The 71,590-nt window shown below is 46.2% G+C and overlaps 3 protein-coding genes and 1 pseudogene across 8 annotated transcripts in view; all 4 read left to right on the top strand.

Annotated features, from left to right (window-relative positions):
• The first annotated feature begins 20,016 nt into the window (after positions 1 to 20,016).
• On the top strand, positions 20,017 to 21,412 carry LOC123430608 (annotated as a pseudogene).
• Positions 21,413 to 26,366: 4,954 nt separating this feature from the next.
• On the top strand, positions 26,367 to 27,937 carry LOC123430609 (plasmodesmata-located protein 5-like). The gene is made up of 3 exons (XM_045114460.1): positions 26,367 to 27,331; positions 27,404 to 27,539; positions 27,619 to 27,937. The coding sequence occupies exons 1-2, from the start codon at positions 26,566 to 26,568 to the stop codon at positions 27,520 to 27,522; spliced, it is 885 nt and encodes a 294-aa protein (XP_044970395.1). The 5' UTR covers positions 26,367 to 26,565; the 3' UTR covers positions 27,523 to 27,539; positions 27,619 to 27,937.
• A 14,690-nt stretch (positions 27,938 to 42,627) lies between these two features.
• On the top strand, positions 42,628 to 44,101 carry LOC123430610. Its single transcript, XM_045114461.1, has 3 exons — positions 42,628 to 43,523; positions 43,601 to 43,735; positions 43,811 to 44,101. Exons 1-3 carry the CDS (start codon positions 42,749 to 42,751, stop codon positions 43,828 to 43,830), a joined length of 930 nt encoding a protein of 309 aa, XP_044970396.1. The 5' UTR covers positions 42,628 to 42,748; the 3' UTR covers positions 43,831 to 44,101.
• Positions 44,102 to 55,147: 11,046 nt separating this feature from the next.
• LOC123427416 overlaps positions 55,148 to 71,590 on the top strand; it is a 16,663-nt gene continuing 220 nt past the window's right edge. The window contains exons 1-11 of one of the 6 annotated variants that reach the window (XR_006622397.1): positions 55,148 to 55,424; positions 55,887 to 56,026; positions 56,542 to 56,604; positions 56,699 to 56,752; positions 56,837 to 56,950; positions 67,525 to 67,749; positions 67,850 to 67,906; positions 68,469 to 68,655; positions 68,737 to 68,785; positions 69,202 to 69,326; positions 71,483 to 71,590. The exon at positions 71,483 to 71,590 is cut by the window's right edge and continues 220 nt beyond it. Coding sequence is in view for 5 of the 6 variants with exons in the window: in XM_045111457.1 (XP_044967392.1) it covers positions 55,274 to 55,424; positions 55,887 to 56,026; positions 56,542 to 56,604; positions 56,699 to 56,752; positions 56,837 to 56,950; positions 67,525 to 67,749; positions 67,850 to 67,906; positions 68,469 to 68,655; positions 68,737 to 68,759 (1,014 nt within the window). In the remaining variant the exon portion in view is untranslated. Of the gene's footprint in view, positions 55,425 to 55,886; positions 56,027 to 56,541; positions 56,605 to 56,698; positions 56,753 to 56,836; positions 56,951 to 67,524; positions 67,750 to 67,849; positions 67,907 to 68,468; positions 68,656 to 68,736; positions 68,786 to 68,901; positions 69,128 to 69,201; positions 69,435 to 71,482 lie in introns of those variants that run through there. The other 5 variants (XM_045111457.1, XM_045111456.1, XM_045111455.1 and 2 more) reach the window with 5 other exon arrangements.

A 71,590-nucleotide genomic window follows, 5' to 3' on the forward strand; every position in this document is an offset into this window, starting at 1 on the left:
TCATAGTGATTGGGTAAGTCCAGTACATTGCGTGCCTAAGAAGGGAGGTATCACCGTCGTTCCTAATGATAAGGATGAACTAATCCCACAAAGGATTATTACCGGCTATAGAATGGTGATAGACTTCCGGAAACAGAACAAGGCAACCAAGAAAGATCATTATCCTTTGTCGTTCATCGACCAAATGCTAGAAAGGCTATCAAAACACACACACTTCTGCTTTCTAGACGGTTATTCAGGTTTCTCGCAAATACCTGTTGCACAATCTGATCAAGAGAAAACCACTTTCACCTGCCCTTTTGGTACTTTTGCCTATAGACGTATGCCTTTTGGCTTATGTAATGCACCTGCCACCTTCCAAAGATGTATGATGGCTATATTCTCTGACTTTTGTGAAAAGATCGTCGAGGTTTTCATGGATGACTTCTCCGTTTACGGGTCTTCCTTTGATGATTGCCTCAGCAACCTTGATCGAGTCTTACAGAGATGCGAAGAAACCAACCTCGTCTTGAATTGGGAGAAGTGCCACTTTATGGTTAATGAAGGTATCGTCTTAGGACACAAAATCTCTGAAAGAGGCATTGAAGTTGATAAGGCTAAGGTTGATGCAATTGAGAAAATGCCTTGCCCCACAGATATCAGAGGTATACGAAGTTTCCTAGGTCATGCTGGTTTCTATAGAAGGTTCATTAAAGACTTCTCTAAGATTTCTAGGCCTCTTACCAACCTCTTGCAGAAGGATGTTCCTTTTGTTTTTGATGAGGATTGTGAGGAAGCCTTTGAAATACTTAAGAAGGCTTTGATAACCGAACCTATTGTTCAACCACCTGACTGGAACTTGTCATTTGAAATCATGTGTGATGCTAGTGATTATGATGTTCGTGTTGTTCTAGGACAAAGAGTTGACAAGAAGTTGAATGTTATTCACTACGCTAGTAAAACTCTAGACAGTACCCAAAGAAACTATGCCACTACGGAGAAGGAATTTTTAGCAGTCGTGTTTTCATGTGAAAAGTTCAGATCTTACATAGTTGACTCCAAAGTCACTATTCACTCTGATCATGCTGCTATTAAGTACCTCATGGAGAAGAAGGACACTAAGACTAGGCTGATCAGATGGGTTCTCCTGCTATAGGAATTTGATTTGCACGTCGTTGACCGAAAGGGTGCTGATAACCCTGTAGCAGATAACTTGTCTAGGCTAGAGAATGTCCTTGATGACCCACTACCTATTGATGACAGCTTTCCTGATGAGCAATTAAATGTCATCCGCACTTCACTTAGTGCACCGTGGTATGCCGATTGTGCAAACTATATCGTAGCCAAATACAACCACCCAGTTTCACCTATCAGCAAAAGAAGAAATTCTTCTTTGATTTGAGACACTACTTTTGGGATGATCATCACCTTTATAAGGAAGGAGTAGATGGTGTTGTTAGACGTTGTGTGCCTGAACATGAACAGGGACAAATCCTGCAGAAATGTCATTCCGAAGCCTACGGAGGACACCATGCTGGAGATAAAACTGCCCATAAGGTATTGCAATCAAGTTTCTATTGGCCCACTCTCTTCAAGGATGCCCGTAAGTTTGTCTTGTCTTGTGACAAATGCCAAAGGATAGGGAACATTAGTAAGCGTCAAGAGATGCCTATGAACTATTCACTTGTCATTGAACCATTTGATGTCTGGGGCTTTGATTATATGGGACCCTTCCCGAGTTCCAATGGGTACACTCACATCTTAGTTGTTGTGGATTACGTTACTAAGTGGGTAGAAGCTATCCCCACTAAAAATGCTGATCACCACACCTCTATTAAGATGCTTAAAGAAGTCATATTCCCAAGATTTGGAGTCCCTAGATACTTGATGACTGGTGGCGGTTCACACTTTATTCATGGTGTTTTCCGCAAGATGCTAGCTAAGTATGATGTCAACCATAGAGTTGCATATCCTTATAATCCTCAATCTAGTGGTCAAGTTGAGTTGAGTAATAGGGAGATCAAGTTGATCTTACAAAAGACCGTCAATAGATCTCGAAAGAACTGGTCTAGCAAACTTGACGAAGCACTATGGGCTTATAGGACTGCTTATAAGAATCCCATGGGCATGTCACCGTATAAAATGGTTTACGGTAAGGCCTGTCATTTACCTCTTGAACTGGAACACAAATCTTATTGGGCAATCAAAGAGCTCAACTTTGATTTCAAACTTGCCGGTGAGAAGCGATTGTTTGATATCAGCTCGTTAGATGAATGGAGAGCCCAGGCATACGAGAATGTCAGGTTGTTCAAGGAAAAGTTTAAGAGATGGCACGAAAAATAAATACAGAAACGAGAGTTCAATGTAGGTGATTATGTCTTGCTAAACAATTCTCGTTTGAGATTCTTTGCAGGCAAGCTTCTCTCTAAATGGGAAGGTCCCTATGTTATCGAGGAAGTATATCGTTCTGGTGCCATCAAAATCAACAACATGGAAGGAAATTTTCCTAGAGTGGTAAATGGGCAAAGAATCAAGCACTACATCTCTCGTACTCCCATAAATGTTGAGACCAATATCATCAATGTCATAACTCCAGAGGAGTACATAAGGGATGTTTATCAGCCTGTTTCAGACCTTGAAAACGAAGATGTATCTGTTTCGGTAAGAAATTGGACTCCGATACTTTTCCAATAGGAAATTTCTTCCGTTTTGGAATTTTGGAAAATTAGAAAAATAAAAAGCAGTCCCGAGAGCGAACGAAGCAGCCACAAGCCCTGCCATCACCCCCTACCCCCTGGAGGCGGAGGGCAAGCTTGTGGGCACCTCGTGTGCCTCCCGGACTCCGTTTTCTTGCGGAGGACTCCTTCTGGCCCAGAAAAAATCAATATATAGTCGCACGAAGGTTTTGATCTCCGTATCGTGCAGTTTTCCTCTGTTTTCGTTTCGAGCTTGTTCTGCCGTAGATCTAGGTCAAGATGTCTTCTCAAGATTCAGAGGGAGAGAGCTATGTGGTTGACTACCTTGCTAACCCCAAGGTCTATGGGGACTTGGAACCATATGGCTGGACCATTGATGAGGAAGAGGACTATGAGCCCAAAGGGAAGGAGCAAACGAGTCCCGATGAAGAGGAGGCTCCTCTACCTCAACCTGCAAACACCCATGTGGAGTTCAAGAAGTCAAGCCTCCCTGACCATAGGAAGAAGCCTAAGACCTTGTTTATCCCTTCTCGTTTCTTGCAGGAGAGTAAGCAGGAGCTTTGCCATAGAGTTTTGAAACTTGAGGAGGAAAATGAAGATCTAAGGGAGCAGAACTTTTTGCTCAAGTGGAAATTAGACAAGCTCAAGACTGCTCCAACAACACCACCATCACCACCAAAGGAAGACAACTAAGCATTGGTATGGGCAATCCCCTTGGCTTCTGCCAAGCTTGGGGGAGTTGCCCTGGTATCGTATCACCTTTATATCGTTGCTTTTACCTTTGTTTTAGTTCTTTCCTTTTCAGTTTTTATTTCTTCTTTTAGAGGAATAAGTCTTTAGTTTTTAGTTTGAGTCTTTTGCTTTTGTCTCTCCCCCGATGTATTAAAGCTTACGAGCTATATATTAAAGAGTGCCTTAGTCAAGGGCTTTGCTTTGTGCCATGATCATAAGTATGAAAAGAATGATAGCATGAAAGATCATGAGACGATCTTATGGAAAGTGATAACTTCACTTATGACACATATGATGATTGAAACTTGTTGAGAATAAATCAACATAGACATTAGTCATTGTTGCAATTAATAAGAAGTAATAAGGAAAGAGAGGTTCACATATAAATATATCATCTTAGACACTTTTTGCAATTGTGAGAACTCACCAAACTATTACATGCCTAGGAGTAGATGTTGGAAAAGGAAGACAACATAATGAATTGTGTTTGCTTGGTTCCAAACAATGTTATATGATTAGAGATCCCTTAGCATGTGACGATTGCTTCCACCTCATATTAGCCAAAACTCCCGCACCAAGTAGAGATACTACTTGTGCATCCATAAACCTCCAACCCAGTTTTGCCATGAGAGTCCACCATACCTACCTATGGATTGAATAAGATCCTTCAAGTAAGTTGTCATCGGTGCAAGCAATAAAAATTACTCTCTAATATGTATGATCTATTAGTGTGTGGAAAATAAGCTTTGTACGAACCTGTGATGAGGAAGGCATAAAAGCGACAGACTGCATAATAAAGTTCTTTATCACAGGAGGCAATATAAAGTGACGTTCCTCCGCACTAACAGGACACGCATTCAAACCTCAAAAGCGCATGACAACCTCTGCTTCCCTCTGCGAAGGGCCTATCTTGTACCTTTACTTTTTACCCTTGTAAGAGTCATGGTGATCTTCACCAATTCCCTTTTTGCCTTTGTCTTGGCTACCGTCACATGCTTGGGAAAGATCTATATTCATATATCAACTTGGAGTTGAGTACTCATGCTTTATTGTTGTTGACTTTATCCTTGAGGTAAACCGTTGGGAGGCAAAACTATAAGCCCCTATCTTCCTCTGTGTCCAGCTGAAACTTTGACACCATGAGTACCACGTGAGTTGCAACAATTGTGGAAAACGAAAGAGATGATTGAGTATGTGGGTTTGCCTTACAAGCTCTTATTTGACTCTTTCTGAAGTTGTGATAAATTGCAATTGCTTCAATCACTATGGATTATTGTTGGTTACTTCTCGGTAAGGTTTTTGCTTCATGCTTTGCTTTGTGAAGGAATTGTTACTTTCCCATAAGAATCTTTATGATATATTGTTGTCCTATGTGTGATCATGATGCCCTCATGTTCGTATTATGTTTTATCGACACCTTCGTCCCTCAATGGGACTTGGTTTTCGCTTGAGGACAAGCGAGGTCTAAGCTTGGGGGAGTTGATACGTCCATTTTGCATCATGCTTTCATGTTGATATTTATTGCTTTTTGGGCTGTTATATTACTTGTGGTACCATATTTATGCCTTTTCTCTCTTATTTTGCAAGGTTTATTTGAAGAGGGAGAATTCAGGCAGCTGGAATTCTGGACTCGAAAAGGAGCAAATCCTAGTCCACTATTCTGCACATCTCCAAATGCCCTGAAAAGTTACGTCGATTTTTTCTGGATTATATAAAAAATACTGGGCGAAAGAAGTACCAGAGGGGGACAACCAAGGCGCCACAAGCCCTGACACCACCACCCCCTGGTGGCGGAGTGGGGGCTTATGGGCTCCCTGACGGCCCACTAGCCCCCCTCTTTTGCTATATGAAGCGTCCTGGTCCAGAAAAAATCAAGAGGGACTTTTTCGTGGTTTCGCCGCCGCCATGAGGCGGAACTTGAGCAGATCCAATCTAGAGCTCCGACAGGACGATCCTGCCGGGGAAACTTCCCTCCCGGAGGGGGGAATCGTCGCCATCGTCATCACCCACACTCCTCTCGTCAGAGGGGAGGCATCTTCATCAACATCTTCATCAGCACCATCTCCTCTCCAATCCCTAGTTCATCTCTTGTAACCAATCTTCGTCTCGCGACTCCGATTGGTACTTGTAAGGTTGCTAGTAGTGTTGATTACTCTTTGTAGTTGATGCTAGTTGGATTACTTGGTGGAAGAGTTTATGTTCAGATCCTTGATGCTATTCATTACACCTCTGATCATGATTATGATTATGCTTTGTGAGTAGTTACTTTTGTTCCTGAGGACATGGGATAAGTCATGATGATAATAGTAATGTGAATTTGATATTCGTTCGGTATTTTGATATGATGTATGTTGTTTTTCCTCTATGGTGTTATGTGAACGTCGACTACATAAGACTTCACCATATTTGGGCCTAGAGGAAGGCATTGGGGAGTAGTAAGTAGATGATGGGTTGCTGGAGTGACAGAAGCTTAAACCCCAGTCTATGCGTTGCTTCGTGAGGGGATGATTTGGATCCACTAGTTTAATGTTATGGTTAGACTTTGTCTTAATTCTTCTTTTGTAGTTGCGGATGCTTGCGAGAGAGGTTAATCATAAGTGGGATGCTTGTCCAAGTAAGGGCAGTACCCAAGCGTCGGTCCACCCACATATCAAACTATCAAAGTAACGAACGCGAATCATATGAACATGATGAAACTAGCATGACAGAAATTCCCGTGTGTCCTCAGGAGCGTTTTTCCTCCTATAAGACTTTGTTCAGGCTTGTCCCTTGCTACAAAAGGGATTGGGCCACTTTCTGCACCGTTGCTACTACTTGTTACTTGTTACTTTTTGCTCGCTACGTTTCACCTCGCTACACAATCACTTGTTACCGCTACTTTCAGTGCTTGGAGTTATTACCTTGCTGAAATCCGTTTATCAGAGCCTTCTGCTCCTCGTTGGGTTTGACACTCTTACTTATCGAAAGGACTACGATTGATCCCCTATACTTGTGGGTCATCGATGGGCTATTTATGGCCAACATGCACTGAAATGACCCTCAGTCAATTCCCAACCGACATGTGTTCCAACAGTCGGATTTTAAAGACACACGCAACAACATTACTTGGGCTACAAGCAATGCTGAGTCAACCTACTCTGGAAGAGGTTTCGTCCCATTGTCTTCGCTCGAAGACCTAGGTAATTGATAGTTGAGCATTACGTTAGCATGTGACTTCGATCTCATCAATCTCACATAACAGTACGGTGGTTCCTATGACTCAGGAAAGAAGAAACAAAACAACAAAAGACTTTGTTTTCGCGTTTCATTATCTCCAAGGGATTATCTTCGTGCACCACCAATGGCTTCGGCCATCAACAATGTCTTCGGACATTTCCGAGGCTCGTCTTCGACGGTTAAATCGAATCCCATGGACTCTTATGTGTGTTATCCTATCAACTCTCACGAACACATTAGTCCCTCAACCACGTTTGTCTCCAATACTCCAAAACCAACAAAGGATGGCACTAGATGCACTTAGATACATGCGCAGGAGGTTGACATTGTCTGGCGTTGTGGTGGTGTCGACGACAGAAAGGTCTGGCAAGATCAATGCATGGATCACACGTGAAGATGGGACGATGGGGGATGATGGCGGTAGATTCTAGAGCGTGCGCATGCAGTTCATGCCGAGGGTCTGCTACACCTGTTGGTACTCCCGGCTTGCCGGCGGGCGGTTTGGTGAGGCCACCGGTTCTCATGGTGTGTGCTGGCAAGATGTGAGAAAAACATCGTCAACCTTGTCGGTATGGTGATATTTTTTGTCAGAAAGGTGTCTTTGGGTCGATTCATGTATTTATTTTGTAGGATTTTGTTGAATAATATAATAAAGATGAAGGGGGTTATCCTCCTTTAATAAAGCTAACGTTGCGACATTTAATTAGGAATGGAGGGAGTAACTTTTTTCTTGAAAAGAAAGGGTTTTCCCCGGCTCCACCCATTTTATTGAATGAAATCAAACATAGTCAAGAATGATCACAGGAGCACATAGAAATCATTAGCTCAATTATGTATAAGTAGTATATTGTTAGTTCAATATTAGTTCAATATTAGCACACAGAAGCCATAACAATATTGAAACCATTAGTTCAATATTAGTTCAAAGATCATGGAGTATATTGTTATTAATTACAAATCCCGGCAAAAGTTAAATGCAATTTCAGCCGCGTCCAGTATGCCCCTAAAAGAAGGCTTCAGCGCATGGCCACCGTCCATCACACCTCTCTCCATCTCCGGTCACTCTAGGGGGTTTCCATTTCCCGCAATCGTACGCCGACTCAAAATGGTGAGAAGGTCAAGCATGCATGATGGGGTTGGCCGGCTAAATCTGCTCATGTCGCCATCGTCCATCCTCTCTCTCTCTTTCCCACTTTGGTCTCAAAAAAATCTTTACCTATTAATAAAGCACATATTGCTTCTGTGGTACGTCATTTAAATTGCCCTCAAAGTTGCCTTAAATTACCCACTATGTCACCCATAAGTCAAAAGAACGGTTTAGATTTTTTTCCTGTCAAAGTCGTTGTACGCTATCCTTCTTAAAGCTTGAAACTGTGATTTGTCATTACCATGTGTCAGGCGTAGTGGCTGGTGCAACTCTCGTGCATCTAGGAGAGCTAGGTTCGATCCCTGGTTCTAGCACTTTTTCTCTCCCTTTTCTCTCTTTTTGTTTCTTTTTTCCTTAATTTTTCAGTTCTTCTATGTTTTTTTATTTTTTTCTCTTTTGGCATAAACTTTGCACAAATATTAATCATGGATTTAATAAATGTCAAACTTATAGACAAAAAAGTTTTTATATATACAAATAATGTACAGTGCTTAGGGATCATAAATAATATATTTTTCTTTTGTTTTGAAAATATTGATCATGTATTTAAAAAACTTTAAATGTGCATAGAAAAATGTTTTCGATGTATAAGAAAAACATATACAAAAATATATGTATGGAACAAAGTAGACATAAAGAATATAACTTTTTGAAAATGTTAATTGTGTATTTGGATAATGTCAAACATGTATATAAAAAATGTTCATGATGCATACAAAATATGTAGACTGTGTATAAAAAAAGTAGACATCAAAACTAAATATGTTTTAAAAATGTTAGCCATGAAATTGAAAATATTAAACGTGTATATATAAAATGTTTTTGATGTCACCCACAAAAAAATGTTTCTAATGTATAAAAACTGAGCAATGATGCTTATACAAACTTTAGGTAAATCAATGGCTTAGCTTTGATTTTTCATATTGTTTTAAACTGTTTTTCTGATGATTTTTTATTTTTTTTAAGTATATCGATGTTGATATGCAATCTTGAACACTTGGCATGCATGTACTTACAAATTTATTGTTTTCGATGTAGCTGTCTAATATGTTTACAACCAAATTAAGACTTTGCTTTGATTACAAATGCCTACACTTAAATCAGCGAGACAAAAATAATGCTCTTATGCATATGCTATCATTAATTAATAAAACATACTTTGCTATTATCATCGTCATGCAAAATATTTGTGGGCATTACCGAGGAGGAGAGAGACCATGCAACTTGAAACATCAAGTAAGATCATATCCATGCTTACTTATTATATGTTCATTAATAATATAAGTTCACATGACATAAATTTAAATTGTTTGGAATACCTGTACGCAATATTCTTTCATGCTTTGATTTCTTGATTTGTTAATTAAATATGCATCGAGTTGGCGTATACTCCCTCTGTAATTAAGCATACTGAACGTACTGAATTTTCTCTCAGAGAGAGAGAGGGACCTCAAAATGTGATGTCATTTGGAACTAAAAGGCATAGACCTATTAAGATCTAGAGTCGTGGTTACTGTGTTAAGAGTACGTGTTATTTTCTCTCCCGATGCAACGCACGGGCTCTTTTGCTAATAATACTACGCTTCTTCAGCAAAACGTTGGGGAGAGGAAAACCGTGGTGTGATTGTACAAAAACTAACTAGTATTCCTCTGTTAACTAATATAAAAACATTTAAATCACTATTTTAGAGATCTAAATATTTTTATATTAGTTGTCTATGTGCTACAACCTACAAGTACTTGTCACGGACTTAAGATTAGCTTGTGTGCACGTTATACGAAAACTACGAAAATTCTTCGTGCGTTATAACGGGAGAAGAAAACACACATCCATGCACGTGACGACACCTAGTTGACGGATTTATACCGGTCGTCATCGAATCCGCTGCTCGTCATGTCGGTAAAGGCCAGAGATTACCGGACGAGAGCTTAGGTGGCGGATGGAAGTTGAGTGAAGTGGTTAGGGTTTGACCTGGACAACGATTGGGGAGTAATATATGTGGGGTCGGATGTGCCAGTATGGGTTGGGTCCGACGTGACGAACGCATCCATACGCCCGTATCCGTCCTACATTTGGACTGGATACGAGGCGTGCCAGTCAACCCAAAGTTTAGGTTCATTTAAGACATACGTTTCAATCACCTTTTGTTATCACTGGTCAGTGACAAGCCATCGTATAAAAAGGATTTGAAATGACTGGTGGTTGTAGATGCTGTAAACAGAGTCAAATTAGAACCTTGAAACAAAAAAGAAATTTCCCAAAAAGGCAAAGTGTGCATTGTTCGGAGAACAAAAACATGTGTGCACACTAACACGTCTGCATGTATGGTAGAATAGTAACGGTATGTAAAAGTTCTAAACTATTAAAAACAAAAAAAAATTACTTGTCAGCACGCTAGCTAGGCTAACATGTCGTGTTGTCTAGAAGAAACGAGTCGTGTTGCTGGCGCTCCCCCATCCGTATGACATAGTGTCTCTTGCGTGAGACTTTCTGGTTTTTCACCACATCCCGACCACGACACCGCCGCTGCCGGTTGCGCCCAACGCAGCCAGGATCCACCCACCGTCGGGCTCATCTGCGGAGGAGCTGACTTCATCCGCGCTCCTCTTTGTGGCCGGCTATTGTGTGTCTACCGCTGCTGGTCCGTCAGGGTCCTAGCCGTGGCTGCTCGACACTCTCCTCTGGTGCGGAAGATCACCCACTATGGCATCCACTTTTGTCAATCTGTATCTCTTTAGATTGCCTCGTCCGATTAGCGTCCTTAGCGTCGTGCGCACCCGCGCGCGCCATGGCTCCGTGCCATTAGCGTCGCCCGCTAAGGCGACGGCGGTGAAGGTCGTCGCGGAGGGGGAAGGTTGGGTGGTCATGGTGGTGGTCAGGTGCCGTTCTCAACCCGGCCTAGTTGCGAATCGAAATGAATCCGAGCTAATTCATTCCGTCGTTGTCCGCATGAGGTCATCTGATTTGGAAATCTGCATCTTCCACCTAGCATTATTGAGCTCAGACGAACTCCATTGTCCGCCGTGCTGGCCAACCTTCTCTCGACTATGGATCTGCTCCACTCGACCTCCTCTTTCCGCCGTGCTGGTCAACCTTCTCTGGACTGTGGATCTGCTCCACTCGTCGCACCAGCCGGTGGCTTCTTCGTCGGATGTCTGAAGTCTGATGCGCAGCCGAGATGCAAGCCCGCGCAGCCGAGATGCAGAGCTGGAGGAACGATGCCGAGGATGCGGAGGGGCCGGAGGCGAGGGGGTGCGGATAGAAGGGGGGAAGGGAGGGGCGATCGCTCCCCCGGAGTGAAGCGGGTCGACGGCGACGGGCGGCCGCTGATGCGCAGCCGAGATGCAGAGCCGGGGTAGGGACCTTTTTATAAAGATGAAACGTTTTTCCCACTAACCGGAGGACTGCGGGTTAAAATCAATAAAACTTTAAACTTTAGAAAAAAAACCACAACGGACGATAAGAAACCGTATTTGCTTTATTATTACTAGTACAAATGCCTGTGCGTTGCAACGGGCTAAAAATATCGTAAAACTTGCTCCGTGTGTCAGTTTCTTATATCCGGTTCCGATAAACATCGGTTATAGTTTATAATCTTATTGTTTTTCGGAGTATGACGCGACCTGTCGATAAAGTCCCACGCATACTCGTCCGGAAACCAGGCGGTCTAGCAGACGTCTTGTTATACAAAAATTTCTTCTGATTTTGTGACATTTGAATATATAATGATTCTCACCTGGACACTGGGGCTTCTGTCATGAAAATCTTGGTTTCAAAACTTTGGAGATGTTCTACCTGGTGGAATTTAGCGAGTTTCACACAAGTACTCAGTAGTGTTTTAAAACGTCTTATATTGATTTACAAATATAACACGACTTGTGCCATAACCATGTAATGTTCGAACATTATTTACACTCATATTTGCATGATATCCAAATATGATATTAATCATCTAACACCACTTTTGCCATACCATGTAATGTTCCAGAATTGGTGTAGCAGGGTTTAAGTTAAGTATAAGAAAAGATGAGGTAGGTCCGATGTTGTGACAGGCCACAAGCATCAGAAACCTGAAATAGATGGGTTTCAGACCCAGCTCCTAATTGTCCTTTTGAGATGCTTCAACTCGTCGTCGTCCTCGCTGTCTGAAGAAAGATCCGTGTCTCTGAACACCTCCTTCCCTGCTTCATTGCTCAATTCAGAAACAGAAATCCAAACAAAACTGAGCGGAAGCAGCAGCAGCAGCTCGGAGACTCATAGTGCTCACCTGCAGTTGCGCCTTCTTCTGGAATTGGATGTTGACCAGGTGCGGCTGCGCGCCGTCCGACCTGACAAAAAAGAAAAAACCACCGGCGAAATTTTGTGCTACGTCAGCCTTAGTCTCTACAGAATAAATGCTAATAATCCGGCAGCTTCCGCAGGATCGCCGCTGCGAGCGTGTCGGTGAAATTTCTATCGCCGGTGAGCTCGCGGGCCATCTGTTCCACCAACGCCCTCTGGAATTCCGGCGACGCGACCTCTCGGCACACCTTCTTCAGGTCCGGCTACGCCTCCCCTGTTGCCTCGACGACCTGCAGGCCTCCCCCGTCCTTGGTGAGGTCGAGCGTGATGGTCGGGCCGGAGGAGTTGATGGAGATGGAGCACGGCACCGAGCCGCCGCTCGACGCTGTTGCCGGGCTTGCAGGAGCTGACGCTCCAGGTGGCCGTCCTGGCCATCTCCTGTAGCACGTCCTCCACCGTCAGCTCCGGGCAGCCCTTCAGCCTCCCCGCCGCCGGCGCCGCCGCGGCCGTCCCTGGCGTCGGCGTCGCCGCCGCCTCCTCCTCGCCGTCAGACTCCATCGATTCGGTGTTGGGTTGTCGGGCGGCGCGAGAGGTGTTGGGTGCGCCCAACGCCAGGCCTGGTCGCCCAGGTAAAGGAGCACGGCTATGAGGGCTGCGTTCTTGGCGGCGACGCTGAGCGCGGTTTGCCACCTCGGTCGACCTGCGCGGCGGCGGCGGCAACAGCGGCATCGGTGCGCGACGTCGGGGTGGAGGGATGGGGGCGCTGGTCCAGGAGCGATGTGGATAAGAAGACCTTGACCACGGGGAGGGGTGTTTCTATAAAACGAAACGTTTTTTAACTAAACAAAGGACTGCGGGTTGATTTCAACAAAATACAGGGGGGGTTTCGCAAAATTGCCACGACGGACGGCAGAAGCGATGGGCGCTTTATTATTAGGGGAGACTAGCAAATATGTCCGTGCGTTGCAACGGGAGTCAAAATATTACGCCCTAACCAAATAAGTATGACTCAATACCTCGATGTATGAGCGTCCTCTATTTTTTTAATTTTAACACAGTGGCTCATCATGTTGACACTTCTTTATTTTTTCCACGCTCTTTAATGATGTCTGGTGTGTCCATGTAATTACAATGCATTTGACGTGGTAAATCTCAAGACTATGAGCCAGCCACTGCACGCCACACTTGTTATTGTGTAGCATAATGGAATTTTTAAAACTTTAACAACTAATCTCGTCGATCTCAAACTACTTCCAACCCCTAGGCATATAAACACTTCTCAAGAACTAAGTAAAACCTAAACCTAAAATACTTAACCGCTTAAATTCTAAAGCTATTTAAATCAATCTTACGGAGAACTACTAAAATAGACCACGTGAATAATAATCATTATTAGCACAATTTCAAACAATATGAAAATCAATATTAAACCACTCGTACATAAACCTCATATCAACAGTTTAGTTTCCATCGCTTTCGCAAAATGAATCTTTTTTTGCCTGGTTTTTATTTTTTATTATCTTACATTTTTATGTTTTCTTTTCGGTTTCACATTTTCTCTTAGTTTTTCTATTTACTTTTTTATTTATTTCTTTTTCATTTTCCTAAATTCTTCCAAATTTTTGAATATTTTTTGAATAATGAACATTTGTCTGATCCACAATTCATTTTTGAAATAACGAACATTATTAGAAATCGTAAACATTTTTTAAATTCATTATTTATTTTACAAAGTTCGAATTTTCTGAATAACAAACATTGTATGATTTCATGAACATTTTTTAGAACTCACAACTTTTAAAATTTAGATTTTTGAGAAATTATGAAATAATTTAAAGATAGGAAAAAAAAAATTAATGAGAAAAAAAGACATAAAAATAAAGATAAAAACATGGACCGGCCATGAAAACGTAGTGGAAAGGAAAGGAGGATGTGCATGCTAGTTGTAATAAAAAGAAAAAGGAGAGACTGGAAAAAAAGCCGCATGATCCAGGGATCGAACCCGGGTGTGCCCAAACTTATAAGAACGATACCTCACGACGATTTTGACAGGTGCGAAAATCTGAATCGTTTTCTTAACTTGTGGGATGGCATGGTGGGTAATTTAGGACAACTTTAGGGGTAAAAATTATAACGTACGACGGAAGCAGTGGCTGCTTTATTAATAGGTAAAGATAAAGATTAGAAAAAGAAATGCATGCCCCAATAAAAAAAGATGATGTCAATAATATGACGCGCACATGGCGGGTTGTTGACCGATACCTAGCTCTCTTTTACCCTACTACTACTGACCGGTACCAATCTACACTGACCATCAATAGCGGCCTGCTTAACTAGACCGAGAGTTCTTCGTGCCAGTTCTTTCGATGATTTATAAAATAATCTAAAACGACTTATCCCTTATTCATCTTAGAGCATATACAATGATTGATAAAATAGTTCTATCTTAAGTCTTCTGTGTAATTTAGAGGTTAAAAAAACATATATATAATGAGTTATTTTTATCATTATTCTCAATAACCAGTTATTTCTAAAAACATGATGAGATATATTATGCAAAGAGATTATTTTTTGTCTTCCCTTAAATAAAAGAAGACAAACATTTTCTTATATTTTCTTTCTCCACACCTCATCATTTATCTTACATGAAATTTCTAAGATAAAACCATTATACATACCTTTGTTCTAGAAGACAATAAAATTTATATATTAGAAGCCTAGTAGTTAAGATCATCTATAACTGGACCCCTCAAACACTCCAGAAACGCCTGGGCAGGCCACGCAGTCACTGCCCGGTCACAAAAATTTAACCCAAACCGACCTCAAACGCACAGATTAATCGGCATCCCCCTATTTCCTGCCCAAATATGTGATGAATATGGGGAAACCTGGGCACGCTCGCCACGTCGGCTTGACGGCTTGGCCTCACGCGGACTCGTAGGGAAACCCGACGGTCCGACAGACGCCTCGACCGTCGGTGCGGTGCGAATGATGTGCGGCGCCACTCCGGGGTCGAGGCCGGCTATTTAAGCGGTCGGCACCCCCCGGCCCTAGCACATCCGCCTCCTCCCTCTCTCCGCTGCCACCCGAGCACTTCCCTCTCTGAACCCGTCAGCCAAGCCACCACGTCGCCGGCATTACACGATCCAGCACGTCTTTTCCTCGTTCAGCAGGTCCGAATCCGAAGAAAAGCGGGGCTACCTTTGAAACCGGAGATGGATTTCGAGGAGGGGTAGGTGAAAAGGACGTGGATGTCGCCTAGAGGGGGGGTGAATAGGCGCTTTAAAATAGTTAAGGTTTAGGCTTGAACAAATGCGGAATAAAACTAACGTTTAATATATGAAGCACAAAACCTACAAACAACTAGGCTCACCTATGTGCACCAACAACTTATGCTAAGCAAGATAAACAACTAAGTGATAGCAAGATATATTACAATAAACAATATGTCTAACACAAAGTAAAGTGCATAAGTAAAGGGTTCGGGTAAGAGATAACCGAGGCACGGGGAGACGATGATGTATCCCGAAGTTCACACCCTTGCGGATGCTAATCTCCGTTAGAGCGGTGTGGAGGCACAATGCTCCCCAAGATGCCACTAAGGCCACCGTAATCTCCTCACGCCCTCGCACAATGCAAGATGCCGTAATTCCACTAAGGGACCCTTGAGGGCGGTCACCGAACCCGTACAAATGGCAACCCTTGGGGGCGGTCACCGAACCCGTACACGTGGCAACCCTTGGGGGCGGTTACCCGTACCCGTACAAATTGCTCGGGGCAATCTCCACAACCTAATTGGAGACCCCGACGCTTCCCGGAGCTTCACACCACAATGATTGAGCTCCGAGACACCACCAAGCTTCTAGGACGCCAAAGCATCCACGAAGAACAATATCAAGGGTACTAAGTACCAAAGGTAGTAAGCTTCTCAACTTCTCACTTCCACGTATCACCGTGGAGAACTCAAACCGATGCAACTAATGCAATGGCAAGAACACACGAAGTGGTCAAGTCCCTCACACTCAAATCCCTCCACAACAACAAAAGCTATGGAGAAATATGAGAGGAAGAACAAGGAGCTCACAAAGAACTCCAAGATCAAGATCCAAGGGGTTCCCCTCACATAGATGAGAAAGTGATTGGTGGAGATGTGGATCTAGATCTCCTCTCTCTTTTCCCTCAAGAACAAGCAAGAATCATTGGAGGGATAGAGAGTAATCAAGCTCTAAGAATGTCAACAATGGAGGTAGAACAAGAGCTCAACGGATGGATAAGACCAAGGGGGAAGAAGACCCCCTTTATATAGTGGGGGAAGGAATCAGACCGTTACCCCCACTTTCTGCCCGAGCTCCAGCGGTACTACCGCTGGCTACAGCGGTACTACCGCTGGCACTCTAGCGGTACTACCGCCAGCGAGCGGTACTACCACTGGCACTCCAGCGGTACTACCGCTGGCCCCAGCGGTACTACCGCTGGGCCCCTGGTAGTGCAACGGCACTACCACCGCCAAGAAAGTCTTCGCAAAAAGGTCCGTCCACGAACAACCGCTAGGCAGACGGTACTAAGCTCCTGGAGCGGTACTACCGCTGACCAGGGGCGGTACTACCGCCAGCCAGTGGTACTACCGCTAGGGCCAGCGGTACTACCGCCAACTCCAGCGGTACTACCGCTAGGTCCAGCGGTACTACCGCTCGTCACTGAAACAGCCATAACTTTCGCATACGAGCTCCGAATCGAGCAAACCCAAGCTTGTTGGATTCAGGACGACAAGGGCTATCCAAACCCAAGCTTAAGACCATGCGGTTATGAATATGCCAATGATATAAAGATGTGAGTCCTCTAAGAATGAAGAACCGGCAAAAACTCCAACATCGAAAACATCATAGTAGTTGCATATGGACTCCGTTTTCGATGAACTCAAGCTTGTCATGAAGATGACCATAAGCTCTAGAACTCACAAAGAGAAACACCAAATAAGAACCAAGAAGTATGATGCAAGGATGCAAATGGTTTGAGCTCTCAACGAACGATACGATCAAGCTACTCACTTGAGAGCCCCCTTGATAGTACATCAATCTATCCTAAACAGACAACCTATCAAGGGCAAACCTATACCTTGCACCTCGTCCTCTTGAGCTAGATGATGATGATCTTGGCTTCCTCAAGATGGACCACCTTTCTTGATTGTGTTGGCTTGATGAAGACTAGTTGATTTCTCCCCCATACTCACTATGGGTGAGCCACTCTTCAGCATGTCTTCACAAGTCCATTGCCACCACAATGGACGGCAAGCTTCAAGCATGATATCTTCGTGCTGATCCACTTGCACTTGCACATCGCAATCTTGATGACTATCACAACTTGACGTCATACTTCATTGGTTGTATGAGATCTTCCCTTTGACGCAAGCCCATGGAAACACACCTAACCCCCACATAGAACTCTCACGAAGACCATGGGTTAGTACACAAATACGTAATGGACAATGCTTACCATACCATGGGATCACTTGATCCCTCTTGGTACATCTTGTACGCTTTGTGTGTTGATCATCTTGATTTGCTCTTTGTCTGAGATATTGATCAACCATGTGTCTCTATGACCATTCTTTGGATAATACCTTGAATACCATCTTGGTCATCGACGTCATACTTCATGGGTTGTATGAGATCTTCCCTTTGACGCAAGCCCATGAAAACACACCTAACCCCCACATAGAACTCTCACGAAGACCATGGGTTAGTACACAAATACATAATGGACAATGCTTACCATACCATGGGATCACTTGATCCCTCTCGGTACATCTTGTACGCTTTGTGTGTTGATCATCTTGATTTACTCTTTGTCTGAGATCTTGATCAACCATGTGTCTCTATGACCATTCTTTGGATAATAACTTGAATACCATCTTGGTCATCATATAAACTCCTTGAACCCAACAGATGGACTTCAAGAAGTGCCTATGGACAAATCCTATAAATGTAACTTAAGGCAACCATTAGTCCATAGGAATTGTCATCAATTACCAAAACCACATATGAAGATATATGCTCTAACAGTAGGAGATGGAGGAGGAAGCGGACGAGGCTCAGGCTCCGACGCAAGCCATCTCCGACAAGGAAGAAGATCAGTTGCAGTACGTAGGATATATTCTGCATGCTTTTGTATAGATATGAGGGATGAAATATGAAAGAGTTGGATGTGTAGAAGAAAATTTGAGGCGTGACCGCTGATGTTTGAGGGTCAATTTGCAAGGTCTGGCTGTGAATGCTCTAAAACTTGACTAGTAGGCTTTTAAAAACAAAATTTTAGTTAAACTTTTAGAATAAGGTGAATAGGGGACAACTTATTCTAAAAGCTGAAAAAAACTAAAAAAAACTGGCCCTTCCCGTGCTTATTTCTGGAGACCGGGTGATGAACCAAGATGCATGTTACGATCGAGCTGCCTGCACAGCACATTTCCATTCTGGGGCAAGCTTTATCGTGCTCGTCGCAGAGGCAGGCACGATGTACGCGGCGAGGCCCTGTGCGCTCCCATGTGCCCATGACATTCCATTCCGGTGCAGCAGTAGTACAAGAGAGGCTCTGGAACGATAGACTAGCTAGCTAGATGAGGAAACCACTGGGATCGTCTTGAGGTTCTCCCTGTTGGGGCTGCCCAAGGAAGAAGAAACACACACGCGCGAGCTGGAGGTTGAAGAAGGCTCACACAACACACACGAGACACAAGAGCACACAGTTCTTCCGGCAACGCACTTCTGCCTTTTCTCTTACCCTTTTCTCCAACCACACATATAACTGATTACAAGATTTAACAAAGATAGATACACACGTACTACCTGCCTGCTCCGCTATCTTCTCTCCACTAGCCGGCAATAAGGCCACGAGTAACAACCTTTGACATGGCCACACGATTCAACCGTTTTCACACTTATCAGCTGATTACCCGGCCGCATCTAAGACCCTGACGCGTACGTGCATGCTACTACAATGATGGAAGCCCGCACATGCATCCATTCTCTAAATAACTAACTCACTACTAACTTGCATGAACACACGCGATCTCATCTCTACGTGTGTACACGGTCGCAGCTAGTAGTGGACATACTTACGTGCATGACTCAACAAAATCTATGAAAATAACCATGATGAATGCCTACACAACAAGGTTAACTCTAACACTCCCCGGCCCCTCTGCTCGCGTACGTGGGTGAACAAGGCCACCTAATTGCATGGTTTTAGTATTGGAAATCATGGATGTACACACCTAATAAAATAGATTTTGGCATTCTTAATGAAGTAAAGTCTGAAATAAACCTTGAATTCATATCCCTCGTTAAAATTAAACCCTTACCTTTAAATCCCCGAAATTTGTACCATTTTTGAATCCCGACCAATGCTAACCCTGACCGGTTTGGCACACCGGAAAATACTGTTCTCGACCACGATCATAGTATACTCTCATTGACATCTACCATGAGATTGCGTCCGCGTGCACCATATGGACCTCGCTATTATACAAGGCATGCAGTGACATCTACCATGAGATTGCACACCATGAATCCTCCTTTCTCGCCTCGATTTCGTGGCAGATGACGACGAAGATAGCGGGAGCAGTGGGGGATGGAGAGGGGCATAGACGGGATCCACCCGCGAGGGGAAATTTTCTGGAGTGAATCAGCATGGGAGAGAGGAATTAAGATGGATATGACAATCCAGACGCACGGTCAGCGAGAGCGAGGAGTTATCCTGGTGAGGATTGCCTTTTCTGATGCACCAAACTGATGTACACTGGTATTAGGGTTGAATTTGACTGGGATTAGAAAGGACAGAGTGTGAATTTCAGGAATTCAGAGATCAGGGTTTTATTCAGACTGATTGTATGAGTTCAAGGTTTATTTTAGACTTCGCTCTTCTTAATGGGACTGGACTGACAAGCACAGCCCGATCCGAAGCATTCACGCACGACGCGGCGCGGCCTTGTACACTCTCACCGTCACGGCCATCAACGGGCGAGCATGTCCATGTACATTCCCCTTCAACTCTCCGTCGGAGTCTGCTCATCCTCTTCCTCCCTTCAGTTCAGTACTCCCAGCCTCCCAGGTCACTTTCCTTCTCCAGTCTCCACAACCACCAGTCCACCACCCTACGGCCTACGTGCTCGATCAATGGAGTGGGCACCGGAGCAGCAGGCTCTCGGGGGACTCGGGCTCGCCGGCGTCTGCCGCGAGACCTGCCGCGTGATCCACCGCGTCATGCTCCCCAACTTTGTCAACCTGGGCCCCCGCTGCTCTCCGTGCTCTTGCTCGCCAATGCCGCCGCCATCCGCGCCCTCTGTTCCCGCGTCCTCTCCGACCTCGACGACGACTGTCCCGGCCTCCTCCGTCTCATCACGTACCGGCTCGCCTTCTCCCTCTTCGTGGCCGTCTCCATCGGCGGTGTCCTCGTGCTCCTGCACCTCTGCACCGCCGCCTACGGGTTATGCGTCGCATCCCTCTACTGCACCGGCGGCGACTTCCGCGCCGCCGATCGCGTCCTCAAGGGATTCCCCACGGCCCCGCTCACGCGGCTCCTCTGCACATTCCTCCTTGCCGCAGTGCCCTTTCTCGTGGTCTACACCTCCCTCTTGGTCTCCGCCTTGCTCCAGCCCCAGGAGCTGCATGGCGCTCCGGACAAGATCATGTCGCCGCTGCAGTTGCTGGGATGGGCTGCGTGCCTCGCCAGCGCGGGGTACGTAGCCGTGGTGTGCCAGCTGGCCTGCGTGGTGTCCCTGCTCGAGGATGCCATGCTCTTCGCCGCCCTGCGCAAGAGCCGTGCGCTCGTCGCCGGCAAGTTCTGGGCGGCCGCCGGCGTCTTCGTCACGCTCGACGGTTGCATCTTCGCCGTGCTGGTGGCTTTCCCGGTTCTGGTGGTGGACGATGCGCTGGGCCTCGGCCTTGGGTTCCAGGTGGCCGCCGGGGCGGCGATGGCAGTGGCTCTGTGCGCGGTGGTGCTGTTGACGCTGGTGGCGCAGCCGGTGGTCTACTTGGTGTGCAAGAACCACCACCACGAGGTCGTTGACAAGGTTCACCTCGACTGAGCACGATCTCCTCCACGAGAGGCCGTCACACGGGCGTTGAGCTGCGGCCCGTCAAGACTCAAGACGGTGCAAACTCTGCCTAGCTAGCTGCATCCTGTCCACGACTCCACTGTAGCAACTAGCAACTTGAAAAAGATTTGACTTGAGTAGTACACAGCAGCTTAGTAGTAGTAGTACTGCTGTAGTTGTAAAAGTTTGTGTCTGATTATCACTGTACCGTCGAAATTTCATGTCTGATTATCACTGTACCGTCGAAATTTTATGTCTGATTATCACTGCACCGGATATGCATGCTTGTATATGTCGATAAAAATTATTAGTTATAATGATGGATATATATATACATGTGTCGTGTTTTGTAATTAATTAGAAATATGCTATCGACTTATGCTAAATGTGTTTCTTAATTTATTTGTATATATGTTTTACACGTGGACTGTAGGATGGGTGGAACGGACTCATCGAGTCGTTAGCGCTAATAAGGCTCGTTGTAATGGGGAGTATCATATACTAGTATCATGCATATGATACTACATCCGTAATGCGTAGTATCATGTGCTAGAATCATAACACATACTCAATCATCTATTTCTTCATTTAATATGATACAGTATCATAATATGATACTCAACCCTCTTTTTCTTCATTTAATTACATGACATATCATTAAATATGCCTAGTAGGCATGCATGATACTTACTTCGTTCCTAAATATAAGTCTTTGTAGAGATTTCACTAGTGGACTACATACGGATATATATAGACATACTTTAGAACGTACATTCAATCATTTTGCTTCGTAATTAGACACCTAGTAAAATCGGTTAAAAGACTTATATTTAGGAACGAAGGGAGTATTACTTATGATACTCCCATTACGACCAGCCTAACCACGTTGATCTGCTGGGCCAAGATAATGGTGTGATATCGCCGGAGCTTGAGCTGGGGTAGACAGGAATTCAAGTACTGGTGCTGCACTTCAACAAATGTTACATCTGCTTACCATAAATCACCGGGCTAGGAAGTTGCGCGAGAAGCTCGTGAGGGACGGATGGTTGGAAGATAAAAACAGCCTAGACCCATCCCTGAAAATCAACGGACGGTGATTGGTTGAGGAAGTAAGGAACATAAGTTTACGTTAGTTACGTGTAGATGTAGCATTTCTGAAAACGAAGCATGCAAAGCTGGTGGTGCTTCTTTTCACTGGGTCGTTCTTAGCGTCCGCCTCCGCCTCCTCTTCCTCGCCCGCCTCCGCCTCCTCTTCCTCCTCGTCTGCCTCAATCTCACTCATCAAGAAATCCGGGACGCTTCCTGATGGGACAGGTTGGAAACAAAATCTACCAAGTGCCCAAATCTCTATCAGCATGCCGTATGAATGGTAAGAAAAACGGAGAGGAATTTCTGGGTAGTGAAATCTGAATAGCAAATCGGTGAATGATTCGGCGCTTAGATCCATTGGTGGAGACCGGACGAACCTGGTGATCCAGGGGATGCGACGCGGTGAGCTTTGTTCCTCCGATGGATGCAGCTGCGCCTGCGTGAGGGGATTTGAATTTTGAATGGCGTCCGGCCTGGTGGATGTGGCAGCATGGTGGCGATGTAGTGGGCGGCGGGGCGCGAGGTAGGACTGGTAAGAGCTATGGCGAGGCGTGCGTAGGTAGTACTGGCATACGATATGACCGTATTCGTTCGGTATGTGCTTGAAAAACTGGAATAAACGGAAACAGGTGGGACCGAGTGGGGACGACTCGCGCTGATCCAGTGGGCGAAGCGACGGCGTGGGTTCGCGTTGCGCGCGCAAGCAGTTAGAGAAAGCCATATTCGAGACGCGGATTTTTCCTAACCATATGCGCGCGCAACTCGTATCGGTGCCGTCCATCCGCATGTTGTCGCATCAGCCGGGCCCGCACATGTTCACGCCCTGCAGCGTATTCTTCTAGGATCAAGTTTTTCTCATGCATGTATATGTCGCTGTATTGTGTCTTTTGTGGGCCATCTGCTAATCTAGTGCTAGTACTGCTGCTAGCCCTTGCCTGTACCATTGGTACGGCATGTGCTGCTATGCGACGGTAGTCACCCGTTTGACAGCGACAGCACTATCCTGAGAGGAAGCAAGAAATCAGACGGATGCTGCGGTAGTTGCATTTTGACAGATTAAGTATCTGAAGATAATTATTCTGTTTGTTAAACCACTAGTAATATCTCACAATCCTTTTCTGGAAAATTACGTAATAAAGTGCGGTGTAAAGCAACGATGAAGTTCCGACACGTGTCTTAAAAGGACCCATCGTAGGTGTCCTCTCCCCGTTATCCATCCATTCCCCAGCTCTCCTCCTCAACTGTCCTTAGCGTAGGAAAGTCCCCTCTCACGCGCGACCAAATCCATCCGTTGGTGCTCCTTGCTGCCCTCTTGATGCAGATTCTTGGCCGGCGGCTGTGCCGCACAGGTAGCGCGCGGAAGACGCCCGGTCGAAGCCGAGATCGGAGAAACAGGTATCCTTGTCATGCTCGTTCTAAATCTGAAATCCCTAAATCCTTATCCTCTTCCGTCTGTACTAGCACAATGACTGCCAATCCTTGGTCACCAGTGCTGTCTGTGATGCTAAGGTCATACACAAGGCCCGGATCAGATAGCTTTTATAGTATTGACATGGCCAGCAACCATGGGATGCGTGGTTGCCCTCTGACGCTGCTCGTCCAAGATTGGGCCACCGGTGCTGTCCGTGATGTCAGATGTGGTGAGGATGGCTGAATTGATAGCAGCAGAAGAACGGGTATTAATATTCTTCCTTTTTCAGAGAATAACACTTGCAGTTTATGTAACTTGTTCATGTACGAGCAAAAGTAGTAGTTATACTTGATGCATGTTCATAACAATATTCATATCCGTCATTCGTCCTGCCAAATCCATCCGCTATGTAGTGCACCCTGATTCTGTATCTTGTTCATTATTACTGATTATTTCTTACGAAAACAATTTGAGCAATTATAGCACTAATCACACCTTGTGGGTGGAACGTTATTGGAATATCTGTGACGGCATTCCGGTTGCATCACAACTATATAGATTTTGGCCTCGAGAAATATATTGCAGCATACATCAGACAGGGCTCTCCTTGGCCTGAACTTCTGGATAACTTGCAGCATAAACAGATATGATATCCAACCCAATTTGTTCGTGCCTAAATTAACAAAAAAATACGCTCATAAATTCAGATTCCAATCGAATGTCCGATTGCTTAAACCATGCTGAACAACATGTCTCATACATCTAAGAGTTCAAACTGCGTCTTTGATGCTTGACCAGAAGACAAGTTCATTTCTCTCCTCGTTGGTATTATTTAGGATACTTATTGTTGTTGCACAATCAGGGCATTAACTACATGTTATGCTTGTGTATCCGTCAGTCATCATGCCAAATTAACCTGATGCTTGTTTCTCAAAATGATAAAGTTTTTTACCTCAACAAAAAATAAGACAGTATTTTCACATCCAACAGACTTTGATTCCGAATAATTTGCTTCCAATGTATACAAACACATCTTGGACTTCAACATTATTTCCTTTAGATTTTGTGCGCAGCAATACGTTCAACTCAACTAGATCTCTCTCAATACTGTGTAACTACAGCTAACTTAAACTTCATTGTGTTGAGCATAAGCTATAATACTCAGTGTGTCAAATAAAATACTTAGTGCAGCGATCATTGGCCCTGACTGTTTATACTATTCAAATATAACACTCAGTGTATCAAACGTTGTCCTGAATCAAACATTCTGCTGCCCCATATGGTAGTTGCTTCGACAGAAATAAATGTGCGGTCGATCTGATCCCAAATTATGTAAAAAACCGTACTGCCTAAATGTTCTAATTCATTGATTGCAAATCCTCGAACTGAATAACTGTCGCTGCACAGCCTAATGACGGTAGTATTGAACTGCGTCACGGTTATTAGTTACAACTAACGAACAAACTGCCTATTATAAGCAAGCAAACACCACAAGAATGGTATGTGATTGCAGTAGCCTGACATCCAACTGCGTGTGAATTGGGAGCTAGGTACATGTGCTGCAAAATGCAAAATAATACCTAAACTCTGTTACTTGCTAAACTATCGGGACAGACTCTTCTATATAATCTGACTGTGATCTGTTCTGTTAATGCATATTAGGGTAAAGGAGCACGAAGCTGTGACTGCACCAGCTCGTTACAAGTGCGAGCAGGGTTTCTTAACCTATGTTGGATCGACACGATCTACTGAAGAACTATCACTGCAACAACTCGTCTTCTGAAGCAACAGAGACAGAGGATAAATACGACACTGAATGTGGCGGCAGAAAGATGCATGTCAGTACCTTTGAGGCCATGGAGATGGATTGGGCTGCGCTTTAGTATTGTGCTCTTTGTCTTCATCGTCTGGAATGGCCTTATCTGAATCCGTGGCTTGGCTTGAGGAAGGAGAAACGAACTGGGGCACATCATGCTCGAACTCATCTTCATCGTCTGCCTTTGCCTCCTCTTCCTCGTCTTCATGGTCTTCCTCTGCCTCCTCCGCCTCCTCTTCCTCGTCCGCCTCCGCCTCCTCTTCCTCGTCCGCCTCCGCCTCCTCTTCCTCGCCCGCCTCCGCCTCCTCTTCCTCCTCGTCTGCCTCAATCTCACTCACCAAGAAATCTGGGACACTTCCTGATGGGACAGGTTGGAAACAAAATCTGCCAAGAGCCCAAATCTCTATCAGCATGCCGTATGAATGGTAAGAAAAACGGAGAGGAATTTCTGGGTAGTGAAACCTGAATAGCAAATCGGTGAATGATTCGGCGCTTAGATCCATTGGTGGAGACCGGACGAACCTGGTGATCCAGGGGATGCGACGCGGTGAGCTTTGTTCCTCCGATGGATGCAGCTGCACCTGCGTGAGGGGATTTGAATTTTGAATGGCGTCCGGCCTGGTGGATGTGGCAGCATGGTGGCGATGTAGTGGGCGGAGGGCGCGAGGTAGGACTGGTACGAGCTATGGCGAGGCGTGCGTAGGCAGTACTGGCATACGATATGACTGTATTCGTTCGGTATGTGCTTGAAAAACTGGAATAAACGAAAACAGGTGGGACCGAGTGGGGATGACTCGCGCTCATCCAGTGGGCGAAGCGACGGCGTGGATTCGCGTTGCGCGCAAGCAGTTAGAGAAAGCCATATTCGGTTCTTAGCTCACATACAATCAGGGCGGTGTTGTCTTCTTGCTCGATGAGGGGCAGCGCTCCACCCTTTCCCAATCCATGCCGCGGCAAAGCATCCGACGCGAGCTGCCTGGCATATAATTACCACACGCGAGCTCGCGCTAGACTAGTTCGTTCGAGCGCCGCAAGAGACTCTCCTCGGCTCCTCCTCCTCCGAGTCTCCACTGTCCACCACCACCTTCCCGGAGTTGCCCGCTCCCATGGCGCTCTCCCGCCGCTGCCTCCTCCTTATCTCCCTCGTCGCCATGACGGCGGTCATCGGCACCTCCGAGTTCAGCATGACAAAGTGCTACCCGACTTCAACACCCACCGTTAACGGCAGGGGCGCGTTCCACCGCAGTCTTCTCTCGCTCCTCGACGACCTCCCTCATGCCGCCGCGCGCACGGGCTTCGCCTCCATGAGGACCGGCGGCGCGTTCGCCCGCGGCCTCTGCTTCGGTGACCCCGCGCCCGGCCCGTGCCTCGTCTGCCTGTCCGACGCCGGCGGGAAGATCGCCGGCCAGTGCGGCAACGCCAGCCGGCGCGCGGGCTTCCTGAACGACGGCTGCTTCCTGGGGTACGCCGACACCAAGGCTTCCTCCGACGACATCGACATCGGTGCCGTCACTTTCTCCGGCGACTCTGTCCGTGGCATCGAAGCCGTCGTTGACGTGCTGGAGTTCCTGGACGTGGTGCACTCCCTGGTCCCGCTGTCCGCGGACGGCTGGGTGCCCACCGCCGACGGGACTGCCATGGCGAGCAATGGCGACACGGTGCGCGTGCTGGCACAGTGCGCGATGGACCTCACCGCAGCGGAGTGCGCCCGGTGCCTGCTGAATGATTCGGTGCCGCGGATGGTCGCGAGCTGGGTGCTCACCACCGCCGACGGCGTGCAAGTGCAAGGAAAAGGAAGCGTGGCCGCGGTTCTGGGCTCAAACTGCTACCTCCGTCTCGAGATATCGGCACCGCCGCGGAGAGAGAAGATTCGTGAGCATTACTCCAGCCGGTAAAATTTCATGGCGATTCCGTCTCTAACTTGTCAATCGTGATGCGCTGCAGGGAGGATCGTAAAGGATCACATCGTCCTGACTGTGCTCAGCTGCTTCGTCGTCGCCGCAGCGATCGGCGCGCTGGTAGCTCATGTCTGCTGCCTGGTGATGAGAAAGGCCAGGAATTAATGCAGCAGCAGCACCAGGTATGTGCCTCCGTTTCCACCTCGTTGGTGAGAAATACAGTGCACATCTGCAATCTTAACGCCTCCATTTTATCTCCAGCGTCGGAAGGGAAGCCATGATCTGACCGGGACAAGAAGGAAGAAGACCGAATAAAAGCAAGCCACCTGCAGCAGGACATGAGAGGGCGCTGGCCGGACCAACTCCACGCAGGAGCTACGGTGGTGTTACTGTTACTATTATGTTGATCGATCTGTCCTATGCATTTGGATGCTTGCTACTCCATTTTACCACTGCTCTGTTCCGTGATCTTCCATTAATCTTCTTCGTGATAGTGGAACCCGGTCGTTTGGTGCGGTCTTGTGTGTGGGAAACTAATTCTGGTCTTTTAAAGATCTTTAGCAGATATTGATCTCTTCTCTGTGGTTGCCTACCTAGCTAGCTCGATCTGCATTCAGGTGTTTTCATGCATGAGCTTTTTTTTGAAGGTTAATCATGCATTTTTAGCTAGTTTTCGCAGCGAGGCATATTTGCGATGCCAGTTTAGCTCGCACATGAAACGTCCCTTTATGAAGCTTGACCGACCGATGCTTTGATCGTGTATGTCCGTTATATCACGAATGGATGACGACCCCTGAAATATTTATCACGAATGGTCAACAAATCCGGGGACAGTTTCTTGGACTGGCTGTGGTAAGTAGAATAATGCTACATCTACAAAGGTTTGCTTAAAAAAATTATGTATAAACTGATATGTAGGATTGTGATTGGTAATTAAGGGATGATGGGCTTCACCCCCACTGAAAATCAGGGGGAAGGAAGAATTAGTTTGAAAGGTTAAGTAAACATTTGTAAGTTTTTGTAGGTCTAGCATTATTGATGGTAAGTACGCTTATCACATTTTTTTACGTAACATCAATCAATTTCCTAGTAAATAATTCAGTTTGTTCAGCAACTTCTTTTCTCGGGTGTGTTCACCTACTTCTAGGAATAATTTTGTGAAACATTGTGTTCCTAGAGACGAAATTTGGTGAAATATTGTTGTAATAGTTCACCGTAATTAATTCTAGGACATTAGGACCTAATCATGGCGTATCTGTTTAAATTGTTGACCTGATGCCACATCGTAGCAGGAATATTGGCAACCAGTAGGTCTTTAGCTATTTGACAAACAATATTTAGGAATAGCTTTACACGTTGCTTCCAAGAGTAGGTCCATAACCATTTTCATGGTACCCCTAGTTATTGGGTATTTCCTTGGATACTCCTTTAAACAAGTAAAAAATGCATTTCAATGGTTAAATTGATTGAATGTTATCATCCTTTCTAACCAAGAAGTTTTAACGTGTTAAGTTGATTTCTATACCTGGCTTATTTTTGCACTGCGCACTCGACATAACACACTTGTTTCCTCAAATTCGACCTTCTGAATCAACTCAGTCTAGCGAATTATGTTCGCAATGCTTAGCAGCTTATTAGGTAGGGGTATGTATTATTTCTTCCACATGCATAGTGTCAACGGTTGTATACATATTGGTTTCGTGGTTCCTAAATAGCTAGTGATATAGCATAATTTCTTTTTAAACGCGGTCCCTTAGGTGCCGATCCCATTAAAAAACGTCGAAGAGAGTTGCCCAGTTAATAATCAAAAAATCGGGCTAAAATCTTCATAATGCGCCCGTAAAAACAAGGCACACAGGGCGATCTGGCAAGCTACACAAGAACGCACACACGCCGCCAAGGGGAAGAGCTCCGTCGAGGTTGCAATCCAGCGTCATCGTCATCACGCCTCCACCAGGGCAACTCCGAATTCACCATCGACGACCACCAATGTAGCCTCCACCACAAACAAGCGTAGAGGCCTGCGTCGGACAATGCCAAACAGTCCACCACACGCGTCGACGACCAGACAGCTTCGACTCTACCGGCGAGCATTGTAGGATAAAAAGCGTTGGACCTGCGTCGAGCCAGCGCCTGAACCGACCATTCGTCTCACGTCATCGTCGCCGCAAGGTTCCTCCTCAAATAGCTCCGACTTCAGAAGACAAGAGAGGCACGTCGACCCCTCGAACACGCCGGATGAGACTGACTACCAGAACACAACAGCAAATCCTGCTCCGCTTGAAGGGGACATCGTTGTCACACAAGAAGCCGCGCAGATCATCCACGTTGCCGGACGGGCCCCAGCCGACCGCAATGTCGTGAGCGTCTAGCCTCTGGAGAGTGCAAACGAGATCCAAAGCTCTTCAAGACAACGCCCCCAAGGAGGAAGCGACGATGTTGACGCGTCGACCGACCCAACCGGGGCTAAGGTTTTCACCCGAAGAACTGGATCAGAGGGTGTGTAGGGAGAGAACTCCTCAACGGTGCCTCCAAGGAGGTGAGACGACATCCACAGACGCCGACACCATCGGCCGGCAAACTCTTGCCCGACAAGCTTTCGCTCGGAGCACCTCCCAACACCACAACTCCACGCACAACACCTCTGCTAGCACACACGCCTCCCACCAAGCCATCACGCCATGACCACGCAGGAGCCGCCATCAAACCTCGTCGCTAAACAGAACGCCAACGGGACGGACCCGGCCGAAACCGGCCAAATCACACAAGACACCGTCGCTGCATTGCCGCAGAAGGACCCCGAGCAGGGGGTGGGGGCGTCACCCCACCCCTAAAACGTTGGACGGAACTGCCAGATCGCAGCCCGCCACATCTGAAGCATCAGTCGGCGCCGCACGGGCACCGGGTCGGAGAATCGCTGCACAGGGGTCTCGAGGATGCCAAATTGCCGGCAGGGACGAGCCGCCCTGCATCAGGCCGTCGGCCGAGCTACCACCGCGGCGTGCCCGCCACAGGCCCGCGAGGCCCCAGATCGAGCCCACGTGCCCCCAGCCGCCACCACACGGGCACCACCACATGACCACCGCCGCACACCCACCCAGTCGAGCCCGTCTGCGCCGAGGACCTCCCCCGCCGCCGCATCGAAGGACTCCGCCCCGGATCTGGGCACGCCACGCGCCACCAGGCGTCTGCGGCCACCACGCCGCACACCACCGAACGGGATGCCCCGCCGCCACCTTCCCCGGGCCTCGCATGGGATTCTCCTGCAGGTCTTCCGGCGGCGGCGACACAACGGAGAGGGAGAGGGAGGGGCTAGCGGCGGCGGCGAGCTGGGCTTCCCCGTGTCGCGAGAGGTTGACAACGCGGGGGACGGGTGGGCTTCGACCTCTTATGATGTGCTTTATATAGTACAATATAGTTGGTCAAAGATTGTTAAGGAACCTATACCAAGTGTCCATACGGTTATTTCTTGATGACACAAAAAAATCATGATGCAAGAACCCAACAAGAAAGTATATTTTACGAAACATATTGTTGGCAATGCTTGGAGAACAATTGGTACTATTCAGCGATAGGCAACAGTGTGTCCAAAATCAGCTAGGTATTTACACCAGTTTTGATTTTAAACTGCCTATTGATGTACAAAATGTAATGCCTACACGCCTCAAGACAACACTATACTGTGTGAACTTTTATTTGATATTGGGAGCCCAAGTATAGTCATTGTTTGATGCTATATGTTTTAGTGTGAGCGTGTGACCATCCAACAATTCACTAAGGCCATTTCCATTATCCTTAAGAACTCCTTCATCCCCTGCCATGTGCTTCTTAAGAGAATAAGTGGTAATGAACAGTCATTTACTTGACTTGCTATCACATAAATAATGTAATTTCGAAATCCAGAGTTCATCATTATATCTAGCTCCCAAGAACTTCAATGTGCATGTTTTTGGTCACACATAATAACATAAATATGAATTGTTCAGACTTATGATTTTAATTTCTCTGGTTCCAACTTCTAAGAATACACCAACAAGATGTTATGTTGAGTATCTTACCTTTTAATGGTCGCTATTTTCGACTTGTTATGAGATTTGATTAGTTTTTTTTTCTTTGCAGTTGATGGATCCTACTTTCACATATTTTATGAACAAACTGTTGATATGATCATATCCGGGTTAGTAGTCCATACAAGCATACTTATTTTTCTTGTTAAGGACTATTATTACAGACTAATGATTGACTTCTTTGATCATATCCGGCACACCTAGCGGCGGATCAATGCGCTATTTGGGCGGATGCAAGGATTCCCGATGAAAGGAGTCCGAGCGCTGCTATCAAGCGTCCTCCTTCCGGGAGTGGTGGAACGCAAGCCAAACGGTCATCTTCTCTTTCTGGTCGTGTGTGATCAATTCACAGTCGATGGATATGAAGGTATAGGGCTCGGATCCATTACCCCTCATGCCGGAGAAGGTTGGAGGTCGTCGGACGAAAGTTTTTTGGGGGAGGGGAGTAGAGTGGAGGGAAGGGGTGGGGTGGTTTGGTCGAGATAGGGTTGGGAAGGAATATATATGGTATTGGGTGGGCCGGTATGGGTCGGCTCCGACTTAACGGACGTGTCCGGATCCCTGTATATCCATTCCATATTTAGGCTAGATACAAATGTCAACCCACACATTTGAGGTCGGTTTGAGATGTTCGTTTGGGTCGGAGTTTTCTGACCAGCCATTGACCGGACTATCCGTCCGGAAGTAATAGGGGGTTTGAGACGTTTTTTTTTTTCAAAAGTAATACGAAATTTGTAATAAATTTGAAAAGAATGTATGCGTTTAAAAAAAATGCCAAAAGTAGCACCCCGTCGGCCTGTGGGTGGCCGATGGGGGACGTGTCGGCATCTGGGTGGCCAATGGGTGCCTGTCGGCCTTCAGGTGGCCGAAGTGCCACCTGCCGGCCTCTGGGTGGCCGATGGGGACCTGTCGTCCTCTAGGAGGCTGAAGAGCCCCTCGATAGCCCCTGATGACCCCCTTCTTCCTCCTCCTTCCTCCTCATTTTCTGGTTTCTCTTTTCTCTCTCGTTTCTCCCCCATTTTGCCCATTTTCCTATTCAATCCACGGAATCAATAGATCCTATCCATCTTCACCGGCCTACGGTCTCATTTTGTGTGATGCGGTAGTTTTGGATGGTGAGGTGAGGAGGTGGTGTGGTGTAGAGGAAGAAGAAGGTGGAGAGGAAGAAGAAGGGGACACACGCGTGGAAGGTATAGCGATTTTTTAATGTAGGTTCTTTTTAGTGTTGGTTTATTTAGTGTATGTAGGTTTATGTTTGTATAAATTTGTTCGTTGCAAATAATGACAAACTCGCAATGTCTGACAGGTGAAAATGTCTGAATATGTAAATTTGACTGTTTATTACTGCCTTGGTATTGTTCTGTATAATGATTTGGGGGTTGATCTCAGCAAGTTTAAGAGAGGCATGCTGACACTTTCAGACCCGGACAGACTGGACATTAGGCAGTTGAAGCACTGGTTGACTACTAGTTTTGAGCTAGATCCTGAAGTCTGTTTTGTCAGTATTCATGCATTCTGGACCAAATCCTGTAAAAATGTCAAGTGTGAGTTGATGCCGATAGATAGGAGCCAGCATTGGTTGTCCTGCTAAGTCGTTCCAGAGACCGAAGAATTCATCCATATGTCCTAGTGCAACCACCGGCGAAGGAGGAGAATTCCGTACAAGTCAACATGGGCTATGAACCAGGACAGGGTAGTCATGTATCCGGGTCACAGCCACCGGATGTGGATGCTAGCCAAGCCGAGAAGGAGTCAAATTATGTGCCACACAATGAGACTGGGCAGAGTATTCAGTCCATACTATTAGCTCGCTCTGGTGTTGCTTATGGGGATGAGGAAGGCGATGAAATGCAGAGGGTGATGGAGGAACAGAACGAGGATGGGTTTGCGGAGGATCTGGATTCTGAAAATTCCGAGGATGAAGTGGATGTACCGATTCTTTCTGGATGGGATAAGCACATGCCCGATGGCATTACTGTCAACGATGGCCATGAGACTCCATGGCAATATAATCTGAACCAAGTCCAGATCGGGGCTATGTTTGACACAAAGAAAAAATTGAAGCATGCGGTGATAAGGTGGGCTATGTCTACGAAGAGGGTTTTCCGGACACACATATCAACTCCAACAAAATATACCGTGAATTGTGTTGAAACAGGTTGTCCTGCAAAGGTGCACGGGCACGTGCCGAAGTATAATATCCACTGGGTTGTCATCAATGTGGTCCCACATAATTGTGTGAGGAAAAATCTGTTGATTCGTCATCCAAACCTGAGTTCAACTCTCATAGCGCAACTCATGTATACTGAGATAGTTGAGAAGAAAGATATGGAGGCAAAACATATCCAGAAAGCAGTGAAGGTCAGATGGAATTATGACATTCCATATGGGAAGGCTTGGAGGGCTACGCAGAAGGCTATGAAGGAAAGGTTTGGGACGTTCTTCGACTCATATGATAATGTTTTCCGTCTCCTTGACATACTGAAGGAGAGGAATCCCGGCACTTATGTTAACATACAACACACGAGGTTGGAGATTATACCAGATTACAAGGTGTTGAAACGAGTATTCTTCTCTTTCGGTTTGTGCATCGAAGCTTTCCGGCATTGTCCTCCTGTGATGTTTGTGGATGGTACATTCCTGATTGGTCAGTACAAAGGGCAAATCCTTACTGCTATTGGTGTGGACGGGAACAACCAAATCATCCCACTAGCCATGGCATTTGTGGAGGGCGAGAATTTTCTGAGCTGGGTATGGTTCTTCCGGCAAGTTAAAATTGCTATCGTGAAGGACCGACCAAACGTGTGTGTCATTCATGACAGACATCCTGGTATATTAAAGGCCGTGAAGACACTAAGTAATCCAGCAGCTGACAAGCCAACACCTTGGGAGGACTTGCAAAGTCGGTGGTGCATGCACCATTTGGGTGCAAATTTTTTCTCACAGTTCAAGAACAGACGGTTGATGAACTTGTTCAAAAAGTTATGCAAGCAGAACCAACAGCGCAAATACGAATTTATTTGATCATAACTAGATGAGTTTACTAAGAAGAAGGTCCTTGATAGGAAGAAAATGGAAAAAGACCAGGTTAAACTAACAACACTCATCGCGGAGCTAGAGGAGCCACTAGGTCTTTGTGACTTGCCAGCAATTGACCCTCCTAATATGAAGAGAAAGAAGGGCAGGGCAATAAAGAATTTTTCTGAATGGATAGAGAAAGAGCCTCTAGTGAATTGGCCTTTGCTCGCCACATGACAACCAATCTTGCAGAGGTGTATAACTTTGTACTCAGAGGGAATAGGGCATTGCCAGTGACAGCTATTGTGGAGGGTGTATACCAGGGGACTTTGAGATATTTCAGAGAAAGGCACGAGTTAGCAAAGAAGTATATTGCAGTTAATCAGAACACACCTTATTGTAGCTGTGTCATGGAGTACATGGATGAGAAGATGAAGAAAGCAAAAAAGCACACTGTCACGCTCATAGGTAATCAGGAAAGGAGGTATGAGGTTTAGCTTCCTACTGATGGTTTTGGTTCTGCAAATGAGGTGAAGACGCATGAGGTTAAAATTGGAATGGAATTTTATCCAACTTGCGAGTGTACATGCAACAAACCGGCGTTGTTGCACCTGCCTTGCTCACATGTGTTGGCTGCCTGTGGCCAGATTGAGTTAGACAGTATCTCCTTCGTGTCTCTGTACTATTCAAAAGAGGCAGTACTCAATGCATGGATAGGTGAGATCACAGGGTTTAGAGTCGTCGGCAATTTCAACAAGGTTATTGATGGTGAGAGAGTATACATCCCGGATCCTGGACTATGACGAACTAGCAGGGGCAGACGTAAGGTAAAGTGCATCCGAAACGATATGGACCAATCTGAAGCTAGTGGAGCAACCAGACAATGTTTGCTCTGCCCGGCTGAAAGTGCGTTATATCGACTAGAGGGGGGGTGAATAGGAGATTTTTAGAATTTCATCGCTGAGGAAATTCCTTTTGAGGAAATTCCTCACTGATGACTAACTTATAGCGGAAACAGTAAAGGATCAGAAGTGCAAAGTTTCACAACAACAGTTTTTCAGAGTGAAGAATGTGAAAACAGATTGCACTGTGAGCAGGCACGCAGAATACAGATGAGGATTAACTGACGTGAAGAATTTGGGGTTGAGGAAATTCAGAGAAAGTCTTTACCAAATTCTTCAAACAGTCGTAGTGAAAGTCATCAACACATAATACGGGGAAAGTAAGGAGTTGAGGAATTAGAACCCGTTTCTCAGTGAAGACAGTCGTTGATGACCCAGTTCCAACTGCTGTGACAGTCGTACATCTGGTTTGGAGCGGCTTGGTATTGAAACCAAAGGACACACAGTCCCGGGACACACAGTCCCTACCGTATTCTCCTTGAGCTAAGGACACACAGTCCTCGCCCAACACTCGTGGTAAGTCTTCAGGGCAGACTTCCAAACCCTCACAAACTTGGTCACCCGGCGATCCACAATTGACTGCTGGAAAGCTCTAGACCAGGACGCCTAACCGTCTGGAGGATGCATAGTCCTCAAAGGTAAAAGGCTTCAGTCCCACACAGGAACAACTTCTTCAGTGATGCTCAATCACTAGGTTTGGTTTGTGGTTTCGGTGTATGGTGTATTTCCTCACTTATGAATTACTCTCGAAGGCTCTGAGGAATTGGGTTGCTCTTATGACAAGCGTCAGTTTCTAACGGAGCAGCCAACCAGCTAGTGGTTGTGGGGGTGGCTATTTATAGCCTGGGAGCATCCAGACATGATTTGACACTAATGCCCTTAAATAATATGACCGTTGGAGTGGATAAGACCAATGACTTGGCGTGGCTATCGAAACGGTCGGAACCCTCAACTGTGAGAGTCCTCATGTCACTCGTATTCCTCACTTGAGGCTTTTGGTAGGATTAGGCTTGGGTTGAGCATCATGAGGAAATTCATTCCAAAGTGTAACTTCGACCCCCTTTAACAGTACGGTGTTCCTATTACTCAAATGCGAAGAAAATAAAACAGAAAGTGTAAATCTTCATGCTTCAAATTCTTCATAGTGATTTTCTTCAAGACACACCGGACTTCTCAATATCAGTATCTTCATGAGGAATATCAATTTCATCGCAGATTCCTCGCGATTCATTTCTTCAGCTTCAGACCAATTTCTTCAACTGAAGACATACATTTTTAGGGGTCAATATTCTTCAAATATCTCAAACTCCTCAATGACTTATAGATCCTGTGTACACTCACAAACACATTAGATACTTAACCTATAAGTCTTCAAACCACCAAAATCACTAAGGGGCACTAGATGCACTTACAACGGCTTATGGACATAGGATGAAATATTGCCCCGACCTGAACAAAGACGGTGCTTCCACATCGACGGCTGTGACAACAGCAGCAAGAGGTGGTTGTGGCAGTCGAGGCCGAAGGGGTGGATGAATAAATAACTCAGAAGCTACATAATTTGTCGGCCTATGGTTTAATTTGTAATATGTCTACACTATGTTTTAATGTGTACTATGTCGGACTATGTTTGCACTATGTTTTAATTTGTAATATGTCTGCACTATGTTTAAATTTGTAATATGTCTGCACTTTGTCTGCATGAGCTTAGTTAAAAAACATAATTACTGATACTACTGGATAATTACTGATACTACTGGATAATTCTACTGCATAATTCAATACAAATACTAGTACTGGATAGTTCTACTATTGGATAGTTCTACTGGATAATTCAATACAAATTCTAGTACTGGATAGTTCAATACAAATTCAACCATTACATACTTCAAATTCATCACAGATCTCCTTCAACTTCTTCACCTTGTCCTTATATCCATGGTTCTGTTTCATCATATCAGAAATGATGTGCTCTAGCTTCTTCTCTTCCTTCATTTGGTCTCTCTCTAGCACAAGCTGGTCCCTCTCCTTCTCTGCCTTCACCCTGAGTACCTGATGTAGATTGGTGGAAGAATGGACTGCCAACTTCTTCTTCTCAAGCTCCTCTTTCAGATCACGGATAGCCAACCTAGGACTCCCAAGCTGACTAATAGCCTCCTTCTTGTCAACCACTATTTTTGCAAAATCAAGTTTGAAAAAAGGAAGCTCTTCCTCCATTCTCCTCTTTTCTCCAACTAATTTAAAATTTTCTTCATCAAGCTTCAGATTATCTCTGATTCTGTCCTCGTTTTCTTTGTCATGCATGCTTCACAATTGACCTATGCAAAACTGCATAGCAACTGACCACTCACGGTCTATCCACTTCAGATAGCAGCACTTTTCTTCTGCCTAAAATTTAAAACAATTTCAGTGATTAACATACATGAAATTGAGTGGAGCAGAAAACTAACTAAGATTAACTAATTACAGTGCAACATACCTTCTCCTTTGCACAAGCAAGAAAACATCGTCCAGTGTCAGTAGATTGAAATGCAACTTGCCTGAGTCAAGGCTCTAGATGCATACATCGAGAAGATAGTTCATGAGCAATGCCACTCCACTCAAGCATGGGATAGTCCTAGGAAGCTAAAAACAAAAGACACCAAATTGTTATGAAATCCCGAAATGAAGAACGGTAAACCTACCCGTAAATGCTGGAACCCCGAAATTAACGTGTCTGGCTAGTTACACTATCGTCATCCCAAGAAGAGCTTGATCCCTCGCTCCAAGAAACCATGGAAGATTAATTGGCAGAACTAAATCTACCAGAGAACCTAAATAGAAATAAACAAGTTAACTAGCAGATTTAAATATATCTACATTGAGAACCTAAAAATATTTAAACAACTTAACTATATCTATCGGAGAACCTAAAATATATCTACCGGACAGACTTAAATATATCTACCGAAAAACCTAAAATATATTTAAACTAATTAATTGACAGACCTAAAATATATCTAAATCTACCGGACAACCTAAAATATTTGAACTACTTAGCCGAGTCACCTAAATATATCCAAATCTATCGGAGCATACGGGAACGATTGTTGAATTTACCCTTGAAGCGTGCGAAGAAACGATGAACACCGAACGATCACCACCACCTTTACCCACACCTCCACCTTTAAAATGAGACCGTAGGGCGGTGGAGATGGGTAGGATGTGTTGATTTAGCGGATTTAATAGGAAAATGGACGGAGGATGGAGGAGATCGGAGGGGGTGGCAAAATGATGGAAAAACGAGAGAGAAGATAAACCAGGAAATGAGGAGGAAGGAGGAGGAAGAAGGGGTCGGCAGGGGGCTATCCAGGGGCTCTCCGGCCTCCTGAAGGCCGACAGGCCCCCATCGGCCACCTAGAGGCCGACATGTGGCACTTCGGCCATCTGCACGCCGACAGACCCCCATCGGCCACCCACAGGCCGACAGGGTGTTACTTTGGCATTTTTTTAAAACAGATATATATTCTTTTCAAATTTATTACAAATTTCGTATTAGTTTTTTTAAAAAATCGTTTGAGATGCCGGACTCTATATGCTCTCACGTAATCAACACGTCCAACAGCAAGGAAAATGGGTTTCAAGTGTCGTTCTCACTGCACATGTTAAGGAGAAAATTGCTGCAGCGAGTCGCTAGAGGAATCTCCAATTCAAGTAGTGTTGGTGCTGCACTTGAACAAATGTTACCGGTTGGCAGGTTGGCACATGGATACGAGTACCACTGCACTGGTTGGCACATGGATATGAACAAAATCACCGGCGGAGGAAGTTGCCCGGAAAGCTCGTGGGAGACGGATGAGGCAAAAACCACAGCGCTAGCTCGCAGTGCCTTTTTTCAGCTCACCATAGCCCGTTCTGAGCTCACGTATACGCAGTGCGCTGTGCCTGTGCAGCTTGATGACGAGGGGGTCGGCGTCGTCGTCGTCGTCGCCTTGCTTGGAATGGCAATGCAGGCACATGCGTTGCAACCACACAGCTCTGCACCCTTCGCAAATCGATTCAGCGCCTTGCTTGGAATGGAATGCAGGCACATGCGTTGCAACCACGCAGCGCTCCACCCTTTGCAAATCGATCGATTCAGCAGCATCATCATCGGACGCAAGCTGCCTGGCATATACTCTCTGTACCAGTTCTCTTCAACTATAATTAGACTATAATTTGGTAGTATGTATGTGTATTTGGTAGTACTATAGTGTTTAATTTGGTAAAGTATTTGGGGCTTCTTATCCTTCAAGACATACACACCATATATATTAATATGAGTCACGCTTCGATATAATCCCCCTCACAATACGTACAAAGGATAATATAGTCTTTTCGTAAGGTATTCTCAATTTACATGTATAATACCCACTACAGTACCGACCGTAGCAATATAGTAAGACAGCGATCTGATGGATTCGAACTCTGAACCTCTAGGTTACAGAGGATAATTGCTAACCAGTCGACCTGATGACTTGGACGCGCCCGTGAAGAACTACTAGACAGAATCTAAGTAGGTTTTGGCTCTCTTCATTTTCTCTTCGATATCACAAAGAAATTTTTACAATGCAAATAATGTCTGAAAATCCAAAATTAGTTTGAACAAGTCTAACAAACTTTTTAAAACTTTTTTTTAAAAGATGTGCCTTTTATACATTTTTTTAGATCCTGAACATTTTCTGGAAACACATATTTTTCAGAATTTAGAGAACAAAACTTGTTAATGTGAACATTTTTGATACTTTTATTTAACGAGCGAACAATTTCTGTAATCCCGGAAGTCGTTCAAATCAAGGATGGATGCCTATCATTGCATGCCAACGTGTGCAGAAAATGAGGTCATCTTAAGAATGTCTAAAAATAAAACATGTACAACAAATGGTGTAAAGGTAGGGCGAGAAAATTCCATTTAAAAACATAGTGCTCCCTCACGAGGTTGTTTTTCTCTTGTTATTTGCTACCGAGTATTTTTTTCAAAGAACGCTCATTGATAAAGATGATGGAGTTACGTGGCAAGTTGACTTTTAGTTCATTGACCATTGACTTTTAGATAATTTTTTAAAAAATATATAATTCGGAATTCAAGCAATTTCACAATAAATTTGAAAAAAATTACCGGATTTTAAGAAAATTCATTGATCTGAAACAGATTGTAAAAAACAAAATCAATTTGGAAAACATTTCAGAGATTAAAAAAAGTTCATAATTGTTTTTGGGAAACTTTTTGCAAAATTGAAGAAAAGTTCATCAATTTTAAAAAGGTTAATTGATTTTCAAAACATCATCAATATTACTATAAAAAACATAGATTTTCAAAAAGTTCGCTGGTTTGAGAAATGATTCGCGAATTTAGAAAAAATACTTCATCAATTACAGCTAGGGATACTAGGAGTTCTCTTAGAGCATCTCCAACAGCCGCGCTAAACTAGCGCCGCGCCACAAATTAGGCAGTTTTAGCGCGCGTGCAACGCGGCGGGAGGCTCCAGCGGACGCGCAAAAACGGCGCGCGCGGCATATGCAGTTCAGCGCGCTGGCCGAAACGCAATCGCGCGCCGCGGCCGCCGCCCGCGCCCCCCGGCGACCGTTCAGGCGCTTCCCCGACCTATGCCCGCGCCGTCGCGCTTCCGCCCCACCCCCTCCTAGTCCCGCCGGCCCTCGCGCGCCTCCGTCGTCCGAGGAATAGCGCCCGAGCGCTCGCTGCCGCGCTGCGCGTAAAAAACATGTAGCCCGTTTTGTTGCCTCCTATCATGCCATTCGGCGTCCCGCAACGCACAATGAACTTCAGAAGGATCTGATTGAAGAGTGATGGGCATGGCATGGACGACAAAGAGCATGATTTCTGCATTCGACATTGTATTGTTCATGAACTATTGGTTGTGTTTATTGCATTATTTGTTGTACTGAACGATAAACTATTTGTTTAAGTTGTAATGACTATTTATTGTTGATTTATTTTGTTTGTTTGATCATTTTTGCTCCTCTTTTTTGAAATGTATATGTGGTTTGTGCGTCTGCTCGCGCTGTATTTTTACGCGCTGCTGGAGCGACGCGCGCTACATTATAGCGCGGCCGTTGGAGCGAGCGCTGGCGGCCGCGCTAAACCAGCCGAAGCGCGCGCGGCAAACAAGTTTTTTGCGCGCGGCGCGAAGCGCGGTTGTTGGAGATGCTCTCGCGCAAAAAGGCGCGCGCGTGGTAAACGGATATTTTAGCGCGCGCGGGACAGTTTGGCGCGCTCCAGCGGCGGCGGGAAAAACGCGCGCGCGGGAACCGCTTGCGCGCGCGCGCGAAAAGGCGGCAGCTCGCGCGCCATCTTTTTCGCGCCGCTTCCCGCGCGCCTATAAAACGCAGCGCTCTCCACCGCTCCCTCGCGCGCCGCCACCAATCTCTCTTCCTCTACCGCTCCAGCGCCACTATGCCGCCGTTCTGCGTCGGGCTACCGCGGCGTCCGCCAGCGCCCCAACGGCGGGTTCTATGCCTAGATACGCTCCGGCGATCTCCGGCTCAACCTCGGCACGTACGACACGGCGCACGAGGCCGCCGCCGCGTGGTGCCTAGGCAGGCTGCGCCGCCAGATGAACTTCCAGGACGTCCACACGCTCCAGCAGGCGCTGGACGTCGCCCCCCCCCCCCCGCCTTGTCTAAACTCCACACAAGACCGTGCGAAGCACACTGCGCGGCAGCGCCGCCTGCTCGTCGCCTAGGAGGACGAGCGGGTCATGACGGAGTGGCGCCGGCGCCACCCGGAGGACGTCGCCTACGAGCAGGATTATTGGGCAAGGCGCCGCGAGGAGGGTTCGCGCCGGCGCCGCGAGGAGCGGTTGGACAGGCGTCGGCGGAAGGCATTGGCGAGTGTGCAGGCCGACATCGTCGCAGCAGGCGGGAGGTACTTCTTCACTGAAGAAGATGATCGTTGGTTAGACATCTGGGTGTCAACATCTGACGACACCAACGACGATGACGATGGTGGTGATGATTGGAGCGAATGGGATTAAAAGTTTTATGTTTTCGAACTATCTATCTACTTGCACCGAACTATCTATCTATATTTTCGAACTATCTATCTAGTTGCAATCTATGTAAAATAACTTTGTATCTTTTTTATTTTATGCAATCTTTTTATTTTGCCCATTTTACAACTGAAAATGTTGTGCGTGCGCGCTGTATTTTTGCGCCCTGCTAGAGCGGCGCGCGCGTGCTGCACTTTAGCGCTGCGCGACGCGCCAAATCAGACAATCGACGCGCGGCAAACAGGTTTTTTAGGCACGTAGCGAAACGGGGATGTTGGAGATGCTCTTACAACTAGTGGAACGCCGCTACCCTCTCCTCGGCTCCTCCTCCTAGTCTCCACTCTCCACCACTGCCATCCTGGAGTTGCCAACTCCCATGGCGCTCTCCGGCCGGCTTCTCCTCTTCCTCTCCCTCGTCGCCATGACGGCGGTCACCGGCACCTCCGACATCATCGTGACCAGGTGCTACCCGCCGCCGACGCCCGCTGTCAACGCCAGCACCAGCACCAGCGCGTTCCGCCGCGATCTCCTCTCGCTGCTCGACGCCCTCCCCTCGGCCGCCGCGCCGACGGGCTTCGCCTCCATGCGGACCGGCGGCTCGTCCGCCCGCGGCCTCTGCTTCGGCGACCCCGCGCCGGGCCCGTGCCTGCGATGCCTGTCCGACACCGCCAGGAAGATCGCCGACCTGTGCGACGACGCGAACCGGCGCGCGGGCTTCCTGACCGACGGCTGCTTCCTGGGCTACGCCGGCACCAACGCGTCCTCCGCCGGCGCGGACGACACCGACATCAGTGGCGTGACATTCTCCGGCGACGCCGTCCCTTGCATCGACGCCGTCGACGTGCAGAGGCTCGTGGCCGTGGCGCGGTCCTTGGTCCCGCTTTCCGCGAACGGCCAGGTGGCCGCCGCCGACGCGACTGCCACGGCGACCAACGGCGACACGGTGCGCGTGCTGGCGCAGTGCGCGACGGACCGCGCCCCGGCGGAGTGCGCCCGGTGCCTGCGGGATTCGTCGCTGCTGATGGCCAAGAGCTGGGGCCTCACGTTCGCCGACGGCGCCGTGCAAGGAAGTGTGGCCGAGGTTCTGGGCCCGAACTGCTACCTCCGCTTCCAGATATCGGCACCGCCGCTGCCCGTGGGAGAGAAGATTCGTGAGTTTTATCGCATAACTCCGGCCGGTAGATTTCATGGCGATTCTATGTCAAAGTTGTGATGCGCTGCGCTGCAGGGAGGATGGTGAAGGATCACATCGTCCTGACTGTGTGCATTGGCTTCATCCTCGCCGTGGCTATCGTCGTGCCGGTAGTTCATGCCTGCCGCATGGTGACGAGGAAGCTCGCCGAGAATGCTGCTGCAGCACCAGGTATATACCTACGTTTCCGCCTCGTTGTTGGGAAATATACATCCGCAGTCTTAACACAACTATCTTTATCTCCAGCGGCGGAAGGGAAGCCATGATCTGACCAGGAGGAGGAAGAAAACCAAACAGAAGGCATTGGCTGGAGACCTGGAGTGTAACCAACTTCCTGCAGGAGCATTACTGTTAAGTTGATCTGTTCTATACTTGGATGCTTGGTACTCCCTCGTTTAGATTACTAAAATAGTGAAGTACTTACTAGTTACTACTGCTTTGTTCCATGATCTTCCATTAATCTTAACACTGTAAGTGGAACCCGGTCGTTTCGTGTGGTCTTATGAAGAACTAATGCTGATCTTTTTCAGATCTTTAGCAGATGTTGGTCTCTTCTCTGTAGTTGCTTACCTAGTTAGCTCTTGGCCATAATGTTCTCGATCGCACGTGCTTCTCTTTAGCTAGTTCTCGCAGCGAGGCATATTTGTGCTGCCAACTTTTGCTCGTATATGAACCTTAGAGCGGCCGATCAGCCGATGCTAGCCCGTGATCGCGCCTGTCCATTATATCCAGTGCCTCGTAGATTTTACCGCTGGGTGTCACGCTTCACACGCATCGACAGTTCAGTTATTTAGCATCGTATAAGTATCTCGAAATCCAGCAACGCATGAGTTTCTACTGTCGCATCGATCGGTGCATACAGACGTTGAGCCTCCTATATGGCTATATCCGTGCAATACCCTGGCCCTTTTTGTTGTTGTTGTTGAGAAAAGTATCCCCCTTTATTCATATATATGCCTGAAGCATGTTGTCATTTACAATAAGGCCTTGTTTGGTAGTAGTGTTTTTGAATAGATTGGTGGGAATAATCCTCCAAGGGATTGGGTGAAACTCCAACCTTCATCCAATCCCTCCAAATCCCCATTTATCCCCAATACACTAGGTAGGGATAGTGTATTGGGTATTGAGAAAAATGCATTATAATTTAGGGATTTGAGGGAAAATGTGGGGATGAAACATGTCAAATACACTAGAACCAAATGGTGTTATGGGGTGTGTGGGGATTGAGTGGTTTGACCGGGATAATCCCCACAAATTCCCTAAAATACACTAGTACCAAACAAGGCCTAAAGGGTACCACCTCTACCGGAGGTGACTCCATCCAAATACCTGGAGGAGAATATATATGAGCCACAATGAGCAAAAGAAAAGGCGGGAACAATGAGCAAAATTAACATGATTAAAATCGTTAGTCATATATTCCCTCCATTTTTAAATATAAGTTTTTTTAAACAATTTATTATAAGATTACATACGAAGCAAGATGAACGAATTTACACTTTAAAATATATTTATATACATCCGTACGTAGTCCTGTAGTGAAACCTTAAGGGCATGTTTGGTTTCAATAAGTCAGGTGACTTAAAATCAGTGACTTATAAGTCACCCCGTTTGGTTATCATCTGACTTATAAGTCACGTGATTTAAAACCAGTGACTTATAAGTCACGTCTGTTTGGTTGTTATCTGACTTATAAGTCACCTGACCACACCTTTCCATGCAAAAGTGGATGACTTATAAGTTTTAAGTTGGGATGGAGCAACTTATGACTTATAAGTTGGGGTGACTTATAAGTTGGGTCTGTTTGGCAAAATAAGTCATTTTTTACACTTTTCAACTTATAAGTTGATGACTTATTTGGAACCAAACAGGCCTAAAAAAGACTTATATTTAAAAATAAAGGAGTAAAAGCAATCATCAAAAATTGCACCCACCACTGAACTTGATATTCCTTCTTGCAAAACCAAAACTACATCAGCATTATCAGATAACAGCTGGAGCTTGCTGCATCCAACAGTACTTGTCAAGTTAAGACCAAACCTGACTGTTGTCACCTCGGGTGTGAACGCATCGAAACAGAAGGTCATCTTTTCATTTGCTGCCGCTACAAACTTACTTGCCGTCGTGATCACGGATTTTTTTTATAATAGCACAGTACGCCTGCTAGCTGATCATGATCGAATCCAGCGTCAATATTAATTTCATGTAACCCATCCTAGGTTTCGTCCAAACAGGTCCCGCAATTTTTTTGCTTTTGGGCTACATGTGATAGCAAAGTTTGACGCTATCCCTCTTACCGCTAGGTTAATTTGGCCCACACTCTGTGTTTGTTCACCGTGAGTAAGCTTCCTTCTTTAATACTCCTTCCATCTTAAAATAATTGTCTCAACTTTATACTAGCTCTCGTATAAAATTGTATTAAGTTGAAGACACTTATTTTAAGACGGGAAAAGTATCACACAGTTGTTGCCACAAATACCCTAACATCATTTAGTGGTGGCCATGCGACCAAAGTTAAGTTGGAGCATCTATGCGGCCAGAATGGCAAAACTTGTACAAATCTGTAAATTTCTGCCCCTAGCCATTGGATCATGCACCAATATGGTCAGATTGAAGTCTTTCACCCCACAAAAATAATTGAAATCACTTTTTCTCAAAACCTTTTGTAAATATGGTAAGTTTACATTTCATGTGGGAGACATTCGATAATGTCATGCTACATATTGACATCAAGGACAAAATTCTTTTTGTTATTCTTTTGTGAAGTTATTTTTATGTAGCCCCCCCCCCCCCCCTCACAGAAGTCGATTAGGGTAAAGTCTTCCTTTCCTTGATCACTCTCTGTGAGCCCGTAGATTCGCCTTCGGTCTACCCGTCGCTTTGGCGGCCGATGGCAGGGAAAGACATTCTGGTGTCTCGGCTCTCGCTAGTAGATATGTTAGTATTTTACTCCTTGTAGGGACATCAAACGTGGGAGTGTGGTGTTCCGTTCCTCCACAACTTCGTCCGTTGGGACAGATTTTACAAAGCCTTGGTGTAGATTTTTGCCGTCTCCTTGGGGTGGCACGGTTCGAATTTTTCATCATGCATATACGGTGATGAAATTTGGTGTCATGTTCTTCAGATCGATTTAAGGGTTCAAAGGTGACAACTACGACTCCAAATGTTGGTCCTTAGGGTATATGCACGAAGACTTCCTAGTTGGCGTCCACAAGGTCAGGGCAACTGGAGTATGGGAGTGACGGCAACAGTGAATCGATGACTCATTGTGAGGTGATAGTGATCTTTCGGTGGTATAACAACTTCGATGTAATATTTATTATGCTTAGGGTGTTTTGTTTTTTTATGAACCTTTTATATTGAATCTGAATGTATTTTTGGAAATAAATTAATTTTTGTGTTAAATGCTTGTTCATTCTTACCGTTTTACACATGACAATTTTTCTTTGCAATGTACTTGTGATTTTTCTCATACCACGTGTCAAGTAAAAGTTCGCCCCATACCATCGCAGACAAGAAGAGTAAAAGCTGGAGATATGACGCATAGCTCGCGGGTTGGCCGCATGGGTGGGGGCGTCGCCGAAGAGTGCCGGTGGGGATTGCGAAAGCATGATCTAGAGAATGGGGGTAAGGGCATCTCCAACGCAAGCCCACAAAACACGCATCGACATGGATCTCTGCTCGCTGGACACGGTATGGGAAGATTTCATGTGCATGAGAAACATGTGTACATGTATGAATTATTGTACCCCCACATACCCAATCCATTTCCATCCTTACCATGGCCCGTTCGAAGATCACCTACTATAGGATGTTGACGCCGAAACGTTGTGTCAAAATTGCGCAGAGGTCCGCACCGAGGACACCCGACGCGAGGATTATGGGAAGATATTTTGGTGACTATCTTTCACGCTCATAACCTAGTACTTAACAGATAGATGGCCCTTATGTGTGTGACCCTGTAAATTCGATGAAATATTGACGTGACCAGAACTCTTTCCGATCAGTGATCAATAGCAAAACTGTGGGCATACATATTGACTCTTATACCCACACGAATTGATATCTGAGTGAAACTTTAGTTACCGTGTGCAATTCATGTTGCTTCGTGATATGTTACAAAACCCGAGGTGAGCTTATCAGCATCCTTGTGCATCAACAACTTATTCACTATGCGACTTTCCTCATTATCGGTTTTATTCTCTTTTCTCGTTCCCGTGTTCTGGCATCTCTGTGATCAAATCACATTGTGTCTGGTTAGACAATGTTGGATACCACACCACCGAAAGGGGCCAGAGAATATCTCTTCATTGTTAGAGGAGCAAATCGCAATCTTGAGTTATCTATTTTCTTGTCGTACTTTTCTGTGAACCTATAAGCCGTCGTTACCCTGTTAGGAATGATGTTTAACAAACCCCAAAGTTCATGAAGCAAGTATGAAGGAACTTGATACTCTCATGGTCTAAGGAATTAATAAAGGTTTAACTTTCTCTTAGTTATAAACAATTAACTTGTGATGAATGGATCTCATGGCATAAAAATAATTGAGTTAGTTCAACACAAGTGGTCTTCTAGCATTGTGTCCTCAAAGTTGTAGGTATACTCATGCTCATGATCAGGAAAATATAACTATAATGCAACATTTGAGCTAGTCTTAGAGGCAAGATTAGGAATCTATTTTACCGTTTATTATTTCATACATGCATGTGAGTTTTTCTCCTAGCCCCGTGGGTATTGTAGACTTGAAAACCATTGGAGTCATAACACTGGATATACACATAATTATGAAGATTGATAAATAATAACTATCTAGGGGGTATCTCCTGCGTGGGTGTCTACATATAGTGGATGGTGTGGCATACGTTTTTAGTTGATCACTTCAACGTTGGTAGTTAGGGTTTTACATGTGTTGCAACTAGCCATGTCCACTCATTGTTGACTGTGTGATCGGGCTTAGCAATCCGCTGCACGATGTTCCTACAGCATGTGCGGGTAACATTAGAGGCATTGCACTTACGCCGCTCCAGCAAAACTATTCGAGGGATCCAATCGGCTACGTGGGAGATCGATGGGAGGAGACGACTCTGAAGACGTGTTGTTTCGACTCTTATTCCACTGCGCGGCTAGTGATGTTGATCTCATTACCCATCTGCCTTAGCATGTTCCTATTTGATCTATGCATAGAAAACATTAATTAGTCCATGCACTTAGTGTAGCCCAATAGTTACAAGGGTAAATTGTATGATGTAGTAGAAACTAATAAATAGATGTAAAAAATAAAACGGTACAGCGAGAAAACAAAATAATAATGGTTGTTGCAATAATGAAAAAATAGACAATGGGTCGTACCATCGGTAGAGGCATCTCCAAGCAAGATAGATGTGTTGTGGTGACAAATTCCATTTCTAGTTCTAATCACAAATTCAAAAAATGTCCTGGGATTAAAAGAAATTATGTTTCAAAAAAATTGTTTAAAATTTCAAAAGATGTACTCACCGTCAAATTTTATTTATAAATTCAAAAGAGTTATGGAATTTGAAAAATATTCTGAAATTTTTAAAAATGGTTGCTTTTTTCTAAAATTGTTTAAAATTTCAAGAGATGTTCCTGTTTCAAGTTTTGTTCAAATTTCAGGAAAAAATCGTGTTTTATATAATGCCTGACAATTTTTACATTTCTTCACTTTTCAAAAGATGTTCAGAAATGTAAAAAAAGTGTTTGTGCTTGAAAACGTTTATTAAAATTTCAAAAAGTAGTTTGAAAGTAACGTTCAATTCATTAGTCTTTGGACTATGCGCTGCTCATTTGTTACCATAATTCATCAGTTGCACTGGCTAGCAAGATACATGCACCAACATGGTGTTGGTAGTTCCAACCCTATCATGTGCACTTTTGTTTTGGTGTATTTTGCATCCGACCGCTCCTTACAGTTTGATACCAATTGGCCGGTTGAGGCCCTGTTTGAAACCACTCAGATTATATAATCCAGTTTTTATAATCTATTATGTCTCCAAACATGATAGATTATGATGTAGATTATAAAAACTAGATGAACAGAATATTAAAAACTCATAATCTACTCTATCCCAGCTAAAATCAGATTATGGATTACTAATGACCTATTATCCATGTAAAGTTTGAGATAATTACATTCCTACCACCTCCACCCTCCTATTTTTTAAAAAAACAAAAACAAAAGACAGACATGTCATTATGCAATGTAGAACCTGTATTACAATTTATATAATCTGGCTTCCAAACACGTTCACCTAGATTATTTTTATAAACCAGATTATTGCCTTGTTTGAAACCACCCAGATTATATAATCTGTTTTTTATAATCTATTATGTTTCCAAACAGGACAGTTTATATTGTAGATTTTAAAACTAGATGACTAGATTATTAAAAACTCATAATCTACTCTACCCCAGCTAAAACCAGATTATGGATTACTAATGACCTATTATCCTTGTAAACTTGAAGATAATTACCTACTGCCACCGCCACCGTCTTATTTTTATACAGGACAGACATGTCATCGTACAATGTAAAACCTGAATTACAGTTTATATAATCTGGCCTCCAAACATACCCACCTGGATTATTTTTACAAACCAGATTATATAATCTATCTTCATAATCCAGATTATCATAATTTATTGTAGTTTCAAACAGGGCCTTAGTTGGGGCGCACTGAGTGATAAGGGACGATGCAGAAAATAGGAGCTCCCAACCCGGTTGTGGCTATGTCCCGCCATAGTGATTCCTCGCGCAGGATCGCTTTTCGGGAGCCATTGCTTGGCTGGCCTAGTAACCCCATGGGCGTGTCGTAGCCTTGGTGCTCGGACCCTACGTCTTTGTCAAACCCTAGCACTCGATCCTGATAGGGAGGTCCCCGACTGGGCCGGCTCATGTACAGCGTAAAAAGAATCACTATGAAAGTACAAGTGCGGCTGCAATCGACTGGGCCAACATTGTAGAGACCTTTAATATTTATTGTACCATACAATTTTTCCAATTATTTGAGCACATTTTTTGGAAATTTTCAGATTTTGAAATAGTTTTGAACTACACAAACACAATTAAGAATCAGAAACAGTTTTTGAAAATTTCTGACAACTTTTGAGGGACAAGACCATAAATTTAAACCCAATTTTTTGGTAAATTGCAAATATTTTTTGAAATCTCGATCATTGCTTGAATTTATTACCAAAATATTAAACCGCCAACATTTTCAGAAATTCCTGAACATTTTTTAAACCTTAAACACTTTTCCAATTTGAGAACATATTTTCCGAGAAGAACATCTTCTTGAGTCCCTGAACATTTTTATTCAATTCATACTAAATATTAAAAACACGAACATTTTATTGAATCTGTGATTTTTTATTTGAAAATACAGAAATTGTTTTTGAGACCGTGAAGATTTTTCTGAATTTGTGAACAAAGTATAAATTTCTATTAAATTTGAAACCACAAACATATTTTCAATTTGAAAACTGGAACAACTTTGAGAACTATTGTAAATCAGAAAAAAAATTGTAAACCGGAACATTTTATAAAAATATTGAACTTGTGAACAAACTTTGAGAAGAGGGACATTTTTTTGAATTTGCGAACAAATTTTGAAAAAACATTTTTAGACAATTTGATTTTTTTGTGAATCTCAAACAAAAATATTCAGGAATCTTAATTTGTTTTCAATTTCTAGATTTATGAATGTTTCTTGAAAACGAGCAATTCTTAAAATCCCGGATTATTTTTCGAAGCACTAACATTTAAATATAAATTTGTACAAAATTTTAAACATGAGAACGTTTTTTGAAATTGAAAACAAAAACTAGAAAATTTCAAACAATAGGAATAGGAAAACGAAAAAATAAATAAATAATGAACGCGAGAACAACAATACTTTTTGAAAAACAAGAACGTTTTTTAAAAATCCCGAACATCTACTGAAAATAACGTACATATTCTGTAAATATCAGAAAAATTCTAAAATACCGATAAATTACAAAAAATCTTGAATAATTTTTTAAAATCCTGTTTTTTAAAAGTTATGATTTTTTTTAAACAGCAACTATTTGAAATTTATTTTATTTTTTGAAAAAACAGAAACCTTGTTTTGAATTTTAAGAACAATTTTGAAACATGAATTGTTAAAAATATATAAAAGAACCCTGAAAAAAATGAAAAAACATAAAACAAAAATAACAGAAAAGAGTAAAGAAACATACACATAAAAGCAAAAAAAATAATAAAAAACCCGGTTGAGGGAACCTCTGTTGCTAAAACCGATGGCCTAGCAAACTGAGCTGGCCCAAATATAGTCGGAAGGGTGTGCGGAGCCTCGACTCCTGGCCGCAAAATGTGGCGAATAGCATTTTCTCTCCTGATAGCCCGCTCGACAAGTTTAGAAGCCCCTTGCAAATAGTTCAATTTATCTAGCCCCGAGTACACACAAGTAAACAAGGCCAGATTATTCCATGGCTCGACTCATGTACTACGTGGGAAAGTATCTGGTGCATCGGACCGGTCCTCCGTTGCTCATTCAGAAATGTTCAAAAATATTTTTTTTAAATAGTTCATTGACACAACATCAATGTATGTTATCGTAAAAAGTCAAATGAAAATTTAAAACATTTTCCGCGATACAAAAATGTTAAATTTGTCATCAATATGGTAATTTGCCAAAAGTGAAGCCCAACTTTTGTTGTGTACTATTCAGTGTCAATTTTTTTATTTTTATATCTTGAGCAAAGTTTTGAATTGTGATCTGAATTTTGGTGACAAGTACATTAATATTGTGTTAATGCATCTAATTATTTCTGTATTTTTTCTAACATTTTTAATGGGTAACGGATGACCGGTGCATCAGTAGCATTAATTGTCTCGATGCACCAGATATGTTCCCTGTACTACGTAACTGAAAAGCGCAAACTGTATTTGGCGCTTTTAGCGTCAGGTGTGATTTGAACCAGCGACCTCCTTGTTTAGTGTTAGATATGGTAGCCAACTTGACAACCCATATGATGTGATTTCGTTACAGCCTTTCCCTTATTTTTTATTTTTATTTATTACCTTTTTCATATTTCTATTCTTTTATCATTTTCTTGTTCCTTTTAAATTTTCTTTTTCCAAAATGCGTGATTTTTCTCTTCAAAATTGATGATTTTTTCCAAATCAATGAACATTTTCTCAAAATCTGGTGAACTTTTTGAATTGGTGATCATTTTTTTTTAAATTCATGAACTTTTTTTGAATCCATTATTTTTTTGAAAATCCGTGAGCCTTTTTCCAAGTTCGATGATTTTTTTATAAGATTCATGAACTCTTTTTTCTCAAAACCGATGAACTTTTTAAATGCCTGTTTTATAAAAAAATGGTGAACTCCTTTAAAATTAATGATTTTTTTATCAAAATTGTTTTATCTTTTATAGTCTGTGAACTTGTTTTTCAAAATCCAGTGAACTTTATTAAAATTCTTGAAGTTTTTTTTCAAAACAGATGAACTTTTTTAGAATTTGTGAAGATTTGTTTGAAGATCCATGGACTATTTTTCAAGTGGATAAACTTATTAAAAATTCATGATTTCTTTTTTAAATTTATGTCCCCTTATTTCCAATAATTTATGTTGGGAGGGAAACAAGGGTCAAATAGTGTTGTTTTCGGATTGAGCACATCAAAGTGATCGCGGTGCAGTGGTTATTCGGCAAAAGCTCGTTGACGGTGTTGGTATGCGAGTTCAAATTGCACGGCTTGCATAATAATAATGATGATGATATTTTTCTTCACATTTGTCTTCTGAGCATGTTGTTGGATGTGGCCGATGCATGGTCGATTGTATATGTTTACAGTAGAGTGACGTAGTGGGCTATGTATATCACATCAAATTTAAGGCTAGGCGGACAACATAGTAGAGGGTAGAGAAGAGAGAAGACAAACGAGCTACTAGCTTACAATCGGTTGTAGCACGAGTCTCAACAACTTTTGTGAGAGAAAATAGGTCGGCCATATATTAACCTTTGTGAGTACTAGTATGACTAACTATTGTATGGATGGATTACTTGGTTGGCTATAAATGACATGACAACTTCATATAGCCAGTTTTTTTTCTTTACGGGGAATATAGCCGGCTCTTTGCTATAATGTTAACCAAGCTCTTAAGATATCTGTAGTGAATGTATCATAGCTAGTATCATGCATACTAATTAGGTAAATTTAGTGAAGTGACATAGAATGAAATGAAGAAAAAGAGTGTCAAGTATTATAACAAATGTTATGCTAATATATATCATGTATGATAATAAAATAGGTAATTTGAAATACTAATATATGATATTAATCATTACATAGGTAGTATCATATTCCATCCGTTCGAATGAATAAGACATGTTTTATTTTGTTAAGACAATACTTTGACTAATAATTACTTTTTTAATATTTGATTTATGTGATAAAAAATACTCCCTCCGTCTCAAAATAACTGTCTCAAGTTTAATATGATTTTATACTAGAGCTAGTATAAAGTTGAGACATTTATTTTAAAATGAAGGAAGTATTATAATAAGAAAGTACTTTCAAATATGAATCTAATGAGACATTTTTTTTGTTATATAACCTTGTATTTGCGAAGTAATTATTGGTTAAATACATATCTTAACAATATAAATATGCCACACTTTTAGGAACTAAGAGAGTACACTAATATTTTACTCATAATAATACTAACTTATGAAAATATGGGCAGTCGGAGGCGTTTTTGCTCACAGGAACATTAGATAAATAGTAACACAAAAAATATATTTAAATGTTCTTATATTTTTTTGATTTTTTTGGATATTTGTATTACTGTTGCAAGCATGCTTGGCAATTTTACTACGAATCGGAGCCGGCGGTGGAAAATAAATATGGCATGACATTTTAGGGTAACATTTATTGTTCGGTTAGTTTTTCTACACATGTCTAAATGTCTGAATTTTGCCTAAAACTTTGCAGGTACCATTTGAATGTGACTATGGATACATAAAAAAATGTTATGATTTCTTTTACGTTTCGAAAATTATTTTCGAGCACAGGAGCACGTTGACCAGGGAGGAAAAATTGGATTGCTACGGGCTTCTCTGACGCATGTAAGTATCCCATCGATGCATACACGTAGAGGGTGTTTGGATCCAAGAGACTAAAATTAGTCTGACTAAAACTAGTCTCTTTAAGAGGCTAAAGTTCCAAGCACCCCTGAGTAAAGAGAGGCTAAAACTAGTTTTGAGGCTAAAATCTTTTAGTCAGGGGTACCCCTACTAAAATGTGCATTAGTCCTCTCTCTCCTCATTTAACTCCTCATGCAAGTTCTGGATTAAAGGGTTTGAAGGATAATAAATGCTTATTAACTTGATTTTAGTCTTTTTAGTACTTGATGAGGCTAGCAAGTTTTAGTTTTATTAGTTTTAGTTTTAATATTCTACTCCCTGATTTTTCGGTGGCTCACCCACCTTTCCATCCCTCAGTTAATGGCCCTGATTTTCACCGGATGCGCCTCTTCATTATCTTAATCAGCAATAATACGCCCTGATGCACTTTCTTAATTAGGAATCGACTACCCGGAACTCGGGCGCGTCCCCTAGTTGACGAATCGCTCCTCCCGCTCCCGCTCCCAATACGAGCTCACGCTTTCTCGCCTCGCGCCCTCAAAACCCAAACCCCTATCTATGCCGGGGATCCATGCCCCGGCGCCGGCGCCGGCTCCGAAGACGGCGCTTGCTCCGGAGAGCAAGTGGATGCTCGAGCGTGGCGGCGGGGAGGCGGAAGGAATAAGGGGGGAAGCGGAGGCCAAGCAACCGTGTGGGGCTGGCGTATCAGGTACTCCAACTAGCTATCCCCCTTTTGCGATCTCCCGCATCCGAGATGATCGAGGAGTAAGTTCGCGCTTCACTGGTGGATGGATCATGGCGAAATTTAATCCCCCCTCCTTCTCTTCCGTGTATAATCGGCTTGCCAATGGGGAACTTGATTTAATTTAATTTCCCCACCAATCGTCTCGGGGATCGGCCGACCTAACACACAATGCAGAGAACCCGAGATATTTTATAAAAGGAAAACAGTACGGTAATCCGACATGCAATCAAATTAGTATAACGTGTCTAGCTAGGTTATGGAATGAAATTGATGTGGTGATGTTAGTTTGCTACTGCAAAAATTCTGCCCGCCTGCTAGTATGAGTTGCTGTACTTAATGTAATATCTTACATCCAAAGTACTATGATGTTATTTTCTTGAAAAGTATGTGCTGATTTTATTGTTTCCTATCAAATGCCTGGACCAGAAATATCAGCAGCAGTACATGGAGATCCCCTTGCTGATGGGATTACCCAACCTAGATTTCAGGTATCATCAGGGCAGCAGGGCAGCTCTACATTCACCCAAGAAAAGACCTCTCCTGACTACCAAATTCCACATAGGAAGGTAAGGCCAACCTTTGTTGTCCTGTTAAGTGTTTATTTCTATATGTGGTTATATATATCTTTTACTTGATTTAATGCTGGTCTTGGAATTCTTCATGGAATCCTTGATGTGATTTTTTTAAAGTTAAATTGAGACGGTGAATCTTTTAAACTTATCCTAGCAGGCCATAAATAGCACTCTCTTTTTTATCACTTCTCCATTTTCTTAATGTGAATCTGTTTACTGAATGTGGAAAGAATAATGTTATAGGCTAGTGTTTTCCTTGAAAAAGCAGGGGAAAATATCATGACAGTTACATCAAGCGCTGAAGTTGAGATTGGTTGAGAAGATATAGCTAATCTGAAATCTATTTATCAGTCTGTTCAGTTCACGGGCTTCCTTGATATCTCCAAGAATGTCATAATTGGGGTCTGTCTTGTTTGTGTCGTCACCCCCCACCCCCCCATCCACGCTGTTTTGATTTATTGCTGATGCTTATATATACTTACTAAAGCTATTATTATGTCTTGTGTTAGGCTCACGCTGATGGTATACCCTTGCGGGCTGCGGAGCAATTGGAAGTACATGTTGGTAATAAGGTGAGAAACTTTTCTCGCCAGCATATAGGTTAATGAAGTGCTCATCTATATTGCTCATTATTATAATATGCAAACCGGGTTTGTCATCGGAAAGGGAGGTGACATCATTAAGACTCTAGAATCCAGGGAGTCTAGGGTTCACATTCAGGTTATGATGCTATAATTAGATTCCTGAATGTTCTTCCATTCCACTGTCTCAATGTGAATGGGGGAGCTTTTTATTTTTCTGTAGGTAAACCGGCATGATATCCTTAATGGTGAGATTTCCAGGGGAACATATGTAGAACTTACAGAAAACGAGCAAATAGGAGTTGAAAGATCAGTGGCCATGGAGATCAACAGCCAGGTGTGTCGGTGAATACTCTCAACATATGCCATGGGTAGGCTAAAGTCGGTGAGAACCGAAGTGGCAACGGAGGGCGCTGGGGGCGAGGTTGGTACAAGCATGGAACGCACGATGTACCCAGGTTCAGGGCTCTCCGAAGAGATAATACCCCTAGTCCTGCCGGAGTGTATGATGTATATGGATGGGATTACAAGGTTGCTCCTGGAGCTGTATTGCGGAGGAGGAAGAAGGGAGCAGTCGGCTCGTCTCTGCTTCTCCTATGTGGTTGGTGAGTGTGAGTGTAATCTGTTGACCGACCCTCTGCATGGAGGGAGACCGGGGGGTTTTATAGACGAACCCACCGGCCTACAATATGGATAAAGGGTACAAGAGGGGGGCCCGGCTGGCAGCCTCGCCGGCTGGCCAGGGGGGCCAGGAGGGTCTTGTCTTGTCGCTTGAGGGGCCTGCCGACTGCGAGGTCCTGTCTGGAGGTGGGACCCGCCGGCTAGCTAATGAAGCTCTCGCGTAAGGTTGACGCAGGGCACGCGTGGTACGTTCGGCGTCGGCCCTCCAGGACGAAGTCGCCCGCCTCACCCAAGCGAGCAAGGTGCGGGAGCTTGAGGCCCTGGAGGGTGCTCATGAGACTGATAGTCACTTCGATCATGAGTCTTCTTTTGTTTTGTCTTGAATTTTCTTCTTTGCCACCTCCTTTTCTCACTCTTCTTTGCGCCCCTTCCCCTATCTCAGGCCTCTTCCCTGAGACACGGGACGTGGCCGACACGGCTGTGGAGGTGAGCCGCGAGGAGCGCCGCGCGGCCGGGCAGGAGGTAGACGTTACCTCTGGCTGGAGTGTGGAGGAGATCGGGGTGGGCCTCAGAGCCCGCCTGCGTGTTCTGGGCGAGTCCGTGGCTCGGCTCCAGATCGCAGGCTCGTCGATGGTGAAGGCTCTGTGGCCTGATGGCGTGGAGCCGGCTCTCCCGCTAGCTGACGAAGACCGCCTTGACGCTTGGCGTGCTTCGGCCGCGCGTGCTGGAGCCTACATGGCCCTGCGCTTGGCCAAGTCCTGGTATCGAAACCTGGACTTGGGCAAGCTCGTCGTTCAGCGCGACGGCTCGGAGGGGGAGCTGCAGGCCGTGGAGGAGGAGCTGCGCGTGAGGGCCAGCGACATCGCCTCGTACGCCGCCTGGGACGAGCTTAACTTGGAGCGGGGTGAAGGCGGCAATGTGATCCCTGAGGATCTGCATGGCCTTCAGCCCTATGACGCCGATGGCAGCTCCGACGAGGCGGTCCATGAAGAGGAGAACGTCGCCTCCAGCGGCGAGGCGTTGCCGACTCGGACGCGGACGGAGCCAGAAGCCCTCGCGGAGGGGACGGCGCCACCGCCTCGGGAGCAGCCGACGATGGTGGAGCCACAACTTCAGGCGCAGCAGCCGGGGCGATCGACGAGGCCGCAGCCCCATAGCCGGTCCTGTTTTTCTTTTTTGTTGTCTGCAATTGTTTTGTCAGTCCAATAGTTCCACCCACTGGGGTGTAATGAACTTGGGCCGTGGGCCAATGCTTTTTGAATGTATGGATTCAGCATTATATTCGTATTGCCATCCGTGATGTTTTATATCTTCATCTTTTGATTCCTGCTTGACTTCTTTTTCTCCAACTACTCTACCCCCCCAAGTTTCCACTACGCCAGCCCAACAACAGGGAGCCGGTCTGTGACTGGGTCGAGGTTTCTGACTTTGAGAATATAGGACTTAGATTTTTCGAAGACATCAAGACTTGAAGATTCAGACATAAACCAACAGAGGCCGGCTAGAATGAGATCGTAAAAGATCAAGCCAACCCGAGCCGGCTACCTTTTTGTAGTCAAACTTTACATGTATCCGGCCTTACCTGGCGTCGCCTCGCTAGCCGGACAGCCGGGAGCCGGTCTGTAGCTGTTACGAGGTGACCAGGGATCGGTCCGGCGTACACTATGTGTTTTTCTACAACATAAGGAAGCCGTCCGGGCGGCTAGCGAGCCCCCGAGCTTATTAGAGCCGGCAAGGGACTCACAGAGTGAGCACTCTAGATATGAACTTAAAAAGAAGCATAAGGCATGCTCTTTTCATTGCATTCATTAGAAATCCCTGAAGAGGGAGAAAGATACATATGTGCATGCTCTTTCCATGTTTGATACTTGCCTTCTAGCAATAGAACGGGTGAAGCAACGCCGCGTTCCATGGACGTTCTGTCTCCTGGCCGGAGTCGTCCATCTTGCGCTTCCTTGGCTTCTGGGCATCGATCAAGTAGTATGCGTTGTTGTGCAATGCCCTACTAATGATGAAGGGTCCCTCCCATGGGGATGAGAGCTTGTGCTGGCCGGCGGTGCGCTGGATTCTTCTGAGCACCAAGTCTCCATCTCTGAAAGAGAGAGGCTTGATCTTCTTGCTATGGTAGTATCTCAGCTTCTGTTGATAGATGGCCGTCCGGCTCAAGGCTAGGTCCCTTGCCTCCTCGAGGAGATCAACGCCGTCTTCTCTTGCCTCCTTCTCCTCTGTTTCCGTGTACAAGGTGACCCGAGGCGAGTCGAACTCGATATCCGTAGGGATGATGGCCTCGGACCCGTATACCAGAAAGAACGGAGTGAAGCCGGTTGACCGGTTGGGCGTGGTGCGGAGACTCCACAGTACAGCCGGCAATTCTTCGATCTAGCAGCCGGCTGACCTGACAAGTGGTGCCACCAGTCTTGGCTTGATGCCGACCAGGATTAGGCCGTTGGCCCTCTCCACCTGGCCATTGGACTGGGGGTGTGCCACCGATGCCAAGTCGAGCCGGATGCCTACCTTGGAGCAGTAGAGCGCCAAAGCGCCCTTGGCGAAGTTAGTGCCGTTGTCGGGGATGATGCTGTGGGGGACGCCGTAGCGGACAGAGATGTCCGTGATAGACTTGACAACCGTGGGGCCATCAAGCTTCTTGATAGGCCTAGCCTCGATCCACTTGGTAAATTTGTCGACGGCCACCAAGAGGTGAGTCATGCCACCGCGAGCCGTCTTGAAAGGCCCCACCATGTCCAACCCCCAGACGGCGAAAGGCCATGACAGGGGGATAGTTTTGAGGACCGAAGGCGGCATGTGGCTCTGCGTGCCAAAGAATTGACAACCCTCGCATTTGTTGACCATGTCCACAGCCTCCTCGAGGGTCGTGGGCCAGTAGAATTCGTGGCGGAATGCTTTGGCCACCAGGGTTCTAGAGGCGACATGGTGCCCACACTCCCCCTGGTGAATGTCTTTGAGAATCTCCTGTGCCTTTTCTGATTCGACGCAGCGCTGGAACACGCCAGTCACGCTATGCCGAACCAGCTCGCGATTGATGATGGCGTAGGCCGCATATCTGCGCTGGATCTGCCTCGCCTCCGCCTCCTCTTGAGGAAGTTCACCGCGAAGGAGGAAGGCCAGGATGGGTTGAGCCCATGACGGAGCCGACACAAGGGCTGGCTCCGTCTTGACCTGATTGTCGGGGGCTTCTGCAGCCCCCGCGCTTGATGAAGCAGTAGTCGCAGGTTCGAGACAAGGTGTCTCTGATGTCGTCGCAGCAGCCGGCTCGCCGTCTACCTCCATGACGTCCACCCACTGGGTGTCGAGACGACAGGATTCGAGGCGGGGCGGAGCCGGATTTGCTGTTGTAGCCGGCGAAGTAGTCGTAGCCGGCGAAGTGGTTGTAGCCGGTGCCGACATTGGAGTCGGCAGAGCCAGCGCAGCCGGCATAGGAGCTGTAGCCGGTGTAGCTGGTGGAGCCGACGACGCTTGCACCGAAGAATCAGCCGACACAAAAAATTGATGCCGACTCTGGAGACGGCTTGATAGACGGCTTGTGCAGCTGCTCGAGGGAGACACCGGCTGGAATAGCCTGTCTCATGGAGCCAATCTTGGCCAGTGTATCGGCCGCCTCGTTGTCCGCCCTGGGAACTGGTGGAACTCGCAACCTTCGAAGGGGCCGCTGAGCTGCTGGATGAGGAAACGGTAGCTTGCCATGTTGGCGTCCCTGGCGTCCCATTCACCAGAAACTTGTTGCACCACGAGGGCTGAGTCGCCGAGGCAGATGAGCCGGCGGATGCCAATCTCCTTGGCGAGCCGGAGGCCGTGAGCGAGTGCTTCGTACTCGGTGACGTTGTTGGAGGTGGCGAAGTGTATCTGAAGAGCATACTTGAGCTGGTCTCCTTTCGGAGACGTCAAGACGATGCCGGCTCCCAGACCAGTCCGCATCCTCGAGCCGTCGAAGTGCATCCGCCAATGCGTGGAGTCTGGAGGTGGTGGCTCAAACTGGGTTTCAGCCCAGTCGACCAGGAAGTCGGCCACCACCTGAGATTTGATGGCGATGCGAGGCTCATAGCGGATGTCGTGGTCCGCCATGGCGATGGACCACTTGGCGATCCTGCCAGTCGCATCACGGTTGCCCATGATTTCTGAAAGTGGAGCAGTGCTCACCACGGTGATAGCATGCTCCTGGAAGTATTGCTTTAACTTCTTTGCAGCAAGGTAAACACCATAACACATTTTTTGGTAGTGGGGATAGTTTTGCTTGGAGGCGGACAAAACCTCGCTGAGGTAGTAGACAGGGCGCTGCACTAACAGTACCTTACCCTCCTCCTTGCGTTGAACTACCAACACTACACTAACCACGCGAGTGGTTGCTGCAATGTATATGAGTATGGGTTCCCTTTTAGCCGGCGCTGTCAAGATTGGCAGGCTCGAGATGACCCTCTTGAGGTCGCGGAAGGCTTCGTCCGCCTGGTCGTTCCATTTGAATTTCGTCTTCTTCTTCATGAGCTGGTAGAGTGGAAGGGCCTTCTCGCCGAGCCGGCTGACGAACCGGCTAAGGAACGCCAGGCAGCCGGCGAACTTCTGGACGTCTAGGATCCGAGCAGGCTTCACCATCCGCACGATGGTGCCGATCTTCTCGGAGTTCGCCTCGATGCCACGAGCGGACACGAAGAACCCCAAGAGCTTGCCGCCTGGAACCCCAAAGACGCACTTCTCCGGGTTGAGCCGGATCTTGTACTCGCGCAGGTTGGCGAACGTCTCCCGCAAGTCGTCGAGGAGGCTGAAGTGCTGCTTCGTCTTGACGACGATGTCATCCACATAGACGTGGATGTTTCTGCCAATCTGTGTCAGTAAGCACTGCTGCATGCAACATTGGAATGTCGCACCAGCGTTCTTCAGACCAAACGTCATGGTGGTGTAGCAGTAGGCCCTGAAGGGCGTGTTGGAGGAGGTCTTCAGGCGATCAGCTCGATCCAGCTTGATTTGATGGTAGCCTGAATAAGCATCCAGAAATGATAGCATTTCGGAGCCTACAGTGGAGTCGATCACTTGATCTATCCTAGGCAACACGAAAGGGTCTTTCGGACAGGCCTTATTCAGGCTAGTGTAGTCGATACACATTCGCCATGTATTGTTCTTCTTCAGCACCAGGACTGGATTAGCTAACCAGTCCGGGTGGAAAACCTCCATGATGAAGCCGGCTGCAAGGAGCCGGGTAATCTCTTCTCCGATGGTGCGCCGCTTCCCCTCGGCGAAGCGGCGCAAGGGTTGTTTTACCGGCTTTGCATCCGGTCGCACGTGAAGTTTGTGCTCGGCGTACTTCCTTGGAACACCCGGCATGTCTTTGGGGGACCATGCAAAGATGTCCTGATTCTCACGGAGGAAGTTGACGAACTCGCATTCCTATTTGGGGCTGAGGCCGGGCCCAATGATGATGCACTGCTTGGGGTTTGCAGGGTCGAGTGGCACCTGCTTGGTTTCTTTAGCCGGCTTGAAGGAGCCCTTGCCGACCGACTGGGACGGAAGAGAAGGTATCGCCGGCTGCTCGGTAGCCTGAGCCACGAGCCGGTCGATATGTCTCCTCTCCTCAGCAATCACCATGGCGTCGGCCAGGCGGCTGCTGTCTTGTGCACACTCGAGCGACTTCTTGTAGTCGCCAGCAACGGTGATGATGCCCTTTGGACCCGACATCTTCATCTTCAGGTAAGCGTAGTGCGGGATAGCCATGAACTTGGCCAGAGCCGGTCTGCCCAGCAGCGCGTGATACAGGCTGCTGAGGTCCACTACCTCGAACCATATGGACTCGCGGCGGAAGTGAGCCTTGTCGTCGAAGAGGACGTCTAGCTGGATTTTGCCGATAGGTGAGCAGGACTGCCCAGACACGATGCCGTGGAAGACAGTGCTGGTCGGCAGGACGTCCGTCTCCTTGAGCCTGAGCTTGCGGAGAGTGTCGAGGTAGAGGATGTTGATGCTGCTGCCGCCATCGACCAACACTCGGGAGAACCGGCAGGTGAGCCTCTTGGAGGCGAAGGTGGGGTCGAGGACGAGCGCGTATGAGCCCGGGTTGGGCATCACCGCAGGATGGTCGACCCGGCTCCATGTGATGGGCCTATCGGACCAATGCATGTATTGGGGAACCGGGGGAACCGTGGCATTCACCTCGCGCCGTCGCTGGCGCAGGCTATGCTTGTCGTCGCCTTCACTGGTGAAGACGACGAATGCTCCATCTTGATGAGGGTAGTTGTCATGGAGGTGGCCGTCGTCGCGAGGCGGCGGCGGTGGAGCCGGAGCAGGACCCGAAGCCAGGGCTTGAGGCGCAGCCTGTGCACCTGGGGCAGCCGGCAGGCCCTCCCCTTGCGACAACCGTCGTGCAAAGCTGCACTGTCGAAGGGTGTGGGTAGAAGGCTGTGCCCCAGAGTGTATCTTGCAGGGGCGTCAAGCAGCTGCTCGAAAGTCTGCTTGGGCAACCAGTTCGGATTGCCCCTGTTGGGCCGCTTCCGTTGAGAGCCGGCTTGAGAAGCCGACGCCTCACCCTCCACGCTAGCTACCAACTTGTTGTTGGAGCGCGAATCTAGCTGATCCGTCTTGCGCTTGTTGTTGTTCTGGCCGCCTCGACTGTCTCCAGCCGTCTTGGGACTAGCCGGCGTGGGGACAGCCTTGTCCGAGGCGGTCACCTTGACTCGCATCGCGGAGTCGGCCGTGGCGTACTTGTCTGCCTTGGCCATGAGCACCGCCAGAGAGGTGAGCTCGGAGCACATGAGCTTGTGCTTGAGAGTGCCATCTCGGCAACCGTCAATGAAGTACTGGATGGCCTGTACCTCATGCACTCCCTCGCAGGAGTTGCAAAGCTCCGTCCAGCGACTGACGTAGTCGCGAAGGGGTTCGTCGGGCCTCTGGACGCACATGGCCAGCTTGCGAGGCCGGCCAGGGCACTTGTAGGTGCCAGTGAAGTTGCGGATGAACGCCTCCTCAAAGTCCATCCATGAGTTGACGCTGCCGGTTGGAAGGCTGTTGAGCCAAGTCCAAGCCGAGCCGGCCAACATGAGTGGCACGTAGCGGACTGCCACGCGTTTGTTGCCCCTGGCAATGCCAATGGCGGTGGTGTAGTCGATTAGCCAGTCCTCGGGCTTGGCGGTGCCGTTGTACTTGGGAGTGTCCCGGGGCAAGGTGAAGCCTCGGGGAAACGGCTCCCCTCGGATCCGGGGGCCGAAGCAGGCCGGACCGATGGGGCCGTCCTCCTCCAGGAGGGCTGACTGGGCCAGGGCGTTGAGACGCCGGCGGGCATCCTGGTCGCCCTGGGGAACGCGAGCGCCGATCCAAGCCGCGATCGGAAGGGCACCTTGCGAACCGGTGGCATGGGTCCTCCCCGGACGAGGAACCTCATACATCGAGTCGCTTTCGTCGTCTCCGCGACGCCTGCTCGAAGTATGCTCGCTCTGGCCCTAGGAGCGCCTGTCTTGGCTTCCCTCGCCCTTCCGTCCGGAAGCGCGATGCGAGGAAGATCCCTCCACGTGCTGATGACCGCTAGGGTTGCGGCGCACCCCGGGGTTGGGCCTCGGAGACTCTGACTGGGCCTGACCAGGGTCAAGCCGGGTCTGCTGCTCGTTGGCGGCGTCAAGGAGATCCTTGACCCGCTTCTCCTGGAAGGCGCGCTCCTCGCCCTCCAAGCTTGGCATTTCTGCCCTGGCCGCCTGTGCCGCCCGTAAGTTGGCCGCAGGAGTCTCGTAGACGGGCTGCTTGCCGCCTAAAATCTCGGCAATGAACCGGCCGCGGTCGCGGACCGACCCAAGCCGGCTAGGGGCCTTGGAAACCGGAGTAAGGCCGTATGCGGAGTTATACTCGCGCTGCGTGGCCTCCATCCGGCGCTTTCCCGAGGCAACGGCGATGCCCTCCTCCAAGATCTGCCTGCGAGCCTCCTCCAGCGAGGCTCGCGCATCGTTAGGGTTTGTGGAGGCGGCGATGGGTGTCTTCAGGCCGGTAAGCGCAGCCTGAAGAGTGTCAGCGGTGACAGCAGCAGGCTCACCAGCGTCTGCTGACGCCTTGCCATGAGTCGTGCTGGTGCCAGCGCCGATGACCATCACCTCCACGGTGTTGGAGACGGTGGCGACATGGTATGGGGTGAAGAACCCCACAGGCGACGGAGGGCCGTCGAAGACGAGTACGTTGCTGGGGTACACGTCGTGCGTAGGCGTCTCAGCGATAGAGAGCCTACTGAAGCTGGCGCACAGCGCCTCGACATCGAAGTCCTCGCCGAAGTAGCGAGGACCATCGTTGAGGCGTAGGTCGCTAAAGAGAACGCTGAGGTTCTCCATAGCAACGACGACGACGCTAGGAGGTGCCTCGTCATCGGACTCTCCGCCCGAATCCGCATGGCGGACTGGGACGTTGATCGTCATCGGTGTTGCCTCATCGAAGGCGGGCTCCACGGGCATGCAGATCGATCCGGACGCGATGCATTCGGTGGTGTAGGTGCGGGGCCCCGCCCAACACGTAAAGCCAGCCGATGCCGCCATCGGCCCCACGGTGGGCGCCAAATGTCGGTGAATACTCTCAACATATGCCATGGGTAGGCTAAAGTCGGTGAGAACCGAAGTGGCAACGGAGGGCGCTGGGGGCGAGGTTGGTACAAGCATGGAACACACGATGTACCCAGGTTCAGGGCTCTCCAAAGAGATAATACCCCTAGTCTTGCCGGAGTGTATGATGTATATGGATGGGATTACAATGTTGCTCCTAGAGCTGTATTGCGGAGGAGGAAGAAGGGAGCAGCCGGCTCGTCTCTGCTTCTCCTATGTGGTTGGTGAGTGTGAGTGTAATCTGTTGACCGACCCTCTGCATGGAGGGGGACCGGGGGGTTTTATAGACGAACCCACCGGCTTACAATATGGACAAAGGGTACAGGAGGGGGCCCCGGCTGGCAGCCTCGCCGGCTGGCCAGGGGGCCCAGGAGGGTCTTGTCTTGTCGCTTGAGGGGCCCGCCGGCTGTGAGGTCCCGTCTGGAGGTGGGACCCGCCGGCTAGCCAATGAAGCTCTCGCGTAAGGTTGACGCAAGGCACGCGTGGTACGTTCGGCGTCGTCCAGCGAGATTCGTCATGGGCAGACGGTACGGCCGCCTCCACTGTTCCCACGCCGAGTGCAGTAATGGAGTGGGAGTTTGACGGCCGACACTGTGCTGGGTGATGGATCAGAGCCGGGGTAGGTCAGTAGCGTGGCCGCCGACGCTGGTACCTGCCGTGCACTCCGATGCAGTACCTTTGTTGACGTGTAGCCATCTTTAATCGTAGGGTCTCGTCATGACCTACGATCTGATGTGACTTGAGATCCCCGGCCGGCTAGCCCGCTTGGCTAGCCGGCTTGGGGACGGCCGCCTCGGTCCTAGCCGGCTGGCTTGGTCTAGGCGGTCAGGAAGAGGTAGCCGTCTTGCCTTCAGCCGATAGGTGCTGCCTGGCCGGCCAGAGAGTTGACCGTCTCGCCCTCTAGCCGGTAGGTGTAGCCTAGCCGGCCAAAGGACTTGGGCCTTGGGGAATTATACTTGGTCATTCCTTTTGGGCCGGAGATGAAGGAACAGGCTCGATGAGCCTACCCCGGGGTTATCCCCCGACAAGGTGCCTATAATACTTGATCATTATCTATACATTTTGGCTGCATTGCTCTTAGTACAATAAGATTGCGAAAAGGTAACTTGTTGACTAGGTTTCTATGTAGAAACTGTGTGAAGGTGCAAGTCACAAAAATAAATAGGCTAATGCACTTTGATCAACATATATATTGTTCTTTTTGCAAAGTGTGGCGGTGGATAGTCTTCATGATGTGGGCCCTTAGTTTGAGAAACAAGATATGTTAGTCAGTTGCACCATTATTCACATTTTTGTTCTTTTCGGAAAGTGTCGTGGTGAACAGTATCCATGCTGTGGGCCTTTATCTTCAAGACAGTTCTGTAGTGATTATGGGAAGGCGATGGTTTACTTGACATAAGCCGAGGAAACAAGATAGACAGTCGCAGTGCTGATCATGCTGTTGTTGAAAAGCATGATGACATTCCTTAAAAGGAGTTGGAAAAGGCTATCATGCTTTAAGATGCAGTGTTTGGCAGAAATTCTTGAAATTAACTATTGTACAAGAACTGTTGTTAAATTAGATTTACATGATAATTAGTATCTTCCACAGTTAATCATTGGTCAAGGAATAGTTGATGCTATAACTACGAAGGTGCCTGTGAGACATTCCTGAATTAGGTGTAGTATTTAATTGGCACATGTTATCTACTATCTTTGACAGTTTGGCCCCAAATCTTTATAGGCGAACTCTATCTTGGGGAGCTCCGCCATTGATGAGATTATGGAACCTCAGATGGCTGACTATTTTGATTTTATGGGAGATTATGGTCTAGATCAAGCAACCTGTGTATCAAGTGAACAAGCAGAGCACTCCCCAGTTCAGTTGCAAGAACGAATTACAACGGTGAAGGAATTACTTGCATCCGGGCTTTTTCAAAACGAGGAGATTGTATATTTATTCTCAAAAGTACGGACAGGCAGTTTAGAAAAGAGACTCAAAGCTTCAGTATGTTTTATAGTAGTCAACTAGTGGTTGCAACTATTGATCTTTTCTTTAATATGTGCAGACAAAATTGAGAGGCAAAATTGATGGTGTATTTTACCGTTGCTCTTGTCACAATGAGGTAACTCTGAGAACCGCAACAAGTGTTGTTTGTGAAATAACCTGCTGCCCGGGGGTAGCTGCTCGCCTAGGACCTACCATATCTTTGGGTGCCTTGAGATATGTGCTACCCTTAAGCAGTTCCTGATTTGTTTTCCTTTTCATGCATAGCGTGTATCCAGTCGGTGAAGTATAGTAGAATGATCACATAATTTTGCACTTTTACAAGAAGTTACAAAAGCCAATTCAGCAAAGAATACTTCGGTTATGAATAGTGAAAGTCCATGTCTCAAGATTTAGAGTAAGTGTTTATTTCCCACGAATTTAGAGTAATTGTTTAACGGGAATTGTTGAAGTGTTGCCATTGTGTTGATTTAGCATGTCGTCTCAGAATGTTATTTGACACATACATAATATACTTTCTTATGTTTACACTTAGAGTTTAGTGATGTATCACCCACATTTGATATTGGATATGCTAAAGCCAAACTGATGGACCCAATATCACACGCTCTCTATCTTGCTTTTGTATAATCCACTTTTTATCTTGTAAAATATATCACTTATGATGTGATTTATTGAAGGCTATGCCTGCGTCGAAGTTTGAGAAACATGCTGGCTATACCTCTCATAAAGCAAATGAGCGTATCATGTTGTGGGGTGAGCGGTGGTCGCTGCATGGCATTGTCGCCTATCTCAAGTCACTCGGTTCAAAGGAAGAACAACTTGCAGCAATTTGGAAAATGAAGAAAAAGAATGAAAACAGAAAGGGTAAAATTTACACCTGCCATCGAAAATTTTAACTTAAAACTGTTACCATGCACCTAGCTGACATATGCATGCTCTTTGTAGCCTCGCGAGGCTTAGGTGGTTGATCTGGGCTGGTAGTTTGTAAGAATATGTAAGTCCCATTGTGCTTTCATTTCATTTTTTTTCATTGTTTGTTGTGTTAAAATGTGGGCATGCTTTTGATTTTAATGGAAATATGCTACTGTTTGGTGGCATGGCGAACTGAAGACTGTTTTGTGTTCGGACTGGCAGCTGCAGAAACCGAACCGTTTGGGGAAGAGGCTGCCCGTGATACAGTGCACAAAACAATATGCATACCTTTCTTCTTACCTTGATACAGTGCACAAAACAATATGCATACCTTTCTTCTTACCTTGATACAGTGCACAAAACAATATGCATACAGTGCACAAAACAATATGCATATGATTACCATGATGCCGGTGTCTTTTTATTCTCTCGTATTCTGAAACATAGTGTTGTTCACTGATATATTCCGTATGAGATGATATATTGGAACATACTCAGGGATCGCTTGCCGGAGCAGCGGGGCGATGCTACCCGCTTCGCAGACACGTCGTGGTCTGACTGCTTGTACACCCACGAGAACACGGACAACGCCGCCACGCCCAGCTCGCCGGAGGTCACATATTGTATGTTTGCTAGTTTTTCTTTTCCGAATCACGGGACACCCCAAACGTCTGGGTGAGCTGTCCGGTCACTGTTCGAACACAAATTTACCATCCAACCACACCCATCAAGTCCGCTTCGAACACTGACTAACCGACAACCCCCATATCCAGTCCATTTGTGGGGCTAATATGAAAATGTTCAGGGGCGCCTGCCACATGGATCTGGCCCACTGTGGCCCACCTAACCACACATATATTCAACTTTATCCGCACTTTGGACGGAACCCTAGCTGCACTCCACCTCAGTCCATTCCCCTTCCGTAGTACCCAAGCTCCTCTCCATGAGTATCGGCGTACTCATTCATGGCGGGCATTGGATCCGAGTTGTTCGGATCTGAGGACTAGGGTCATACCTTGCAGTCTCGAGGAGCACATGGCCTTTCGTGTTGCTCTCTGATGCTACCAGGAGGAGTGTGCCCGCATGCGGCCTTCATAGATCCGTTGAGAATCCATTGCCTCCGCTAGGATGGCACTAGGATCTATCGGGGTCAGTGGATCATGATGTGTGATCACGGCCTTGTTGGCAGTGGAGACCACCGCATGGCAGCACAACTCAGCCGTGAGGACGAAACCATTTAGGTGGCGCATCATCTTCACGGCCTCGCCCGTGGAAATGAAGGCCATATTCGCCTCCATGGTTTGCGGCCAGAACAAGAAGGAGGCGCGGATGGCTCATTGCGAGGCTGCGAGCGCGCCATAAAGCGGAGGCGACTTCAGTAGCATGTGGGGCGGATCAGAAAGAATCGCATGCCGGCATGGGCATTGATAAGGAAGCCCTCCGTGCCCGCATACCCGAGAAGAGCGAAAGAGGGTGGTCAAGGAGTTGACAAAGGAGCAATGTAGGGAAGTCTGTGCCATGGCCGAACTGCCCCCCGAGAAGGAGAAGGTCGAGGATGGTGACAGATAGGACAACTCTGGCACTGAGCATATCTGCCTCGATCTATTTTGCGTCTTTGACCGCTACTCCCTCAAGGAAGATGGCATGGACATGGGCAAAGGCGGTCGTGGATAAGCTTTTCCTATTAAAGTTTCATTTGAGTTAGTACAACATGTCAATTTTTGGTTATCCGATGACATGTGTTTAACTACGTATGTTTAACGTTGCATGAGGTTAGTATGTATTTGAGGATTTGGTTTTATGCATCCGATTATGAAGGCGTAATTTTAATGCCTTCCCAGTAATTATCTACGACGCGTTTGGGCGCGTGCGCGGACGTATAGGGCCCCAATTAGACAACTATGGTTATATATGCTCTTACTTGCTGAGCATTGAGTTGGGCCCGCGGTTTGCGCTCTTCTTTCTTTTTCTTATTTTGAGCAATTATGTAATGGTACCCCTTTAGGGGCTATGACAGAGGTTATTGTTGAGCCCTGCGAGCGAGCCAAGTGGTGCACCCAATCACCACCAGGTGTCATTCGTCAGCCGCATCATCGTGATCTCAGTTTTCATTTTCGCACATGTTTTCAATTTTTTGTTTTGCTTTTTTGCTTTTTTGTTTTTTTCTTCGTTTTACCTAGGTTTTGATGGATTTCGGGAAGCTCTGTTTTTTCCATCAGAAGCACAATTATGCTTTTTGAAAAGGGAGAAGCACAATTTTGCTTCCTAAAAAGAAAAACAAAACCTGTACTTCTCTAAAAATCAAAAAAACATAATTGTGCTTCCTAAAAAATATGTGTGTAGTTTCACGAGAAGCACAGGTGCGCTTCCTAAAAGGAACAACCTACACATCCACCTAAGCCTATAAAAGAAGGCACTGAAACACTCTTCGCCATCATCCAGCCACACTTCGCCTCAGTGTGTCACACTTCTTTCGTATTCAGTATGAATTTGCCTTGTTCGGATCAAAGCATTAGGCCTAGGAAAATGAAGAGTGCGAGCTTGCCTCGGGGGGTGGAAGTACCGCGTTGTTGGTGTGGTGATCTCTGCAAGGTGAAGGAGGTGACGGATTTTTCAGATTGTTTGGGCATAAAGTTTTTCATGTGCGCCAATTATGAGGAAGATTCACCCGTTGCTCCTTCACCGTACATCAGACCTCCGGTATGCTTCAATCATCAATAATAAACACGTTGTAGATATTATTGTTAACTTGATATTTCTATTTTTATTTTTGTTGTAGTATCCTCCTCCTCTGTGCATGTACTATCGTTGGATCGACACGGAAATGCCAAACTGGGCGGTGACTGAGATTCGTGAAAGAGGTCGTCATGCATGGGCTAGTTTGGAC

This window comes from Hordeum vulgare, chromosome 2H, assembly GCF_904849725.1.
Source record: "Hordeum vulgare subsp. vulgare chromosome 2H, MorexV3_pseudomolecules_assembly, whole genome shotgun sequence".
Classification (NCBI taxonomy): Eukaryota; Viridiplantae; Streptophyta; class Magnoliopsida; order Poales; family Poaceae; genus Hordeum; species Hordeum vulgare.

Coding starts and splice junctions, on each gene's coding strand:
- LOC123430609 (XM_045114460.1), top strand. CDS start 26,566: ATGGCGCTCTCCCGCCGCTGCCTCCTCCTTATCTCCCTCGTCGCCATG. Junction 27,332..27,403: donor GCCGCGGAGAGAGAAGATTC/GTGAGCATTACT, acceptor GATGCGCTGCAG/GGAGGATCGTAAAGGATCAC.
- LOC123430610 (XM_045114461.1), top strand. CDS start 42,749: ATGGCGCTCTCCGGCCGGCTTCTCCTCTTCCTCTCCCTCGTCGCCATG. Junction 43,524..43,600: donor GCCCGTGGGAGAGAAGATTC/GTGAGTTTTATC, acceptor GCTGCGCTGCAG/GGAGGATGGTGAAGGATCAC. Junction 43,736..43,810: donor GAATGCTGCTGCAGCACCAG/GTATATACCTAC, acceptor CTTTATCTCCAG/CGGCGGAAGGGAAGCCATGA.